The sequence below is a fragment of the Xenopus tropicalis genome, chromosome 10 (assembly GCF_000004195.4).
Source record: "Xenopus tropicalis strain Nigerian chromosome 10, UCB_Xtro_10.0, whole genome shotgun sequence".
Lineage (NCBI taxonomy): Eukaryota > Metazoa > Chordata > Amphibia > Anura > Pipidae > Xenopus > Xenopus tropicalis.
The window spans coordinates 29,066,028-29,126,975 of record NC_030686.2 but is presented as its reverse complement, the minus strand read 5'-3'; the positions used below and the strand labels follow the sequence as shown (position 1 = coordinate 29,126,975).

General features: G+C 39.9%; 5 protein-coding genes across 8 annotated transcripts; 3 read left to right on the top strand and 2 right to left on the bottom strand.

The window, feature by feature from the left end:
- Positions 1-301: 301 nt before the first annotated feature.
- Positions 302-3,576, bottom strand: LOC101732743. Its single transcript, XM_031894732.1, has 4 exons — positions 3,431-3,576; positions 2,138-2,207; positions 1,619-1,692; positions 302-932 (listed from the first exon to the last, which is right to left on the bottom strand). Exons 1-4 carry the CDS (start codon positions 3,470-3,472, stop codon positions 396-398), a joined length of 723 nt encoding a protein of 240 aa, XP_031750592.1. The 5' UTR covers positions 3,473-3,576; the 3' UTR covers positions 302-395.
- An 8,266-nt stretch (positions 3,577-11,842) lies between these two features.
- Positions 11,843-25,717, bottom strand: retreg3 (reticulophagy regulator family member 3). 4 transcript variants are annotated; one of them, XM_012954518.3, is made up of 10 exons: positions 25,625-25,717; positions 25,205-25,497; positions 19,693-19,799; positions 18,342-18,372; positions 17,383-17,509; positions 16,633-16,717; positions 16,063-16,200; positions 15,485-15,555; positions 14,914-15,046; positions 13,798-14,598 (listed from the first exon to the last, which is right to left on the bottom strand). In XM_012954518.3, exons 2-10 carry the CDS (start codon positions 25,438-25,440, stop codon positions 14,153-14,155), a joined length of 1,374 nt encoding a protein of 457 aa, XP_012809972.2. In that variant the 5' UTR covers positions 25,441-25,497; positions 25,625-25,717; the 3' UTR covers positions 13,798-14,152.
- tubg1 (tubulin gamma 1) lies at positions 25,686-39,136 on the top strand. The gene is given in 11 exon segments (NM_001079041.1): positions 25,686-25,978; positions 27,772-27,884; positions 29,098-29,265; positions 29,520-29,588; positions 30,335-30,414; positions 31,368-31,494; positions 32,064-32,150; positions 33,044-33,193; positions 35,119-35,271; positions 35,988-36,149; positions 37,168-39,136. Coding segments are annotated over 11 exon segments (1,356 nt in total). The 5' UTR covers positions 25,686-25,929; the 3' UTR covers positions 37,366-39,136.
- Positions 39,137-40,737: 1,601 nt separating this feature from the next.
- On the top strand, positions 40,738-43,221 carry LOC101730251. Its single transcript, XM_031894730.1, has 3 exons — positions 40,738-40,846; positions 41,311-41,384; positions 42,581-43,221. Exons 1-3 carry the CDS (start codon positions 40,828-40,830, stop codon positions 43,121-43,123), a joined length of 636 nt encoding a protein of 211 aa, XP_031750590.1. The 5' UTR covers positions 40,738-40,827; the 3' UTR covers positions 43,124-43,221.
- A 13,182-nt stretch (positions 43,222-56,403) lies between these two features.
- On the top strand, positions 56,404-58,027 carry LOC108648949 (tubulin gamma-1 chain). Its single transcript, XM_031894731.1, has 2 exons — positions 56,404-56,433; positions 57,193-58,027. Exons 1-2 carry the CDS (start codon positions 56,404-56,406, stop codon positions 57,388-57,390), a joined length of 228 nt encoding a protein of 75 aa, XP_031750591.1. The 3' UTR covers positions 57,391-58,027.
- Positions 58,028-60,948: the final 2,921 nt, after the last annotated feature.

Below are 60,948 nucleotides of genomic sequence, written 5' to 3'. Positions count from 1 at the left end.
TATGGGCCACTCCTGTGTCCTTCCTCGCTCCGTACTGCGTCCTCCAACTACGGCCCCGCCCCACCTCTCCCCCCTGCGTCCTCATACTACGGTCCGCTCCAGCTCCATGCTGCGTCCTCAAACTATGGGCCGCTCCTGCGTCCTCCCTGCTCCGCCTTCAGTCTGAGACCCCCACGCCTACCCTTGCCCCTGCTTTCAGAGTTTTCATCTGCAGTCTTCTTTAATTTCTTTTTTTTGTGCTTTGGGTTTTTTAAATTTTTTTTGCTTTTTTTGTTTTTTGCTTTTTTTGTATTTTGTCTATTCTTAATTTTTTTTGCTTTTTGTTTTTAAATTTTTTTTTACATTTTGCTTTTTGTTGTTTTTTTTTAATTTTCTCGCTGCTTCTTCTGACTTCTTTAATCATTCAGCAGCCGATCTTCCTCATGATCTAGAATTGCACTTTTCCAATGCCGGGTCCCATCATCTATTATGGTGGTAGACCCTTTTTCCATGTCCGTGCGTTCATCGCAGTTTTCTTTGTTCTCTTTAATCCCACTTTTCTTAGATTTCTTTCCGAAGATTCTTCTAAAGAATCTTATCAATTTGCTTCCTTTTTCCTTCTTCCTTTGCGGGATTTCATAAAAAGTGCAGAGGTTTCCTGCGAAGCTCACTTGCTTCACATTGTTTTTGTCCTCTGCACCTTCACTTTTCTCCATTCTTTCTTCTTCACTTATCCCGCTGCTTTCCGATCTTTTCCGTTCCTCTCCCTCACTGTTAGAGCCGTCACTGCTTCTAGGTTGCTCCTCGGCAGTGTTTTCACTGCTTAAGGAACTCCCCATAGCAGTTTCATAACTCTCTTCAGTGAGTTCTTCTTCTTTCCCTTCTTCTCTCTTCATTTCAAATATTAGGGCCTGCATATTGTCTATGACCCCTAATATTTCATCAATTCTGTCCTACAAGTAAAGCAAAGAATAAATAAAATCATCAGGCCAATAATTTTTACATTTCTAATTTCATACAAAAAAGTAGTTGTATTTTAAGATAAATAAGTCCATTTATACCATTTAAGAAAGCTGACCTACTGCAACAATTCAGAATTTGGGAATAACTGGCCTTTGTTCTATACAGTAAATACAGGGTGAGGCTCTGCACAAGTGTTGGGAGGTGGTGCATTATTACATTATTGTAATCTTTTTCATAGTAAAACAGTATAAAACTATCTATACCTTGCTATCATTTCTATGTTCATCGGAGAGGAATACTGATATTGTGAGACTAAGGATATTATTCAATTTCTGCTTATGATCCTGTGAGTACCCACCTAACTGGGGATTGGAACCACTGGGGTGAAAATGATTTCTGTTGTTTAACTACAACTTGCGTGCAGAACATTATTAAGGGGCTTCCCGTATAACTTATTGTTACCGTTAGAGTTTACAGTATTGCACTATTAGTGTTTCATGCGCTTCCCTCTGGATATTCACATACGTAACCAACATGGTGAAGACCCGGTAAATAAAGGAAGCTGCATTTGAACATTGAACCATTTGGGTGCTCAGCTCTCTTGATATATCATATATTTATATACAGTATATAGAATTCTTTAGTGGAACACAGAGTATATTTATTATTTACATACCTCTACATGAGCCAGCGAATCGATCCAGGCTTCCCGGATCTCCTCCAGCTGCTCAATGTAGTTTCCTTCTATTTCTGGAGAAAAAGAAAAATATTTGTGAGATATGTTCTGCTTTACATAAACGATAACTCAAACCTTGTGATTAAATTGAAAAGGTGCCGAAAGGTTGTTGAAGTAAAAGTTTAGTGCTATTACAGGGGAAATATGTCTAATTGTTTAATCCTGCTTAAATATATATGTATATATAACTGGAAGCTGCCATGCTGATTGCTTCTTACTTGTTTTTAATCTTGTTCTTATTCTTTCAACAAACACTGCCTTCCAGTGATTAAATTGCCATAAAAACAAGCAAAATATTTATTTTTCTATATCCATAATTGGCCCCTATACTGTCCTTAGAGGATAATCCATAGTACATTATTAAATGGTTATAGAGTTCCAAACTGTGTGTGTGTAGGTACATAGGAGTTAGCTTATGAAATATCTATTAAGGGAATATCGAAATAATTTAATTATTACCTTTCAATTCTCGATCCATTTCACTCCTGAATTGTCCAATGACAACTTCAAACTCGTCCAGCTTTTTCTGCTGAAATATAGATATTTATATGATTAGTGAATTCAGGTTAAATGTAGACATTTCACTTCAAACTAATTCACTTTAAATTGAAATGCAGTCAGACCAACTACTGGGGGGCATCTGAGTTTCTTTAACTGTTACATTAGCTGATTCATTATTTTGATTAACATCTGCATACACATACTTCTAATAAGCTAATACTACAGATACTTCTAATAAGCTAATACTACACATACTTCTAATAAGCTAATACTACAGATACTTCTAATAAGCTAATACTACACATACTTCTAATAAGCTAATACTACAGATACTTCTAATAAGCTAATACTACACATACTTCTAATAAGCTAATACTACAGATACTTCTAATAAGCTAATACTACAGATACTTCTAATAAGCTAATACTACAGATACTTCTAATAAGCTAATACTACACATACTTCTAATAAGCTAATACTACACATACTTCTAATAAGCTAATACTACAGATACTTCTAATAAGCTAATACTACACATACTTCTAATAAGCTAATACTACAGATACTTCTAATAAGCTAATACTACACATACTTCTAATAAGCTAATACTACAGATACTTCTAATAAGCTAATACTACAGATACTTCTAATAAGCTAATACTACAGATACTTCTAATAAGCTAATACTACAGATACTTCTAATAAGCTAATACTACACATACTTCTAATAAGCTAATACTACAGATACTTCTAATAAGCTAATACTACACATACTTCTAATAAGCTAATACTACAGATACTTCTAATAAGCTAATACTACAGATACTTCTAATAAGCTAATACTACAGATGCTTATAATAAGCTTGATTACAGTTAAGGAGTGGGAAATAAATTCATAAAAACCGCCAATAAACAATGCATTTTGCATATTTTTCAGCAGTTTCATGATTTTTTTGCTGAAGCAAAATGGGACAGATTGGCTCGTCACTATTCCCCAGAGTTTATATTAGAGGATTTATTGGATTGTAGAATCTGCATACAGATCGCTCTGACATTCTCCATTTTGGTTAAAAATGTCATATAAGCTTCATCTCATGGAATCCTACATGTAGAGACAGATTGCTGAGGGATTGTGACAATAACTTTGTAAATGATTTTGTTTAGAAAGTCTCTTTCCATGAGATTTATGTTATATTAAATGTTTATTTTGATGAAAGTTCCCCATAAATTAAATATTTTAATATCCTTACCGTTTTCCTGCATGGCAGGCAACAAAAAAGTCTGGAACACATCTTTTTAAAAAACTGCGGTATCTTAGGTTTTTTTATCCGATGACAAGCTCGTCTTCGCACTCTGATGGGAGGAACCAAATGTGGCTGAGCCTGAGTGTGTGTGTTCTACAGCTAAACAGTGACCATTGTGACATCATCACATTGTGATGATGTCATAATGGCTCTGGCGTTTACACTGTGGAATACACTCAGCCTTAGAATGTCGTTACTATGGAAACCTATTGCACACATACCTACAGAGAGTTTCAATGCTCTAAATTGCAGTTAAATGGTAACTGTCATGAAAACAAAAGTGTAATACAGGCTTCATTTCATGAAGGTTTCCATGTTGAGACAGATTGCTGAGAGGGGGATAGCAAAGAGCCATTTTTAAAATGACTTTGTTTAGAAAGCTTTATTAGATTACATGTAAAACTATACTTAATAGTTCCCCAGAAATTAAATACTTGTTTAATACTTGTTAAAACTTACCTCTCTTCCAGCCTCTGACTTTATTATAATATACAATCGATATCAAATGTCAGTAACAAAAAATATTAAATACTCATGAAGTGTAAACTTTAACACAAAAAATAATAAAGAATCAGTTACTGGGTCAGGAGTGAGTTTTATAGTGATCGCTGATGCACAAATATCCAAATACAACATCCAGTATCAGGGCTGCCATCTGGGGGGGAGGGGCAGTTGTGCTGGGCCTGGTGAGATCTGCATATGAATTTGGGCCCAATTGTATTATTAAAGTTATGAAAATTGCACAAGTTACCTATAAGGTTACATTAAACTTACACACGTTGCCTAGAAACTTAATGTAACTTAATAAATAGGAGCTTACAATGAAGCATCAATGAATGAAACAACTTAGGCTGATGTCAGACAGGGCATATTCTCAGGAAGCTGAAAACGCTTGCCGAGTATACGCCCCGCTACTGGAAATGCGTCCTACCTGTGCCTGCACCCGAATGAATGAGATACGCTCAGGTGCAGGCACATGTAGCCGAAATACGCATAAAAACGTGAGAGAATGCAAAGTCTGGCGGTTTTATGCGTATTTCGGCTACATGTGCCTGCACCTGAGCGTCTCTCATTCATTCGGGTGCAGGCACAGGTTGGACGCATTTACAGAAGCGGGGCGTATTCTCTGTAAGTGTTTTTCGGCTTGCCGAGAATACACCACATCTGACATCAGCTTTAAGGTAAATTCCGCATTCCCCCCAATGAAATGACTGACTAAATATCACATTAACTGTTTTATTAACTGTTTATCTGAACTGCTTGTTACAGAGTATGGCAGTTTATATTTCGATCTATTTACTGAATTATATAAGCTATTAACTTCATGAACTTTCCAGCAGTTGAAGGATTGGTTATTGGGCCCCACAGCAAGATTATTGGGCCCCTAGACTTACTTCTAGACAATTTATGTAATTCATGCAGAAACTTGCAAAGGTTGAAAGAAATGTACTTAAGTTACTTATCAAGCAATGAGAGTACAGAGCAGCATGACAGGGGCCGGTAGGGGGGTAGGGTCTAACTTGGGCAAGCTCCACTGAGCCCCAAATCAACTGACTGACTTATTAGCAAATTAATCATTTTTACTATATATATGAACTACTACTGACAAGTTATTGGCCCCCTAAATGAGGCAGGGAGGTGGGTAGGTTAAACTTAGGGAAAACTCCGCTGACCAAATGAACTGGCTGTTAATTAGCAATGGAACTATTTAATTGAACTGCTTATTATAGAGTAACATCAGCTGTTTATATTGAGATCTATTTACTCAATGATATGAGCATCTTCTACATGAACTTTCCAGCAGTGGAATGATCAGTATTGGCTCTTCACTTCCTGCTGTTCCAAATGTTGGCCCTACTTATTGGAACAATAGAAAGGTGCCCATGCATAAGTATGGCCCATCACATGGTATCCGTTGGGTTGGGCTGTGGGCCAATCAGTTAGAGTCCATTAATTGTTGGACCACGTATGCCTACCTTTAGATGATTTAAAATCTATTGTTGATTGGTTTGATACCTATATTAGTAAGTAAGCCCCCCCGGAGTTATTGTTACCAGCACTTTCAGTATGAAAGGAATTCAGTTGTGGTGATATGAAAAATGTACCAAGCTGCAAAAAAATTGACTCTGCTACTGAAAAATCAACACATTTACTGCATTTTTGGTTGGGTAAAGCCACGAAGAAATACATTTACACCCCAAACCATATTTTTTTGGAAAGAAAGTACGCATTTAAGCAAATCTGAAATGGGTAACCATGTCTTTCTACTCCAGTCTACTAACCCTTTACTAAAATTAGGGTTTTTAATGAAATACCTGAAAATTGCTTCAAAGCTTTCACTTTCTAGCATCTCATCTCCCACATTTATCCAGGGCTACACTTTGTGGCAATAACAGAACAGAGAGGATCAGAAGTTTCTCTGCAAATGACCCAATGCAGTTACAAAAATAACTAGGTTTCTTTTCAGAAAAAGCCAGTGATATAAAGGTGAATTTGTGTCGTATTTAGTTGCTTTGCAGCGCACCAGTCACTAGATGGCACTGTTTAATCCATATTGCCTCTCACTCTCTTGTCCAAATGCTGAGCTTTTTAATTTACCAAGAGCCTATAGTGTCCTAGAGCAGTACCCATCATTTTTTCAAAATTGCTCCTGTACAGTCAATTATCCCCCAATACTGAGTTTAAGAAGTCAATGTCCTGGTTTTTCCTGGGCAATGTTTGTATACGTAAAAATAGGGATTTGCGAGCTAGCATGAAGGGTAAGAATAGGATAAGGATAAGGAGAGAATTAATGAAGGTTACCCAAGCTTTCAATGTACTTTTTGTTTGCCAAGGTCAGTCACATTAACAACAAGGTAGCAGTTTAAATTAAATGTTGCATAGAGAAGAAATGATTTATTTATATATTGTAACTAAATTGTTTAATCATTGATTCACTGATTCCTAGGAGCTGGCAATCTAATTTCCATAGAAGACACATTATTAAGGGATACTAAGACAAATTCAGGGAGCACATCCAAGTCTCAGACAGATAGTATCCTGGTTGCAGTGCTCACACTGTGCCAATAAAGAGGCTTATAATACACACAAATATAAATAATACAATAGATGGTGATGATGATGATCTTCATATTTAAGTGAATTATATGCAGGGTCAGACTGGCTGAAGAGAGTGCCAGAGAAACATTTGGTGGGTGCAGACCCTAATGTGCCCCAGCCTAGGAGATTTCCCACCAGCCTGTCTTTATTTCCATTGTAGGCCTGTATGAAAAAATGTAATTTGAAATGCTTTACACACATACTACTTTAGTGAAGTATGCAGCTAATAATAATAATAAATAATAATAGCAGCGTGGTAATAGAACTGCATGAATTACACTAGTGATCCCCGACCAGTAGCTCACAAGCAAAATGTTACTCACCAACCCCCGGATGTTGCTTCCAGTGGCCTCAAAGTATGTGCTTCTTTTTGCATTCATGGCTTTTGGGCAAGTTTTAGTTGCAAAAGAAACAATTGTCCTTACATAGTTACATAAGGGTTGAAAAAAGACCAGAGTCCATCAAGTTCAACCCTTCCAAGTAAACCCAGCACACAGCCTCCTCTAGGCTTCCAGTCCACATAGGGGATAACAAATAGCCAATTTGGCACCCCTAGGAACTTGTTTTTATGCTTCTTGTTGCTCCCAAACTCTTTTTACATTTGAATGTGGCTAACAAGTTAAAAACGTTGGAGACCTCTGAATTACACTATAATCACTAAGGGTACACAGGGCTCTTTTAGCCAAAAACCAAGGCATTACAGTGCCCAAAAAATCCTCCTCTGCAAGTCTGATGATTGTAATGTAAGTCTACATGGGCGGCTGTTTTGGGTGCTCTAAGAAAAAACTTTTGTACTGTGTGTAATTACCCTATGGGCATGTACAAACAAGCATTTCTTGGTCTATTTGGGCAGCTCTGGGGTTGAACAAATTGTAATAGTGTGGGGACTTGAAGTACATGTGTCAGACATGGCTAGACAGGTCTTTTTGTGCATCTGGTGCATGAACTTGTGATCTCCATGTGGTTGGTGGCACTGCAGGTCCTGCAGCTGCTGTACACTAAATGCATGGTCAAATCCATTATATATATATATATATATAGTTAATGAATGGTAATAAAATTATGATATCATGAAAATGCATCAGTGGACTCTTGGGAATGCTGAGAACCAATATATTGGACGGCCACATCCGACTCTATAATACTCCAGCTAGACAGGCCTCTAGTTGGCTATACATGCCCAGATATTGTATTTTGCCTATAGTACCGCCGCTCCCAATACGCAGAGTACGCAGTCTGCGTAGGGCACCAACTCCCAGGGGGGCACCACACCAGCTGCTCAAAAAAATCATTTTTTTATATTATAACATACCCCCCCAACACTGTCCCGCCGGTTTCTATAGCGCATCCCGCTGTCCCGGATAGTTCAATCAATGTCCCACATTTCCTGGACATTCATTGAACTATCAAGCACATCGGGATGCGCTGGCTGTACCCGCGACGTCGGCTTCTTCTGCTGCTCTGCAACTTGTGCGGCGGTGACAGGCCCTTTTATAAGGTTGCGCCCCATGGTACGCGTGACGTCATACGCATGGGGCGCAACCTTATAAAAAGGCCTGTCGCTGCCTCAAAAGGAGCAGAGCTGCAGAAGAAGGAGCGGCTGTGTACGGGTAACGGCGGGGGTTACTGTGTAAGGGGGGGCTACTTCCGTAATATTTGGGGGTGGGGGCACAAAAGTAAATTTCTGCTTAGGGCACCCATTTGGCCAGCAGTGGCCCTGTTTGCCTAGCTTTGACTATGCTGCCCGACCATCTAGGCATGTATGTCCAGCCAAATGGCCCCTCCAACAAATAATTCTATGATCCTTGTGGTTTAATGATTATTGGCCCTGAAAGAAAATGAAGAAAGTGAAGAGAAGCTGCATCTTTGTGTCACTTAGATGGTTAAGGAATAGGAATCCAGTTTTCTCTGCTCCAACCATTGAAGTAGAAGAAGCTATTGTATTGTATGGGAAGCAAAAGGGGTTTCTATGTATATAGAAACCAAGAGCCAGTGCAGAGTATGTGATACTGTTCTATTCAGTAACAGGTACACAGCATGGGCAAACAGAACTGCTGGGACAATGCGTTGCCAGCAACAAAAACGTTAAAGGGCCCATTTAACAACGCAGGCAGATTTTTAAAATTCATTTTATATCATTTTCAGAAGTGTCAAGTGCAATGTCATTAACCTGTGCAGGGCCTTAGATGATCAACCTGCAGGCCTCTGAGTGTTATGAAACATGTCCCAGCATGTCCTGACAGCCTGTGCCTGCAAGGGGTGCTGGGAAATGTAGTGCTAAACCAATAAAGAAGGAATCCACTCCTTCCCTCCCGAGAGGCTTATTTAAGATGCAAACGTAGAAGAAAGCAGTGTGTGTACTCAGTACAGCTCTGCAGTGCAGCGGCGTCAGCGAGGCTAAAGAGTGCAGTAGTCGTGCTGGTTAAGATCTGTGCCAATCAATAATGAGCCTGACTGTGCAAAAGGCAAAGAAAGGGAACCCAGTAATCCCATGTGAAGAATGCACAGATAGCTGGATGCTGAGCCTGTCAGTGCAAACTATAGATAAAGCAGAAAGTTCTTCAGAAAATGTTATGTGTTGTGTTTCTGCTGCCTGGAGAATGTATATTGCAATCATTTTAATGCATATGGATAATGCAGACAAAAGGATATTCATTGTGAGGCTTCTGCAGAAACATTTATATCCATATCAAGGGCACTATTAGCCTGCACCTCTGGCGGAGGAAACCATATTCTCAAGATAGGTGCCTTTTAGGGCTAAACTCCACCGGAGATTTTGATCAGATTCAGTGGGTCCGATTTTACCTGATCTTGTCATGCAACAGCACCCAACCCAACCAAATCTGATCTCCATAAGCTGTAATGTAAAGTTGGATCAGATCAAGTCTGATGGAATGTTCTGTTTCTGCATCTACATCAGACACCATCAGACTTTATCTTGTCGGATGAAAACGCAACATAGAGCGTTCGTATCCCACAGGCGTGTTGTGTCGATGGCAAATCTTTAGGGAAGGGGTATTTGGTAAGATCCTGCTGTCAGACATGGCTGTATATTGATGATGACCAGATTTATGCAGTGAATTGGATCTATTGTTTATTCACATGGCCAGAAGTCTACAATCTGACCTTAATTGAAAAAAGACATCCAAGAAGTGTTCCCCTGAAGTATTTATAGGGATGTATACCGGTGAGATCCCAGAAGGGATCGTTCAGATCTATAGATCTCCTAGGAGCAGGCCAAGGTCTTAAAGGGGCGCTTTAGAAACAAAGGCAAATTGTGCTTTGAAAGATGGGATTTACAGTACACAAACTATTTTGGGGGCCTATTAAATAATGTTTCAAATGGCTAAATCTGTTGGATTCTGTATACAAAACTATAAAAAGTGTAATGCATTCTACCCTCACTGCATGTCCAATTGCGTGTTTATTTTGTAGATCGGGGCAGTGCAACTTGGGGCCCACGGGCCAGATGTGGTTGTCCAAAGGATTGGTATGGCCCGCAGTCAGGCTCCGTAGACTTATACAATATATGACATCATTATTTTAATTAAATACGGCCCCAAACATGCTGTATGAGATATAACTGGCCCACTACATAGCACAGCAAGTTTGGTTGTGTGCATCAAGTTCAGCCTATATATAACCTGCCTAACTGCTAATACAGTATGTAATATGTTGGACAGTACTGTTGTAGATAATTTGAAAATAATTTAATAAGCAGTAACCTCAGATTATAATAATTCGTATTTTTAAGATCTTGGATCTGTGTGGATTCTGATGCTGCAGTGCCATCACACACGGAGCCAGGCACACTGCTGTGGGGTAACAGGGCCGGCACAAAAACACTGGGTTGAATGAAGCAGTGTGATCTGCCACCTCCCCGTGCCTCACTGTAGGCTCACAGTCATGGGCACAAATATTGCCATCTGCAAGACAAGTTATTTTGTTGTATAAGTTGTTTGACAAAAACATGTTCCCATAATTCTCTATTAAGGGTACATTACTTGATAAAGATCTTAAAGGGAATTTTACTTTCAAAAATAAGTGTAAAATTGCCCTTCTGAGTGCCACTGCAAGTTTTCTAGTTTTCATGATATTAGCTGTTTTACACTGTTAATATTATGAATTTAAAACAACAGTGCCACCTGCTTTTAGTTGTCTGACAGGACACAGCCAGCGGACTGATCAGAGATACGTCAGATGACTCTTCACTGCTCACTAACTTAAGTTTCTGCCGAAATGCTGCATTCTACTCAAATTATTTTTTTTTAACATCAAATAGTTTTCACACTAATAAATTTCTTTAAAAATATTTAACTAAAATGTGCCTTCTATTCAGCAGGCTCCCATAGACCTTTCCAAAATTTGTTGTACTGTGTGGTTACACCACCACATAATTCCATAGGGTGCATTCAGTTCCACTGCTGCTTCAAGCCGAATCCATAGATCTGCAGAAGCACCCCGGCACACCAGCAATTGCCTTTAGCACATTTACATGTAGCCACAGCTTTCTGCAATTGCCGGTATGCCGGTGTGCTTCTTCCCTCTATGGAGGTGCACAAAAAAGGCAACTTTACTCCTTGGCCTCTATAGCACTGTGCCATGTGTCTTCATTAGAAATAGGCACAAAGGAAGTACAGGTATGGGATCTATTATCTGGAAACCCATTGTCCAGCAAGTTCTGAATCACTAGAAATGCCATGATCAACTTCATATTATATATAAGCAAATAATTCTATTTTTTTTTCAATAAATTCCTTTTTCTCTGTAATAATAAAACACTACCTTGTACTTGATCCCAACTAAGATATAATTACCCCTTATTGGGGGCAGAACAGCCCTATTGGGTTTATTTAATGGTTAAATGATTCCCTTTTCTCTGTAATAATAAAACACTACCTTGTACTTGATCCCAACTAAGATACTAAAGATAAAATTAATCCTTATTGGAGGCAAAACACTCGATTCAAGGCTAGTGACTGATGGGAAAAAAAAACCTAACTTTTTTCCCAAATCTGCCTCTGCATGTATTTTTGGTGTTACACATGCCTGACTTTTAAATACAATCAGCACATTGAGTTTTACTGATTGCTGGAAATAAAATACATCTCCTATAGCAACGAGCTATGGTTTCAGACTATAAACCTTTTCTATCACAAGGATCCCCCTCCCATATTTGAAATTGTGTGGGGTATTTTTGTTGTTTGAGAGATGTTGAGGAAATGTCGCACACAGAAAGAAACAGAGTCACAAAACAGAAATGATAATCAAAGTATATTCAGAATTAAAAGTGCATTAACCTTGAGGGACTGGCGGGGCCAGACCCGACCTCCATTTAGAAAGGTTTCACAAAGACCTAAAACAAAGCTCAGTCTTATTACCAAAACAAACCTAAAGCCACAGTCTGCACAACACTATTACACCTTCTTGAATCTGGTAACAATCTTCTGGAAGATCAACATTGCATTTTATCTAGTTCCATGGAAATGTAAGGTTAAAGTGCCAGATACAGGCTAGAACATACACTATGAGCAAAACAAAGTGTGCAAAGGAAAATTAAAATGCCACAAACGCATTTAAACATAATGTTCATGTAACTTGTTCTTGTGAGAATGTGGCTTTTTTTTTTTTTTTTTTTTACAAAGTATGATGTTTACATAAAGTTTCTTTTGAAGGACATTTGGGGGAATGTCTAGAAATACACATGATCTAAAGCTGGCTATACACAGGAAGTAAACCATTGGGCCAATCCAATCATAATGACCCTACACCTACAGTCCAATTAAATGGTAGGGTCAGACCTGTCAGAACAGGACCACACCCACAACCTGGTCCTCAACTGATGGACTTTTCCAGCCTCTCCACACATGGTACTTTACTCCATTTGTGTATTTCAGCCAATGGAGCAGGACCCAAAATAGGCATTGCAGCCTTCTAGTTACAGAATACTGGTATCACAGAATTACCCATGTGGATAATACCATTTATTTTATTTTTACACAAGCTTTGGGCTATAGAATGCATTGAATGACAATACATCCCTTGCACCTTAGAAGTGTTTTTTGTTTCACTGGAGTTTCAAATATCATGCACTTATACAGGGCCGCTGCTGGCCAAATGGGTGCCCTAAGCAGAAATTTACTTTTGTGCCCCCTCCCCCAAATATTACGTAAGTAAAAATAAAATACTAAGAAAAAACACCTACTATAGGGGCCCCACACACAGTGCCCCCAATTACCCCCATAGACAATGCCCCCAATAGCCCCCATAGATTGATTGAACTATCCGGGACAGCGGGATGCGCTATAAAAACCGGTGGGACATTGTTGGGGGGTATGTTATAATATATAAAAATGTTTTGTTTTTTTTTGGAGCAGCTGGGATGGTGCCCCCCTGGGAGTTGGTGCCCTATGCAGACTGAGTATTCTGCTTATAGGGAGCGGCGGCCCTGCACTTACATGAATTATAATTATAAGGTGTCTGTTTCATATCCTCAACTAGCCCTCCTTCTCTCTTTTGCAGGCATTCTAAGCCACAGTGTAGTAAATGTTATTCACCAATTAAGATAAAGGGTATTTGTTCCTATTTAGTCCTATGGGACACAGACTCTGATCCAGAGCGTGTATCTAAAAACCCTGCCATAATGCAAGAGAGGCTTCTGTTGTTTTCCTTGAAGTACACAGAATTAGTGTGATGTGCACCGGGAAATAAGTTCCCCCATTAAAGCACAGAAAAGCCAATAACTCTTCTCCCAAAACACCAGAATATAAAACAATATTTCACAATGTATTTAGTTCAAAGTGAACGCACTACAGTGCCAGGACTAGTGTTAGACCTAACTGGAGCCAATACCAGTGCAGTCAGATGTTTCCCATTTAAATGGATGAAAGGCTGCGTGGGTAGATGCCGTCACTTTACCGCTGGCTGAAATATACCGGTAGAATAAACGCCCCATGTGCCATCAGCCTATTGAATATATCAGACCAGGTGGGACTTTATTTAGTCAACAGAAAAAATCATCATTGCTTCAATGAAAACCTTCAAAAGAATAATGCTCATTTGTTCATATTGCTGGTCTTTTTAAGTGCTAAAGCAAGATTTTATCAGTGCAAATCCATAGGAACTAGATATCACATTCCTCTCCGTTATACCATTAGGATAACAAACACTGAACATTTTGTCTGTAAAAACAGATAAATGGGCAACACAATTAATACAATTTAAAAAAAAAAAACACTAGTTGTTTATGAATCCAAAGAATAATTACACGTCTACTTAACAAATGGATCTCCTTATCCTGTAGAAATCACCTTTAAAATAGTGTGTATTTATTTATTCTAGATTCACTACTGGTACAGACTTCACAGTGATAAAACGGCAGACGATATATCAGTCTGCAATAAGAAATGAAGTCCACACGCCTGAGCCCAATGAGGAGGCAGAAATAAGATTCCTGAAGGGCAAAACAAAAATAAACCTCCAAAACCACCAATAGTAATAACAATAAAACGCAGCTTTCTGTGTAGTTAGGAAGAACTTCCAGCCCTTATCCCATCATGATTGCTTGCGTTACTGGTGGGAATGTGAACTCGATGGGTCCATCTGGCTCAACTCAGACTGGTCAAGTAGTTCAAAGTCATCGGCTTCTGCGTCAGTGTCCAGCTCAGAGCTGGAGTTTCTCTGATACTGTTTGGCTCTAGGACTTTCAGCATAAGCGTGGGTTTGCTGGCTGGCCCCTGCAAGTGCCAGCTGTATCATGCCCCTGGTCACAAATCCAGCAATGTTTTCCGTTATGTTCTGAGTGCTCGGAAATCCGCCCAGTGACAGCTCTGCATCCAGTGACTCTTGCTCCTCATACAGCTGGCGAGAGGAGAATTGCGGGTGAAGAGCTGTGCTTGGTATGCCAATGCTAGTTTCATCATCATCTTCTATTCCCGTTGCATCTGGGTTTATCGAAGGAAAGTCAGGGAGATCACGAGCAAATGACTCCTCTGGATCGCTGTGGCGGTCCAAATCTGTAAAGGATTAAACAGTTTAAAACTATTTGTAAATATGTGTAGGGATCTATTCAGTAGTAAATTAAAAATAATAAAACCAGCAGTTCATTGGTTGCTAAAGACCAGGGTGTTACCCTAACAACTAAAGTGAGTGCAATCTGCTAGAGCCAGCCGCTGTGAGCATTATCAGCATTGTTCGTTACTAGGCAGCATATTCTGTATTTCACACCCAAAGCATCGGGCGCTTTAACACAAATTCTGCTATTTTGCAAGTTCTGCTGTGAATATTCTCATATACAGAGAGGAGACATAAATCTTTGCTTGTTTTTTTACCTTCAGAACCTTCTGTAAGAGGTGTTTGGCCCCTGGATAAGTTGAATGTCCCATTTTCAGTGAAGGAAACTTCTGCATCTGAATGCTCGGAGTCGGAAATGGTCAGTTCTTTAGCTACTGCTGAATCATCCAGCTGGAAATCAAACACGCAATGGAGAATTATTAATAAAAATACACAATGAAAATATCTCCATTATAACACAGGGCTTTCAGAAACTTCAGCTAAAGGCCATAGTTACTCAAGATCTGCAATAAATGTTGTTTTTTTCCCTAGACACTGTCTACTGTATTTACATATGTATTAATCCCAATGGATTCATACACATACAAACAGTCCCTTTGGCCAAACAATAACACACTTATAGTTATGAGAGTAGGACATAGGCTGGAGGTGGGTCAGGCAATGTTCCCTCTAAACTGGGTTCTGTGTGGTTACAGAAGGGGACACCAGCGTATGGTTGGTTCATTGGGCTACAAGATGTATAACAGCAATGTGCTAACCTATCCCTACTAGTAAGGATAATAATGACAACTGTATAATTTTTTTTTATTTAGAAAATTGTACTTTTACCGAAGGACAAAATGCTGCAAGCTCTTCTTCACTGTCACTAGCATCAGTTGGAGGAAGGGCACGATTATGCTCTGAAATTAGAAATATAGAGAGCAGTTTTTCACATGAATAAAATAAGCAGAAATATGTGCAAGTGGTATATATTTAGAAAACAAAATATAAGGTAGCCAATAATATATGAGTTAAACCCATCCATTCACTAGCACACACTTATGAGTACGCCAGAGCAGCATTGTGCTGAGCAACTGTTAATATAGCCACCTATGCAGTGTCTGGTACATCTGGTCTTTCCAAACCTACCTTAATAATGCTGTATCTGTGAGATTTAGTGGGGCTGCTGCTAATGACCCACTAAACTGTGCAGGCAGCTTTAGATAGGCCTCAGTCCCAAATCTTGGTTACTTCAGTTAGCAGCAGTTAAAAGGACAATACACACTCCTATTTAAAGTAAACTTAATCAACTGGTCGTATGTCTTACATTAATAGGTCCATAAATCAAAATCTTTACTGCAAACTGAAATAAACAAGCATACTTCACACAATATCCAAGCTAGAAGGGTTTTATCATAGCCACTTACTTTGCCTTTCCTTATACTTGGACATCATATAGCCACGCACACTGAAGTCTAGCCGCTGCAGGGCTGGCTCCAGCTTCTGGTATATACGCCGCCCCAGCTGGTGATATATAGCAAGAGGCCAAAGCAGAAGAAAAAGTACTGTGGGGTGGCAAAAAAAAAAAACAAAGCAAACAGCATAATGAGAAGAATGTTTTTTCTTGCCCAACAGGGTAAGGCACTGATGGCATACCTATCTACTGTTATATGTCTGATGTTTGAAAAACAGAGATTTCAGTATTCAAAAAGCTTGTGAAATATATTTTTATCACATTCAACATGAACCTCTGTCAGGACTACCTCTAGACTGAACAGTAGGTCAAGCCAGAAGCGAGAGCAGAAAGCAGAAGTACATATTGTTATTTGGTTTTACCTGTTTTAATAGGATTTTCTAAACTACTGAAAGGTTCATGTTCAAGTAAAGGGTTTGTAATTAGTATAATGTAGGGATGAACTCCTTGTTCGCCAGATCTTACTGTAAATATGCTTTTTGGTACAAATGACCATTAATACAAATGAAAATATTCAACTTACAAAGCAAATATGACAGCACAACACCAGGAATGTATCCACCAAGAACAGCTAGGAAAGTCAGAAAGCTGCAGGCCAAAAGGCAAAACTGTATATGAAAAGACACAACAAGCAATAGGTTTACATCAGTCGACAAATACATGCAACATAAGAGGCATTCATCCATCAGTTTTGGCCCAAACCTCTTCTTGGTTGGTCTACCTTATTTATTTATATCAAATAGTAGTCAGTACACACACTAGTAGTGTGTTTGGGTGTAAGTCCTAAAGCAGCCACTATATTAGAATGATATGGACAACATTCCATAAAAGCAGGTCACACATGCCTATAATGGATAACGACTCTTCAAATTGCAAACTAACAATTACTGGTCTGTGTATATGGGCCAAAATGACACCCTTCCTAAACAACATCTGACTGACAATCTGCCAGATATCTATAAAAATTCCACTGGGCAACGACCGACTGCATCGGATTCTGGATGCAGTGATGCAAATACCTCTATGGTGATCCAATTGCTGAGCCCAATTCTTCCTACCACCTCAATGGCCTTCTTGTTTGGTTGGCTTGAAAGCCTACAAAACTCTATAATTCTTTTGGATGCAAGAAACCATATTTTAATTATTTTGATAGATGCCTGTGGGGTGGGGGGAATCACCATTTCAACAGCCTTAGAGAAACAGGTCATTTGTCCATATAAAACCAGGTAAAATAGTTTGAGGCGTTCAGAATAGTACACAAAATTTGAATTACCTTGCCCGGATTTTCAGTTTTGAAGAGCAGAAGATTCCTTAAAAAGTTGTAGACACTGACCCATGTATCAGCTGCATGATAGCACAGCTCTGGGACGCTGAGCAGCCTTGGATGCACATAGCCCCAGCTGAAACACACCAAAACTCATCATGAAAACAAATCTTTTAACATGTAGTAAGTAGAACAAAAAGACCTAAAAGTTAAAGAAATAGTCTAGAGATGCTAGATCTTATGTTTTCAGCTTTATGCCCAAGGATCACATGTTCTGGCTTGCAGTCAGTTACATGATCTTAGGAACAATATACAGTATATGCACAGTACAAGGCTCAGATTTACATGGCAGTATAGAAACCAGTGCATGTGAATTATGTGGATGTCTGGATGCCCCTGAACCTCCTTTTCTGCTAATTTTTTGATAATGTCAAACAACCAGAGCACACGGAGCATGTGCAATGCCACAGGCACAAATCAAACAGCCAAACAAAAAATGGAAAATTTTAAATTTAATATTATAGGGCTACGGTAAATAATTGAATATACACATTTATATGTTAGTTGTCTGGGGATATAAGTAATAATTCTTCCTGGTGTCACCAAAAGCAATAAGAAATCACGTCTTCTCGCTCTAAATGTCTATGCAGTCTAATCTGATGTCCTGTTCTCTCATAATAGGTCTCCACAAATCTATGTGACATATTATATATAGTATGTATATATTACTATTATATATAGCATGTAGTAGTATAAAAGAGATAAAGCAAAACGGAGCTGAACATAAAAAGCATAAATGTTTCAGCTGTCTGGCATCAACCTCAGTCAGACCCCAGAAGCATCTGCTAGGGGTGGCATAGAACTACAACTCTCACTTTCTCATAACTAAGGTAGGTAAGGTGTGGCTAGTTCTAGAAGAACTGGTATGGCCAAGAAAGCAATAAGGCAGTAAGGTATAACTATCTCACCTTTCATTCTCCAGTTCACTGGCTCTTGCTGCTGAAAAAACACAAACAGAAATAGTGAGAACTAATTAACTAATTTGAATATTGTATCTTTTAAAGCACCAGGTATATTATATATTCTGTACTGTCTCTTTACAGGGGCAGAATTGGTAGGTAGGTGGTGCAATGGAACAAAGAAAAGTCTTACCAGTGAAAGTCCTTAATGGGGTTTTGCTAGAAGGGTCTGCATTAAGTATTGCTCATGATCTAACCTATGTTTACATGCCATGGGCTTAACTAAACGTGTCCCCTTAAAAGACAATTCACCTTGTAAGAAGACTAAAGGTGGCCATACACGCACCGATATTATCGTACGAAACCTCGTTTCGTACGATAATCGGTGCGTGTATGGCATGTCGGCGAGTCGACCGATATCGCAGGAAGCTGCCGATATCGGACGACTCGCCGATCGGACAAGTTTGAAAATTTTGATCGGGCGCCATAGAAGGCGCCTGACCAAAATTCTCCCTTCAGAGCTGAATCGGCAAAAGGAGGTAGAAATCCTATTGTTTCTACCTCCTTACCTGCCGATTCAGCCCTGAATGGTGTGTGGCGGATCTTACGATGTTTCGTGCGACCGATGGTCGTACGAAACATCGTCGGATCGCCACGTGTATGGCCACCTTAACACTTTCCAAATTCTTTAGGAATGGTCACCCCTTTGTTAATTGGTATGTATAGACAAGTCTGAAATCTTGTCTATATCAAGGTTTAACCATGATAACCACCCCATGGATGTTGGAGAACTATTGTACTGTGGCAAACTTCAGGAAACCTTGGTTCCAGTGAAAGGACATTATAAAAACTGTATGTATTTAGTTTTTCTTTGTTGCCCAGGGGCTGATTTGCTATAAGCAGACCTGTTTGTTAAGCTAAATGGCATAATCATATGGCTTTCGATTTAGTCCTGACCAATATGTGTGCTCCGATAGCGTTTCATGTTCATAACAGATAACTCTGATAAAGTATGTAATCATGCTGAAAGCATCAGAAAGAAAGTTTCTAAGCAGCACCAACAAGAGACCTGTGTTTATTTGCATGATACTTATGCAGGAAATATGGGGACTTATCCATATCTTAGCCTTTATAGCCCAGGGCTGGCTTTGCTGTGAGAAGATAAGCTCACTGGAAGACTGCAATTAGAACTACGGCTTTGCAGAATACTGCTTTCAGTTTTGCCCTGGCCAGTAAAGAGTATGTGAGAGCTCATATAGGAAAGAAGAGTTGCATATATACACGTGGAATCTTGTATAGATAGAAGTATATCAAGTTTTCAGTGACAGCAAGGGAAGATAATATCAAGAATTCTCCTTACCTCCCAGTTCAGGCCACAGTTTGTTCTTCCACTGATCTGCACAAATGATTATCATTAGTCCAAATGCTACCAAAAATATGATTCTGAGAGAGGTCAGGGCAAAAAACCTGCAAGTAAATAAAAAAAAGATAGTTGAATAACCAAATTATTTTGCACTTTTTACATTTTCACCACAATGAAAAATGCATCAGCTGGGGGCACTGTTCCGGCAGCACCCACATTATTCCTGTTGTCCCAGAGATCTGAACTGTCCCGATAACACACATGCACAGGAAAATAATAATTTCAACTTTAAAGTTGCAGTCCGGATTTTTACTCTGTGGGACATATGCAATGCTCAGGACACCCAAGCGAATCGGAAGGGCCATTGATGGCATTGCAAGGCAGGAATAGTACCCCTTGTAAGATTAGAGATTATTATTTAGTGGGGGTTGCAAAAACTCTAGCACCCCCGGTGAATATCACTTTGCTTTAGGCCCAGCTCTTTAGCAATATTTCTGGCAAGGTTATGGCAGTGCATAACTGGCACATGCATTAAGTTCAAAAAGGAAAGAAAATGAATTGAATCCCCCAAATTACAACAGAAGTTGTTCTTCCAATGCGACCTTAGATCTGTCAGACCCACCATATATGTCTGAAATACAAGGTTGATGACTCCTTATGTATATGATAGTTAACCCTTTGCACAAGATCAAATGCCCTCTGCAAAGTCTTCTACTGGTGCCCCCTTACTTTTGCAAAATACTTCAGCGTCAACTGCCGCTTTATCCCAACTATGAAGTTATATATTTTGCTTTTTACCAATCACGTTTCCTCCATGAAACAGAATGTTTACTGTTTCCTACTGCCACCTCATCTCCTTGAAACAGTATCCACATCACCTCTGTCTCTGCCACCTCATCACTTACAGTGTCAGCACTACATATACATACACTACATATACATACACTACATATACAGCCCCAGTCTCTCTCTGTGGGGCATTTACTTGATTTCTTTCACCTCCCCTCCATTTCAGTTGATCCAAAGCATTTCTGCCAGACTCTAACCTGGCAATCACAGCAGTCACACTAGTAGCCATGTATCTTCTCACTTATTAAAAAAGAACTCATGGGTTTTCTTTAAAATATTTAACATTTCTGGCAAGTACAGCTGCTTATTTTTCACAGATTCTCAGCCCTCGCTTAAAAAAAACCCTTTTCATACCTTAAGATAAAACCTCTTTTATTTTATTCTAAGCAGATGCCCTCTGTGAAAAAGGTACCAGACTGAATAGTTCTCTTATATGTGTATCTCTAACAGGGATTCATCACAAACATCTTTAAAACCGTAAAGGGCACCCATCGCCCTAAAACTGTTTCCCCACCAAAAAATAGCCGCTTACAGTGTTAGGCTGCCCGCACTGGGAGGGAGCTCCAGGTTTGGGGTAGCCATATTGTGGCACTTGCATGCCCATATCAAGGAAGTGCCACAACTCACTCATAATGCACATGCGTGTGATCCAGGTGGGCGAGTCGCATCCACTGCTTTGTGCATAAGGAGTGAGCAGGGTGTCTCACTTATCATGCACATGTGCACTAAATAACATGGCCTCTCGCACCGGGAGCTCCTGGCCTAGCACCAGCAGGGACTGATTTTTAAAAAAAAAAACAAAAAAACTATTGTCCCCCCCAACCCAAGTGCGGGTTCTATTAGCCTGCACCTCTGATGGGAAAAGCAAATCTAGGGTGATAGGTGCCCTTTAATTCCACTTCTCTGCACTCTTTGTATCTCAATAAATGGCCTCTTTGTTTAAGCGAAAACCATAATGCATTAACTACATGGAATTTAGAAACCCTGCTAAAGGTTTAAATATGTAAAACACTTATCCTATGAATCTTGTGTCTTCTGGAAAGATCTAATGGTGAAACAGAGATTTTATGAATTGCTCCCAATATATAGTTTTACATAGACATTAGATCCCTATTAAACACCTCCAATGTAAACGACTTCAATCTGTTCAGTCCTTCTTCACAAACAAGGCCCCGCTTAGGGCTCTGGTACACGTGGAGATTAGTCGCCCGCGGCAAAACTCCCTGCTCCCGGGCGACTAATCTCCCTGAGTTGCCTTCCCCCTGCCATCCCACCGGCGAACATGTAAGTCGCCGGCGGGATGGCAGACGCGGCGGGGCGATTTCGGGAAATCGCCGAAAAAGCCTTGCGAGTCTTTTTCGGCGATTTGCGCGAAATCGCGCCGCCGCGTCTGCCATCCCGCCGGCGACTTACATGTTCGCCGGTGGGATGGCAGGGGGAAGGCAACTCGGGGAGATTAGTCGCCCGCGAGCAGGGAGTTTTGCCGCGGGCGACTAATCTCCCCGTGTACCAGAGCCCTTACTCTTCAGCAGTAGTTTAAGTTGTTTTTCTTTGGACTTTGATCACTGGAAACCAAAACTGTACTGCATATTCTAGAGGTTTCCCAGTACTTTGTAAAAGGGAAGTATTATCCTCAGCAAAAAATTTTTTTTCGATATTTCCCTGTTTATCACTGATGAATAGATTAAAGTGGATTAATTACCAAATTCATGGATTATAGAATGATCTACTGGCATTAAATGTATATCCAGTGCTGCCCTAGGCACATCTCTCCAACCACCTCCTCCTCTACCTGACTAGCACATACACTTTACATCCTATGCATGTATTCCAGCTGCAGAGATACAGGGATAACCCCTCCCATTCTTTGCTGGATTTAGCTGCAAGTGTCCAGTGGCAGACAAGGGGGTCACATTTTTATTTTTCTATATAGGCACCAAGGAGGTACTTCTCCTTCAAATTTTCATTTTTGTAGGATGTAGGCATGACAATTTGCATTTGGTCTTCATTGTTTAGTTGTATTTTTTATGTTTTTGTAGTTTTTTTGTTTAACAGCTTTCCAGTATGGAATTTCACCAGTGATCTGGTTGCATTAAATCTACAGTGCCCGTATATAAAGACCAAAGTGTCTACTACATAGACTTTTCCCGTCTGATCCATGCATGCCTTGCCATGTTAAAAAAAAAGACTGCTGGCAGAGAAGGGTTAAAATGTAGAGCTCTGTGTATATAAGTACAGCTATATAAATATATTGATGGAGAGCAGCAGGAGTCAAAACACCCTTGTCTACCCGTCACTGTTTCTAATACTATGGAATAACACACATGGAGCAGTAAAGCCATATAATAATCCTGCCTGGCAAAGACCACTGATGTCTGTTGGGTCTCCATATTCTTGTTGTAAGATCTGATCACTATCCCTTGATTTGTCCCAGTGCGTGGGAAGAGATCCACTTGTTTTGCAAGACAGATCTTATCAACTATGGCTAGCTTAATGGGCAGATCTTGGTGCCAAAATGCTTAAATGAGTGTTTTTGTGCTGTTATCTGCATGTCACCCCTCCATTTGTATCCAAAAGGGAGACAGACCACTCTTTTTTGACCCAAAAAATCATGTTTCTTTCAGAAGAGAATATGCTTTCCACCACTCAAAAGTAGCTCAATATTCTCTGGAAATATTATAATACATTTGTTTTTTTATCTTTTCTTTCCAGGTCAGTGAGAGTTAGGGTGAAGACACATGGAGCTACTAGTAGCAACTACTTGTTGTGGCTACTAAAATAGACAATGCTGATCATATACTGATAATTGTCTCTATGTGTGTTTTAGCAGAGGCAACTCTCAGTATTGTCAGGGTATTTTCTGGCGTTTAGTAGCCGTGAAAAAGTAGCTGCTACTATTAGCTCTGTGTGTCTTCACCCTTAAGGGCTCTGGTACACGGGGAGATTACTAATCTCCCCGAGTTGCCTTCCTCCTGCCATCCCACCGGCGAACATGTAAGTCGCCGGCGGGATGGCAGACGCGGCGGGGGGGCGATTTCGGGAAATCGCCGAAAAAGACTCGCAAAATCGCGCCGCCGCGTCTGAACCCTTTTTAAGCACAACTTTATTCACCTAGTACACCAGAAATTATGATTTGTAACAATGACCATTTTTCTTATTTAAGATTTTGGCTAACATTTAATTTTGCACCCACTCGTTTCCCAGGACAGAAGCACCTCAGTAAGTGAAAATTGCCAGCTACCACTAATAGAAAGAAAAGAGCTACACTGAGAATGGACAAGAGAGTCAAGCAGCTGTCAAAATATTCTGCCCACCCAACCCCCAATGTGGCTTGATTCTTTCTAAAACTAGCAGGGAATGTACCACATGATTTTTTTTTCCCCAACATCAGTGCCCAACCTCACTAATGCTCTTGTGGCTGAATGGAAGGAAATCCAACCAACAATGTACTAACACCTTAGCGAAAAGTCTTCCTTGAGGAGCAGAGGGTAAAGGCTGTTGTCCCAGTGAAGGGAGGAACAACCACTTGGAATAAGATGCAGGTGCGAGATGCTTTTGGCTTTAGCGTATGAACAAGTAATACAAATGGTAACAATTTATGAAGTAGGCAACCTGGCTTACTGCTACTGGGAAACAACAGAAGAAAATAAACTTTAAATGGAAGGAAAGGAAAACTGCATATAAATAAATGAAAAACAAAGCAATTGTAAAGTCCTAATTTCTGGAAACAACTTAGAAGTTGAACCTTCCATTCTACTACAAATCTCATTTGCACATGGGGTACCCAGACTGCCAGTAGTTCTTTTTCATAGATCAATCAAGCATAGATGCAAAATACCCTTGCACTTGTGGCACGCTAAGCATTTTGCTCCCTGCTGCCTTTGGGTGCCAAACAGCGTTGCTCAAATACCCATCTGCCTTTTCATTATGAACATTACAAGAGGTGAATGGCAGTAAGAGATATTTTGACTGAAAGTCTTCTCAGCTGGAGGGCAGCAATGGTGGTCAGCACGTTCACGTGTCACAGGCCATTTGTCCAGGGTTTGATCGAGTGAGAGCACCGAGAGCAATGTTGCCGACTGTTACCCCTCCCCAAGGGAAGCCATATTGACAAATACAGTTACACATACTCACAACTGAGAACTCATGGGCCCTTGCAGATTTACACAGTTCTCAGATATCAAACACCTTGGGAAACGTGTAATAATATGGTTTTCAGTCCAGTGCCCAACAGCTCACCCTGCACTAACACATTTCTATCACTGCCACATGGACAGGATCCCTTATAAGAAATAAAAACCTTGCAGCAGTTGACAGGAAATCCGAGAGAATTATAAACACATGTGAAGGTCAGAGCCCCCTGCCCAAGATCCCTGCTAATGTTCAACTACAACTCCCAGCAAGTAATGGCTGACAAAGCAACATTCTGTGGCTGAGAGGTGACAGGGAGCCCGGGCTTGGCTAAACACGAACTGTAGATTCCTAGAATGCAAGTAAACACACACAGATTTGCGGCCGGATGAAGGGTATGGCGGATACAGGACACCTGCATTCTATGCTATAGTCACATGACAGAGCCAAGAACGTTGCGGCTGTTCCTTATAGAGGGGTTCCCACACTAGCCCCGCCCCCAGGCGCTACATTAGGGGCCACATCTCACCAGAAAGCGGCATTGAGTGCCAGATGGAGCAGCGCGCTGTGCCGGGGTCTCTCCCACACCAGTACGGCCTGCACGTAGCTCAGCACCGGCTCGTAGCTGCTCAGGCCCCGCTGTAACATCTCCTGCACCTCCCGGACCTGCTCGTCTCTCTCCCTGGCCTCCACACACCGCGCTCCGCTTCTCCTTCTCCTCAGCCCGGAGGCTCCCTGTTCCTCCTCCCCCACTCTTTGCGCCATCTTCTGCCTCTCCCGGCTCTCACCAAGATGCCGCCATTGACATCAACCAGTTGCTGCCTAACAAATAAAAATAAGAGTTGTATGAGGGGGAACAGGTGCCACCTAGCGCCCAGCACCGCGCCGAGAACAGGGGCTGACCGCGGCCAAATGCCAAGTACTCAGAGGCTGCCCCTGTCTGTCTCACCTCTCCGCCTACTGCGCCTGCGCACAGCCGTCACCTGTCATTTACCATATCCGCCTTTGTTGTTTATGTTCTGGGCCATTACGTCATTCGCTTTGGCCCAATTACCAGTCGCAAAGGCCACGCCCTTTATTACTTTACTTTACTCGGTGTTAGGTGACGTCAAGAAGACTTTTTTCCCCCCCACTACTTTACTGTTTGTCTCCGCCTCAGACATGGCTGCTGGCTGCGCCTAATTGCGTCTGCGCCGCTCGCTAGTGTGAGAGCGGGAGGGGAGGCGGGAAGCAGTGTTCCTCTCAGGCTGCATCATGCCGCGGGAGATCATCACTCTGCAGCTCGGCCAGTGTGGGAACCAGAGTAAGCTGATTAGATTTATAGTTTAGTATGGTACCTTCCATCTGTCATGTTAATGCATCCTTGCGCTTCTATGTGCATAGGAGGTGGGTTGCAGTATTGGCTATACAGGCCTGGCGTTATTGTGTGTGTGAGAGGGTTTTATATATTTATTTATATTTGTTTTATAATATCAGTTAAAGGAACATGTGGTATTATGATCTGTACAGAAAGAGTGTCTGTGCATCACCTGATGCGCTATATGTGGCGTTATAGTCTGTCAGAGACAGCGGCTGTGCCTCACCTGATGCGCTATATGTGGCATTATAGCCTGTCAGACAGCGGCTGTGCCTCACCTGATGCGCTATATGTGGCATTATAGCCTGTCAGACAGCGGCTGTGCCTCACCTGATGCGCTATATGTGGCATTATAGCCTGTCAGACAGCGGCTGTGCGTCACCTGATGCGCTATATGTGGCATTATAGCCTGTCAGACAGCGGCTGTGCGTCACCTGATGCGCTATATGTGGCATTATAGCCTGTCAGACAGCGGCTGTGCGTCACCTGATGCGCTATATGTGGCATTATAGCCTGTCAGACAGCGGCTGTGCGTCACCTGATGCGCTATATGTGGCATTATAGCCTGTCAGACAGCGGCTGTGCGTCACCTGATGCGCTATATGTGGCATTATAGCCTGTCAGACAGCGGCTGTGCGTCACCTGATGCGCTATATGTGGCATTATAGCCTGTCAGACAGCGGCTAGTGCGTCACCTGATGCGCTATATGTGGCATTATAGCCTGTCAGACAGCGGCTGTGCGTCACCTGATGCGCTATATGTGGCATTATAGCTTGTCATCAGAGACAGCGGCTGTGCGTCACCTGATGCGCTATATGTGGCATTATAGCCTGTCAGAGACAGCGGCTGTGCATCACCTGATGCGCTATATGTGGCATTATAGCCTGTCAGAGACAGCGGCTGTGCGTCACCTGATGCGCTATATGTGGCATTATAGCCTGTCAGAGACAGCGGCTGTGCGTCACCTGATGCGCTATATGTGGCATTATAGTCTGTCAGAGACAGTGGCTGTGCTTCAGCTAGGCAGAATTTAATGGAATTTATTAGCTGATGCTTTTTAGGGCAGGGGTACACGGGGAGATTAGTCGCGGGCGTAAATGTAAATCGCCAGTGGGATGAAGTTTCCTCTGAAGACAACTTCGGGCGACTGCGGGACATCGCAGCGACACGTATGCCATCCCACTGGCGATTTCCATTCTAGCCGGTGGGATGGCATTACGGGGAGATTAGTCGCCCGCAACAACAGAGATTTGTCGCGGTGCGACTAATCTCCCCGTGTACCCCTGCCCTTAAGGTGAAGAGACACAGCTACTAGTAGCCGGTACTTGTCATGGCTACTAAAATAGACAATGCTGATCATATATTGATAATTGTCTCTACATGTGTTTTAGCAAAGGCAATTCTCAGTACTGTCTATGGCAGGGTATTTTCTGGAGTCTATTAGCCGTGAAAAGTAGCTGCTACTAGTAGCTCAGTTTGTCTTCACCCTTAGGTGTGCTCAAACCTGCATCTCAAATGCTTGTTAAACTCGCAGAAGTACCAACAATAGGATCCATCCAGCATGTGTCATGTATAAGACATTATATAAAGAGATTATGTAAACAAGCTGGTTCTTGTAACGCTGTTTTTTTTTATATATATAACATGTTCACATGTAAAAACTGCCTTATGTTTGTCTAATTAACAATTCACATATTTTTGGTTCTTAACAATTTCTTGTTTTGTTTGTTCTTGTCAGTTGGATTTGAGTTCTGGAAGCAGCTGTGCGCAGAACATGGCATCAGCCCTGAAGGTATTGTGGAAGAGTTTGCAACTGAAGGTACCGACAGGAAAGATGTATTCTTTTATCAGGTGAGCATCATACAACGTTGCTAAAATCAATTGTTTGAATGAAATGCTGCCTGCAAGCCAGTCCTTAAAGAGTAAGTAAACCTTTTTTTTTCTATGAGTAAAATTATTCTAAACAGCCCCCAGAATTACCTTTGTCCCAGCATTCAAAAAACGGCTAATGCACAGACTGGCTCCTGCTGCCTCCAGGCATGCGCAGAAGGATCTCCACTCCAACAACCTTGTCGAATTGAAGAGAGAACTGAACAGGAAGTGGGGGCGGGGCATCACTCTGCACAAGGAAGCAACCAAAAAGTATACCTTCTGACTGAGGAAACAGGTCAGAGAGAATGCTGGGACAAAGGTAAGTAATTCTGGAGGCTGTTTAGAGTAATTTTACTCATAGAAAAAAAAGGTTTACTTATTCTTTAAATATAATTCCTATCCTTACTAATGCTCCCGTGGGTGGAAGCAAATCCCACGAGCAAGTAAAAAAAAATAAAAAAATTCTGTAGCAGCAAAGAAAGAACCAGGCACTTTTGGCACATCTGCTTCATCTTCTAAAGGGATGTTCACCTTAAAGGTAACTTTTATCTAGTTAACAACTATGAATAAAATGTTATAACATATTCCAGTCACACATTCTTAGAGCATACATCTTGCAGAACATATGGGGGTTGTAGTTCAGAAGTTGGAATATCAATGTTAAAGGTCTGTGTGGGTAAACTGGGAGTTGTAGTTTTGCAACAACCTAATAAATTCTCCTTAGTGCAAAGTTTCTGTATTATGTGTTCTGATAATCTCTTGAACCCAATCGTGGTTATACATGAAATATAAACTAGACAACTTTGTTTCGGTACTGGAATTAGCCTGATCACTTTGGTCATATTGTATTTGTTAGCCATTATGTAGTGCTGACACCGCACTATACATTGTTCATCATTCGCTACGCATCCAGTCTATTTTGCCAAGTGTTCACTTCCCATTTTAATGATTGATTCTATGTGCTTAGGAACCCAAAAAGAAGCAATTGCTTTTTGCCACTGACTGTGTATATAAGAAATTTTTTTTTGCTGTGTGTGTGTGATATACGTCTTCTGTATTTGTAAAAATGCATAGCAACAGTGCCTTGCTGTTCTGTGCTTATTCCCTACCCAGCAGCTCCGTAGATACTAAACTGTGAACTAAAAATGGCAGAAGCACTGGCTTTCATTTGACTTTATTTTTTGTTTTGTAGGCTGATGATGAGCATTACATTCCTAGAGCTGTTCTTCTGGACTTAGAACCGAGGGTCATCCACTCAATACTTAATTCTCCATATGCCAACCTGTACAACCCTGAGAACATTTATCTGTCTGAACATGGAGGTGGTGCCGGAAACAACTGGGCTAGTGGTTTCTCGCAGGTAAAGAAATTTTGTGGGGAAGTTTAGGAAAGCTTTAGAAGCAATGGTGCTTGGGTGCTTCTGAAGTAGCAATCAAGCAAAGCAGAGTCTGGCCAAGTACACCCAAAGCAATACTACTCTGGCCTATACTCACTTTCCTGACGGAATGTCCTCATTTCTGACCATAATGCAAGGAAATATCAAATGGTATCTGGGTGGATCTTCTTTATCAAACCATGGTGTTTATACCTCTTCTGTTCTCATGGGCTCTGTAGGGTGAAAAAATCCATGAAGATATCTTTGACATTATTGATCGAGAAGCTGATGGCAGTGACAGTCTGGAGGTAAAGAACATACTCAATTTGTTGTCTAGCAGCAAGTGGTTTTGAAGAAAACTCTACATGAATCATCTTAGCACAATATATAGAGTAGATATTTATATAATATGCGATCACAGGTATGGGACCTGCTATCCAAAATGCTTGGGACTTTTGGTTTTTCGGAAAAGGGATCTCGGCACACCAAATCACATCAATATCTTGTTTTTATCCAAGTCCGATTTAACGTTTCGGTCCCTACTTGGACCCTTATTAAGGAAAGAATAAAGGTCCAGGAGGGATTGAAACATTGGATCGCACGGTGAATAAAAACAAGATATTGATGTGATTTCGTGTGCTGGTCCTTTTTATAGGAGTGTGTGTGTATATAATCACAAAATCATAATTTTTTTAAGCAGAGTTAATGTCTGGTAATCTAAATTATGTAAAGATCCATTATCTGGGAAACCCCAGGTCCCAAGCATTCTGTATAATAGATCCTATACCTGTACATATTTTATATATTCTGTAAATTAGTTACTGGGTTTTGTTTCTGGTTGTAAATGTACTTCTTTGTCTTTCCTGCAAGAGGGACTGAGCATCAATACAGTGAATTCTGTTGTACATATTACTAATTTACATTTTGTGTCAGTAATGAGGTATGTTGAGACAACCCTAATGTGTGTGTCAATTAAGTCGGCAAAGCAGTGCTCCTACTAAAATGTTATCCACAATTCATTCTAATCATTTGCCCAATTTTTGCCTTTTAACAGGGATTTGTGCTTTGCCATTCAATAGCAGGTGGGACAGGATCTGGATTAGGGTCTTACCTTTTGGAGAGATTAAATGACAGGTGAGGAGTAATTTGAGATTCATAACTATAACTTTGTAGGCCTATTTTTTGGGTAAGCATTACATCTCCCTGTGGCAAGATCTACATTAATATGCTGGGCATTAGAAATGATGGGGCCTGCACTAAATACTTAGCAGTGCTGTCCCCCCAGGGACCTCTGGTTATTAACCCATCAGTTACCTTGGCCCCACCTACTATGTAGTATGGGGCCAAATGAAAAACACCTGTTGGCCTGGCCACACCCCTTTACACCCAAAAGTGAGTCCACCATATCCCTCACAGTTTTCAGAAGTATATATAAGGCGTTAATAACCTTAGTTACCAACACACAACTGCTCCAAGTAACCTTGATGAATTATGTGTATTGGGATAGGGTGCACATTATGTGTTGGACCCCCTGCTTGAAAATAAACATTGACATGAACCTTTTTAATTATAATGTAACAAACCATCCTCAGTACGTGATTATACAGTATGATTGGCAGTGCATTAGTGAAGTATAGGAGGCTCAGTGGGGCACTGAATAATATCCAGTCTTATTAATATTCCTTATTTCCATAGTTAATCTGGGCCTTAAATAATTTTGCAGTGGGACTGTCTAAACTCTTTATTACACCACTGCCAGTGTGTAGTCACAATTGTAACTACACAAAATATTTAATACTTGATCTAATGGGCGGGGGAAGTAATACAACTCCATACTGAAAACTGGGCTGAAAATCCCATTCTTTGAAAACTATAAGAGCCTTTTGTCAGAATGATTTTGGCATTAATTTTAGTCACAGATGGAAAGAGTGATGCAAAATATAACTTTGATAAATACTTTTTTAAAACAAAAAAAAAAGCACTGTGTAAGCAGCATATTTTCTGAATTTTGTTAAATCTAAATAATCCTGCTCAGTTTAGGTAAGTTCAGAATGTCATTAAAAGTCTATTTTGCCTGCTTTATCCAGGTACCCCAAGAAGCTGGTTCAGACGTATTCTGTTTTTCCAAATCAAGATGAAATGAGCGATGTGGTGGTACAGCCTTACAACTCCCTTCTAACCCTTAAGAGACTGACACAGAATGCAGACTGTGTGGTATGAAACCTATTTCTGAAGTCCCATCTTGTTTTCCGAGAGCTAATAATTAAAAAAATGATCAGCCTAGAAATGATCGACAGTATATCATGTTTAGGGTTATAGCAAGAAATCCCTACGTTTGTATATCTATGGAGCTGCCTTATTGCCGTTATTGGAAACCTACACAATACCCATGCGTTACTGGCAATTAATTATGTGAGTTCCACTGTATACAATAATTTTTTGATTGTATACTTGCAGCTCCCCAAACAGGTGAAATCCCATCCGACCCAAAATTGTTTTAGCACCACGTATTTGCATTGTTTGAACCACTATGTTTAATTGTAGGAAAACAATTTGCATTATTTAGGGGATCATGGCAACCCAACTCAAAACAGCCTTGGGGTCCATTATGTTAACTATATTTGAGCTAAGTAAACACAGAATAGAGCCTCTGAAGTAAACACCTTTTTTTTACTTGAAATTCGTGCAGAGTAATAGTTCATAATTGCATATAAAAGCCTTACTTTTTTCTCGTTTTAATGGCCCTTTTAACATTTATGTATAAATGCCGTTCTCTTTCACAGGTGGTTTTAGACAATACAGCTCTAAATCGAATTGCTACTGACAGGCTGCACATACAAAACCCCTCATTCTCTCAGATCAACCAGTTGGTAAGTTATTAGCTGGGTTAGATTGGTTTACAAGCTCTGTTTGTAGACCCAAAAAATCTGTTCATTCTTTGTTCTCTCTAATACTTGTAGTTTATTAATTAAGAATAATAAAAAACAAAACTTTATCTGCTAATTACTTTGATTAACTTATAATTAGTTAACCTTCCCATCTACACCCATAGGCATTTTACAAAGAACATTCTGCCCGTACTGTCTGTATTTCTAAATTATATTAAAAAAAGTTTTCTCTTTTGGATGGACTGTTACCATTATCAAATTGGTGATACCTTCCAAATTTCTGTATTTTCTGAGAATAATTCTTTCAACACTTCCTACTCATTTCCAAGTCCTTTTGCAAGACATTGTCTTATTTGGTCTAGTAAGAAACAGGGAGTTCCCTTAGGCAGGTTGGGTGGGTATAACCCGGCATCTGCCCAAATTACAAAGCATGCATCATTGATGAAGTCAGTGTTGCAGCTTCTTTGTTGCCATAACCACTATGTGGAGATAGAGGAACAGCTTATGCCTCATATTAGTCTTCAGTTCTGTGGGTAAGCAATCTGAAGCAGGCTGTAGCTATGGAAAACCTTTTATATAATACTAAAGGAAGCTTAATGTACTGGTGCATCCAGAAGTCAGGTGTCAAGTTGCTTTCTTTTCAAATTTTAAATTGAACAGTTAAAAAGGAAATATTAAGAGACTGTTGTAATATTTCACGTATATCTGATAACAGCACTATTTTAATAGGAAACGTCAAACTTTATGCCAAGAGTGTACTTGTGCTTACTAAGATTAAAATAGAAAACCACAAATTTTTCTGTTTGGCTAGGAAGGCATGACATATGTGAACTAAAGATAAAAGAAGTATAACGGAATACTATCTCCTTTTTCAGGTTTCTACAATCATGTCTGCCAGTACCACCACACTCAGGTACCCAGGATACATGAACAATGACTTGATTGGTCTCATTGCCTCTCTTATCCCTACCCCTCGCCTGCACTTCCTGATGACAGGATACACACCTCTGACCACTGACCAGTCGGTAAGAAAATAAAATCAGTTCAGCTGGTGCTTCTCTCGCCAAAATAAGAGAAATGTTTAATACAATTAAGCCAGTGGTGGAAATAGGACTTCATATAAGGACCGTGACTGCACAAACATTTTGCGCTATTTCAAGTTTGTTAAAGTTGAAAAATACCTTTGTATTAATGAAAAGCACTAATGGGTCATTGTTTTGTTTTTTTAAACCCTTATTAGTCCTCCCACTCCCCTGTAGCTCTTTATTCTCCCAGCTGCAGTCTGCGTGTGGCTTCTAGAGGAGGAGGAATTCATTGTACAGAGGGTTTATCTCTGGGATAGTCATATTAACTGCTCTCTTCTGCTCCGAGAGTTGATCAGAAGAACCAGGAAGTTGGAAAGGGAAATAACTTTGAGTTTCACTGTTTGCCCCATTTAGGGCAGTAAATACCAAAAACATATATATTTTTTAATTGCCTAAATGCAAAAAAATCAAAATACCATATTTACTGAATGCCTTTTAAACAAAGGATGTATTGATTTTCTGTAACTTCTTATATAAAAATCTGGGTCATTGTTTGCACTAGGGCTACTTAATGCCACCGGTATATTCAAGTCTGTGGGTTACTAGACAGTGCAAATGTTTTGTTTTTCTTTAACCCCATAGTGTACCATGTGTGCTACAAGGGGAGGCATGAGTAAGCACTGAATGCAGCATTAAAATTCACATTTATATTTGTGAATGTGCCAGCTTAATTAGGCTAACGCTGCCTTTTGATGTTTTAATATAAATTTAATAATGTAATCTTTGAAGCTTGAAGTAAGTAACTTTGCATGCAATGTATTTTATTGTTATGTGTATTTTAAAGAAAAATTCTGTACACCTACAACATATGATTCCTAGTGTGTGCATTCTCCTTTGGGCCTCAGTTGGGCGCAGAAGGACAGCATTGTAAATAAATAAATTGTTTTATTTGTTTTTATTTGAACTTATCTTTGCCTGCAAAAAGGATCTTCCTAGGAGAAACCGATCTAAAAACCTTGTGGATTATAAACGGGTACCTCTGAGTGACTATTGCTGTCTGATATGCTGGATCTCTCTGCTGTGTTTCGCTTTCTAATATTACATTCCAAATATCTTTTTCACTGTGTGGTTATTTCCTATACAAATTAACACTTAAATTTCTATCTAGAACTCTGTCTCGTTGTTAACTTAAATTGTACAGCAGCTGCTGTATTTAAAGGGGTAGTTCACCTTCAAGTTAACATTTTGTATGTTATAGAATGGACATTTCTCAGCAACTTTTCTTATATAGGTTTTGAATTATTTGCCATATTCTTATTACTTTTTCAAGCTACCCAATGTGGGTCACTGACCCCAGTAGCCTATAAACTATTGCCCTGTGAGGCTACAATTTTAATGTTATTATCATTTACTTATCATTCTATTCAGGTGCTCTTTGATTCATATTCTAGTCTCTCTTTAAACCACTGCCTTGTTGCTTAGGTAATTTAATTTGGACTTAAGCAACCAGAAAGCAAAATTCTAAACTGCAAAGCTGTTAAACAAAATATGAAATCATTCAAAACTAAATAAAAAAAAAAATGAAGACCAATTGCAAATTGTCTCAGAATATTACCCTCTACATCAAACAACATTTTTAATGTGGCTTTGATATATCTGATTTGTGTTTACTGGGATCTGTTTAGTGATTACATAATGTGTTTGGGAGTGAACTAGATAAAAAGTCAATTCTAGGGTTTAACATAATGTTATGTGACAATAAAAGGAGTGATCATTTTGTTATTAACCCGCAATTGTCTGTTTTATAAAATAGTTAATATTTTCGTTTATATTTTAAGTAGAGAGAGAACACAAATACTATCAACATTTCCTACTTCTGCGTGAAAACCAAATCCTGGATTTACTTTTATTCTTCTTGTTCATAGGTGGCCAGTGTGCGTAAGACCACTGTGCTGGATGTCATGAGAAGGCTACTGCAGCCTAAAAATGTTATGGTATCCACTGGCCGTGACCGGCAAACCAACCACTGCTATATTGCAATACTGAACATCATTCAAGGGGAAGTGGATCCCACACAGGTATACAGGGCTTTTAGGGCTTTCTAGCTGTTTTATTTATTCTACAATGATTAATGGATCAATATGCAAGGAGACAAACTATGTGGTTAATAGGAAGTGATGGAGAAGTGTAGAATCTTGAGGTGTATTTACAATAGGGAAATCAAGAAAATTCCCACCAAAATGTCCATAATACATTGACTAATATGTTATATTCCCATTTTTTTAAGAGCCTGTTTTTCCAAAATGTGACTGTGTAGTGGAGAACCAAAAATAATTAAGAAGGAATAAAGAATTGAAAAATAAAAGGTGTATATGAAAACCAGTATAAGACAGGGCACAAATAAGAGGGATTGGGTGTAAAGGCAATATCATGTATATGAAAGTGTGGAACATGGGAAAGGCAAAGAGAAAAGCAAAATAAAAAAGAAGAATGATAAATATTTTATGATATTTTATTACAAAATTCTTTTTTACAACTTATTCTTTTCTAAGCGAATGCTTAGTAGTAGTCTATGTACACCTGTAGATACATATTTACTCTTATTTTTTAAATGTGATTGTTTTATGTAATTTATGAATGAACAGGTTAAAGTCCTTAAAGATCCAGCTCTTTGAGATTTATTATATTTATTATTGGTTTTATGTCCATGTAATATCTTTCAATTGTTAGTTATGTTACAGAAATTAAAGTGATAGCGCAAGGTATCGGGTTTTTTTTTTTTTTTCCTAATTAGGTGCACAAAAGCCTTCAGAGGATTCGAGAGAGGAAGCTGGCCAACTTTATCCCATGGGGACCTGCCAGCATCCAAGTTGCTTTGTCCAGAAAGTCTCCTTATTTGCCATCTGCACACAGGGTCAGCGGGCTAATGATGGCTAATCACACCAATATCTCCTCGGTGAGTAGGCTATTATACTGTTATAGAAAGTAATTTTTGTTTCGGTTAACTTCTCTTTGGGCTCTGGCACATGGGGAGATTAGTCGCCCGCGACAAATCTCCTGTGTCTCGGGCGACTAATCTCCCCGGATTGCCATCCCACGGGCGAAAATGTAAATCGCCGGAGGGATGGCATACGCTCGCGCAAGTTGCCTCGAGCCGCGTAAGCCATCCCACCGGCAATTTACATTTTTGCCCGTGGGATGGCAATCCGGGGAGATTAGTCGCCCGCGAACAGGGAGTTCTGTCGCAGGCGACTAATCTCCCGTGTGCCAGAGCCCTTACATAGACAGAAAAGGATAAGGGTGTTGCTTATCATATATACTGGGCATTTCCTGTTTAATTCTGCTATACATAACATATAAGGAAAGCTCTTGTGACATAGGTACATAGTTAAGTTCAAGAATCATCCAAGCCCCTCTTATCTGCCATCACAGCAGCAACTGGCATGGAATTCCACAACCTCATTGCTCGCACTGCAAATAACCACCATCACTGCTTCTAATGAAACTTCTGTTAGTCTAATCTAAAGGGGTGGGGCCTCTGGTGCGTTGATTGTTATATGGGAAAAAGATTCCCTGCTATCTGTCCATAATGCCCTCTAGTGAACTCGCACAGGGTAATAATGTCCTCTGCAAACAGATCCAACCTTGACAGTCTACCCTCATAGTTTAAAGGAGAACTAATGCTTAGAAATAGGCTAGAAATGTTGTACATTATGTTTTGGGCTTCTGTACCAGCCCAAGGCAACTGCATCATTATCTAAGTTTTAGAAACCTTTAAAGACATATTACTTTGAGGGCCCTGTGTTCTGATCGTAAGAAATCCTTTTCCATGAACTTACATAGAGCTCAGAACAGTATTTTTGGCACTGACCCAGTGGTATCATCTCATGCAGTCCCAGCCCTCAAAATGATACAATTAGTTTCTATACTACGCTCTGCTCCAGCTTCATCTACTTTTATATTCTCTTCTCCAGCTGTTTGAGAGAACTTGTCGGCAGTACGATAAACTGCGAAAACGTGAGGCTTTCCTGGAGCAGTTCCGTAAGGAAGACATTTTTAAGGACAACTTTGATGAGCTGGATAATTCAAGGGAAATTGTGCAGCAGTTAATAGATGAGTACCATGCAGCTACTCGTCCAGACTACATCTCTTGGGGAACCCAGGATAAATAAAAGGGTTAAGAGCTTGAGTACAAGGAGTGACAGTCCTGAGAGAGAACACAATCCTTAACTCTAAATACCACTGTCCTCCAAGTCAAAAGACATTAAAACCTGGAAAGTAACAAGCATTACCATAAAGAGCAAGAGAAATATACAAAACATGTAACAGTTCTGTTGTCGAGACCGTTGTTGCCTCCCATTTTATCTGTGCAGTTTCTGGATGATTTGTTATTTGGGCCTTTTCACTTGTGTGTTTATGTGCTACATTTTAGCATGTAACAGTAGGAATATATAGTTAAATTATATTCATCTTTCATATTGTTTATTGGAGTAAATTTCTTTCCTTTAGAAGGAAATAAAAGCACTCACTGCTTACTATTATTTGCCTGCACTCTGGTTGGGGGACCCCATACTGTTTTAGCCAGAAAGTGCTTCGATGCTGGTAGCATAGTGCTCGCTAGGAGCGTTTTCTGGCCAAAATGATATTCCCCAACCAGAGTACAGGCTCTGTTAGCTGGCACCTCTGGTCGGGAAAACTGTTTTCCTACAAAACATTAATAACATTGCTTAGTTCCACGGAATTTCCTTGCTATAAATGTTATGTTTTCTTTCGCACTTATTTTGATATTCCATATTAAAAAATATAAAAAGCATTTTACTTATCTTTATTTAAACAATAGCAGGCCAGTCATTTACAGCTCTCACTGAGCAGTGCTCTGGGTGCTGCCATTTACTGTTTTGCTCTATTTAGTTTCAAAAACATAGGGGCTGATTTATCAAAATTCAAGTTTGTTTTTTTTCATATTTAGTGAAAAAACGCAAATGCGACTATACTCGAGAATATTCTTGAGAGCCACGCAGCATCGGATTTGTCATCCCCCAATTATCTCCATTACATTTAGGAGGCCAATAACTAGACAGTAGTAGTTCATATATATAATAGTAAAAATGATTAATTTGCTAATAAGTCAGTCAGTTGATTTGGGGCTCAGTGGAGCTTGCCCAAGTTAGACCCTACCCCCCTACCTGCCCCTGTCACGCTGCTCTGTACTCTCATTGCTTGATAAGTAACTTAAGTACATTTCTTTCAACCTTTGCAAGTTTCTGCATAATTTACCTAAATTGTCTAGAAGTAAGTCTAGGGGCCCAATAACCAATCCTTCAACTGCTGGAAAGTTCATGAAGTTAATAGCTTATATAATTCAGTAAATAGATCGAAATATAAACTGCCATACTCTGTAACAAGCAGTTCAGATAAACAGTTAATAAAACAGTTAATGTGATATTTAGTCAGTCATTTCATTGGGGGGAATGTGGAATTTACCTTAAGGCTGATGTCAGATGTGGCGTATTCTCGGCAAGCCGAAAAACGCTTAGCGAGAATACGCCCCGCTTCTGTAAATGCGTCCAACCTGTGCCTGCACCCGAATGAATGAGATACGCTCAGGTGCAGGCACATGTAGCCTAAATACGCATAAAAACGTGAGAGAATGCAAAGTCTTGCGGTTTTATGCATATTTTGGCTACATGTGCCTGCACCTGAGCGTATCTCATTCATTCGGGTGCAGGCACATGTAGGATGCATTTCCAGTAGCGGGGCGTATACTCGGCAAGCGTTTTCGGTTTGACAAGAATACGCCATGTCTGACATCACCCTAAGTTCTTTAATTCATTGATGATCAGTGGAGTTTGCCCCTGCCCCTGTTAAGCTTCTCAGCATTGCCACTGCTTGCTACGCTAGTTATGTAAGCTCCTATTTATTAAATTACTTTAAGTTTCTAGGCAACGTGTGTAAGTTTTAGTGTAACTTTATAGGTAACTTGAGCAATTTTGATAACTTTAATGATACAATTGGGCCCAAATTCATATGCAGATCTCACCAGGCCCAGCACAACTGCCCCTCCCCCCCAGATGGCAGTCCTGATACTGAATGTTGTATTTGGATATTTGTGCATCAGCGATCACTATAAAACTCACTCCTGATCCAGTAACTGATTCTTTATTATTTTTTGTGTTCAAGTTTACACTTCATGAGTATTTAATATTTTAAGGTTAGTTACTGACATTTGATATCGATTGTATATTATAATAAAGTCAGAGGCTGGAAGAGAGGTATTTACTTGCAAGAAAAGTTTAAACAAGTATTTCATTTCTGGGGAACTATTAAGTATAGTTTTACATGTAATTTAATAGAGCTTTCTAAACAAAGTCATTTTAAAAATGTCTCTTCGCTATCCCCCTCTCAGCAATCTGTCTCAACATGGAGACCTTCATGAAATGAAGCCTGTATTACACTTTTGTTTTCTCGACAGTTACCATTTAACTGAAATTTAGAGCATTGAAACTCTCTGTAGGTATGTGTGCAATAGGTTTCCATAGTAACGACATTCAAAGGCTGAGTGTATTCCACAGTGTAAACACCAGAGCCATTATGACATCATCACAATGTGATGATGTCACAATGGTCACTGTTTAGCTGTAGAACACACAAACTCAGGCACAGCCACATTTGGTTCCTCACATCAGAGTGCGAAGACGAGCTTGCCATCCGAGATATCGCAGTTTTTTAAAGAATGTGTTCCAGACTTTTTTGTTGCCTGCCATGCAGGAAAACGGTAAGGATATTAAAATATTTAATTTATGGGGAACTTTCATCAAAATAAACATTTAATATAACATAAATCTCATGGAAAGAGACTTTCTAAACCAAATCATTTAAAAAGTTATTGTCACAATCCCTCAGCAATCTGTCTCTACATGTAGGATTCCATGAGATGAAGCTTATATGACATTTTTAACCAAAATGGAGAATGTCAGAGCGATCTGTATGCAGATTCTACAATCCAATAAATCCTCTAATATAAACTCTGGGGAATAGTGACGAGCCAATCTGTCCCATTTTGCTTCAGCAAAAAAATCATGAAACTGCTGAAAAATATGCAAAATGCATTGTTAATTGGCAGTTTTTGTTAAATTTTTTTCCCACTCCTTAACTGTAATCAAGCTTATTAGAAGTATGTGTAGTATTAGCTTATTAGAAGTATGTGTAGTATTAGCTTATTAGAAGTATGTGTAGTATTAGCTTATTAGAAGTATCTGTAGTATTAGCTTATTAGAAGTATGTGTAGTATTAGCTTATTAGAAGTATGTGTAGTATTAGCTTATTAGAAGTATGTGTAGTATTAGCTTATTAGAAGTATGTGTAGTATTAGCTTATTAGAAGTATGTGTAGTATTAGCTTATTAGAAGTATGTGTATGCAGATGTTAATCAAAATAATGAATCAGCTAATGTAACAGTTAAAGAAACTCAGATGCACCCCAGTAGTTGATCTGACTACATTTCAATTTAAAGTGAATTAGTTTGAAGTGAAATGTCTACATTTAACCTGAATTCACTAATCATATAAATATCTATATTTCAGCAGAAAAAGCTGGATGAGTTTGAAGTTGTCATTGGACAATTCAGAAGCGAAATGGATCGCGAACTGAAAGGTAATAATCAAATTCTTTTGATATTCCCTTAATAGATATTTCATAAGCTAACTCCTATGTACCTACATACACACAGTTTGGAACTCTATAACCATTTAATAATGTACTATGGATTATCCTCTAAGGACAGTATAGGGGCCAATTATGGATATAGAAAAATGAATATTTTGCTTGTTTTTATGGCAATTTAGCCACTGGAAGACACTGTTTGTTTAAAGACTAAGAACAAGATTAAAAACAAGTAAGAAGCAATCAGCATGGTAGCTTCTAGTTATATATATATATATAAAAATAAATAAGAATATCTGTATAAAAGAACCTAACAATTAGACATATTTCCCCTGTAATAGCACTAAACCTTTACTTCAACAACCTTTCGGCACCTTTTCAATTTAATCACAAGGTTTGAGTTATCGTTTATGTAAAGCAGAACATATCTCACAAATATTTTTCCTTTTCTCCAGAAATAGAAGGAATCTACAAGGAGCAGCTAGAGGAGATCCGGGAAGCCTGGATGGATTCGCTGGCTCATTTAGAGGTATGTAAATAATAAATATACTCCACTAAAGAATTCTATATACTATAGTTCCACTAAAGAATTCTATATACTGTATATAAATATATGATATATCAAGAGAGCTGAGCACCCAAATGGTTCAATGTTCAAATGCAGCTTCCTTTATTTACCGGGGCTTCACCATGTTGGTTACGTATGTGAATATCCAGAGGGAAGCGCATGAAACACTAATAGTGCAATACTGTAAACTCTTACGGTAACAAGTTATACGGGAAGCCACTTAATAATGTTCTGCACGCAAGTTGTAGTTAAACAACAGAAATCATTTTCACCCCAGTGGTTCCAATCCCCAGTTAGGTGGGTACTCACAGGATCATAAGCAGAAATTGAATAATATCCTTAGTGTCACAATATCAGTATTCCTCTCCGATGAACATAGAAATGATAGCAAGGTATAGATAGTTTTATACTGTTTTACTATGAAAAACATTACAATAACATGTTTACTCACTTTACTTTGTATGAATCTTGCGCTCACTATATTAAAAGTGTTTGTCCAGCAAACGAATAATTGTTGAATAAAAAAGCTCTGTTTTTTGCCGCTCTATACCTCTACTCGTTTCGAGGGCTTCCAACTCAGGAGGAGTGGCTATTAAATTAATTGAACATCTATTATCTCAATGTAACGACTATTTCCCTGATTAGTGCCCCTTAGTCCCCATTAAGACAGTCCTTTAGTTGGTTCCCAATGAGCCCAGATGACCTCACTGCGCGCTCAGTTCCTATGTAACTGTGGCTTCCCGTATAACTTAAAGCACTACCCATAGGGAATATGGTTTCCTTGTTGCTACCTTTAGTACTTTCAGTATTGCAGTTTTTCATCTTCAGGGTTACATCTAACGTAATAACTAGAATCTGGCTGCAGAGCAATCATTGGTACCTGCATCTAAATGACATTTTAATTACCACAATGCCCAGCCATCTGCCACTCACCCCAATGTACCACCTCCCAACACTTGTGCAGAGCCTCACCCTGTATTTACTGTATAGAACAAAGGCCAGTTATTCCCAGATTCTGAATTGTTGCAGTAGGTCAGCTTTCTTAAATGGTATAAATGGACTTATTTATCTTAAAATACAACTACTTTTTTGTATGAAATTAGAAATGTAAAAATGATTGGCCTGATGATTTTATTTATTCTTTGCTTTACTTGCAGGACAGAATTGATGATATATTAGGGGTCATAGACGATATGCAGGCCCTAATATTTGAAATGAAGACAAAAGAAAGGAAAGAAGAAGAACTCACTGAAGAGTCTTATGAAACTGCTATGGGGAGTTCCTTAAGCAGTGAAAACACTGCCGAGGAGCAACCTACAAGCAGTGAGGGCTCTAACAGTGAGGGAGAGGAACAGGAAGGATCGGAAAGCGGGACAAGTAAGGAAGAAAGATTGGAGAAAAGTGAAGGTGCAGAGGATAAAAACAATGTGAAGCAAGTGAGCTTCGCAGGAAACCTCTGCACTTTTCATGAGATCCCGCAAAGGAAGAAGGAAAAAGGAAGCAAATTCATAAGATTCTTTAGAAGAATCTTTGGAAAGAAAACTAAGAAAAGTTGGATTAAAGAGAACACGGAAAACTGCGATGAAAGTGGACAACGCACGGACATGGAAAGAGGGTCTACCACCATAATAGATGATGGGACCCGGCATTGGAAGAGCGCAATGCTTGATCATGAGGAAGATCGGCTGCTGAATGATTAAAGCAGTCAGAGGAAGCAGTGAGAAAATTTTAAAAAAAAAACAACAAAAAGCAAAATTTTAAAAAAATTTTAAAAAAAACAAAAAGCAAAAAAAATTAAAAAAAGACAAAATACAAAAAAAGCAAAAAACGCACAAAAAAAAAAGAAATAAAAGAAGACTGCAGAAGTGCCAGTACGGAGCGAGGAAGGACGCAGGAGCGGCCCGTAGTTTGAGGATGCAGCTGGGAGTGGGGAGCATGGAGCTGGAGCGTGCCGTAGTATGAGAACGCAGCGGGGAGAGGGGGGGCGGGGCCGTAGTTGGAGGACGCAGTGGGGAGTGGCAGTACAGAGCGCGGAAGGACGCAGGAGCGGCCCGTAGTTTGAGGGCGCAGTGAGGAGCAGCAGTACAGAGCGCGGAAGGACGCAGGAGCGGCCCGTAGTTGGAGGACGCAGTGGGGAGCGGCAGTACAGAGCGCGGAAGGACGCAGGAGCGGCCCTAGTTGAGGGCAGTGGGAGGAGCGGCTGGATTAACTGGAAGCTTGGCGGGTTTCTAGAAGCAAAACGTTGATTTGATAGATTTGTGTTTAGTGAGGGAGAAACTACAAGATTATTGAACTGACTTCTTGTTCAAAGTTGATCCAGGGACTGTCCGACTGCCTATTTGGAGTCAGGAAGGAATTTTTCCCCATCTGAGACAAATTGGCCACAACTTCAGATGGGTTTTTTTGCCTTCCTCTGGATCAACTGGAAGTTCCGTGGGTTTCACTTAGAAATTGGTTTAAGCATGGTTTTGTCAGAGGAAGAAAATGAGGATGAAGAGATGATGGGGAGAAGTATAACTACGACAGAAGGAGAAGCAAGTTACATTTACAGAAGATCTCTGCACCTACAATGAGATCCCTTAATGGAAAAAAGCTGTGATGAATAACTATGTGATTCTTCAAGAAATATGTTATTTATTACACATGTATTTCTATATTTTAAATAAAACAGGATTCAAAATCTAAAAATGTGTTTAACTTAATAACATAATACTTAAAGGGCTCTCTATTTTTGTCCTTTCTCCAATGAAAGTTGGCCACACATTGAACAAATTGTATGTGAATGCACCATAGTACAGACCATATTGTAAGATACAAATTTAGGGTGGTTGGTTGTGTGTATATATATATATATATATATATATATATATATATATATATATATATATATATATATATATATATATATATATATATATATATATATATATATATATATATTATATGATTTCTACATGGTATGCAGGTTGGGGGTTGTGGTGTCAGGGTGCTGATACGAAACAGGTGGGTGGGGTTATGTTTCCTTTATATAGCTTCATTGTGTGTATAGGTTCTGGGGTTTGACATTGTGAACAAGGTCCCAGACCAGGACCGAAACGTTGATGTTTTTTAACCATGAAGTAAATTATCAATAAAGCACCCCTAGTAATTATAATCACTTACCTGATGCCCCAAGCCAGTGCTCCTGTTAGCAAAAAAACTGCCCTGGCCAGGGGTACTTCTGCGCAAGCACCACGGAGTGACCTTCTTTCTTCCCTGCTCTGGATGTGCATGCACAGGAGAGTGAAAAGCGTAACTATATTTTCACCCCAGTGAGCGTGTGTAGGCCTAGGGCAATCAGAGAAAGAAGTAGGGGAAGAAGACAATCGCACCATGGTGCTCGCTCAGAAGTACCCCAGCCCGGTGTACTTTGCTTCTAACAGGAGCACTGGCCCGGGGGAACATCATATAAACAATTATAATCATGGGGCCGTGCCTAATATTTAGTAATGTAACCTTCTCCTTTAACAGTGCGTGGTTTGGGTTTGGGATAGCCCTATAGGCTGTGCAAATGTAACAGATACTCATGGTTGGGATCTGCTCATGATTGTAACAGTACGTTTCTGTGGAAGTGCTAGTTATATGCTCTGTCATCGCTCCAGCACACTTCATACGTGTGTTCCTATATATACTCCCCCTGTAGCAGTGCGGGGCTTTATCAGTAAGATGTACTTGGGTTTTTGGGCTTAATTTTAATACACTTTGACTAAGATATTTGGTATAGGTGACCGGCAACTGTGTTTTCTTTTAAACTGGTTATACAGTGAATGTGACATCAGGGGGAGTGTTCTGGTGTTTGTACCATTGGGTTTAAAGGTTGTTGGGGGTTTTGTTTGTTTTAATGTCTTGAGCAAGGTCTCCTGAGAGTGACCAAAATCAATTGAAAGGCCCATTTAACAAAAATTGCATTTTTAAATAAAAGCTTAGTTAAATAAGCAAAACTCAAAAACTCACCAAACTCGAATATGAGTTTATTTATTAACAACTTAGAAGCTCAAAAAATGTAGTTATTAAAAAAAAAAATGTTGAAAACTTAAAAACTTGACGGGGTGGTTCACCTTTGAGCTAACTTTTAGTATGTTATAGAATTCCTTATTCCTAACAACTTTGCAATTGGTTTTTATTATATAGTTTTTGAATTATTTGCCTTTCTCTTCTGCCCCTCTCCAGCTTTCAAATGGGGGTCACTGACACCAGCAGCCAAAAAGCTATTGCTCTGTGAGGCTACAGTTTTATTGTTAGTGGGGCATATATAATACCAAATCTGTGTAAAACGTTGTTACACTATTATATGTTCTTTATTTTTCACATATGCGCTCCTGCTGTCTACGTCTGTTACAGTTTTATTGTTATTGTTACTTTTTGTAACCTAATAAGAATCTATTCAGGCCTTCTCTTGTTCATATAGTCTCTCATCCAAACCACTCCCTGGTTGTTAAAGGAACGTGGACCCTAGCAACCAAATAACTGCTGAAACTTCAAACTGGGGACCTGCTGAACTTAAAATGAAATAACTACAAATGATAAAAAATGAAGACCAATTGCAAATTGTCTCAGAATATTACTCTCTACATCATACTAAAAGTTGGGTTGAAAAGCGTGAAGTCACTGAATGAAATCTGATCTGTTGTAGGCTCCGCCCACTTTTTTCTAATTTTTGGACCACATTTATATAGTAAAAACCACTGTGCAAAGTTTGGGGACCCTGGTTTTAATAGTGTCTGAATGGCAGCAATTTAAATTTCCCCACTGAAAGTCAAGGAGTGACATCTGATTGGCGGTTGGTGGCTCTGCCCCCTTTTTCTAACCTGGAACTGCAGTTACCCTGCGACTGCAAAGTTTAGGGACCCTGAGATTAATAGTTAAAGAACGGCAGCAGTTTAAATTTAAACCAATAAAAGTCAATAGGTAAATTGTGATTGGTGGTTGGTGGGTGTGCCCACTTTTTCTAACCTTGAGTCGAAGTCACCCAGTGACAAACAGTGGGCACCCTGGCATAAATAGTGTGAGAATGGCAGCATTTTAAATTTAAACCAATAAAATTCAATGGATGAAATCTGATTGGTTGTTAGTGGCCCAACCCACTTTTCCTATTTTTGAACTGCAGTCCCCCAGTGACCAACTTTAGGAACTCAGGCATAAAAATTGTGGGACTGACAGTATTTTACACTTCACCATTGAAAGTAAATAGGTGAAATGTGATTGGCTGTTGTTGGCCCCACCCACCTTTTTCTAACTTTGAACTGCAAATACCCAGTGACTAACTCTTGAAAGTTTAACAACCCTGGAATTAATACTTAAATAATCGCATCAGTTTAAATATAAACCAATGAAATGTAATGGGTGGAAATGGACTGGCTGTTGGTGGCTCCTCCCACTTGTTCTAACCCTGAATATGTAGTCAGCCAGTGACCGATTGTGCAAAGTTTGGGAACCCTGAAATAAATAGTGTGAGAAAGGCAGCATTTTAAATTTAAACCAAAAAAAAAAACCCAATAGGTGAAGTCTGATTGGCTGTTGGTGGCTCCACCCACTTTTTAAAACCTAAAAATGCAGCCCCCTAGTGACCCTGTTGTTAATACAGTGAGAATGGCAGCAGGTTGGTGGCTCCACCCACTTTTTCTAACTCTGAACTGCAGTTACCTGGTGACTAGCTCTGCAAAGTTTGGGGACCTTAGTATTAATATATAAAGAATGGCAGCAGTTTAAATGTAAACATATGAAGTCTATAGGTGAAATCTGATTGGCTGTTGTTGGCACTGCCCTCTTTTCTAAACTTGGAACATAGTCACCCAGTGACAAACTGTGCAAAGTTTGGGGACCCTGGCATGAAATCAATAAAATTCAATAGGTTAAATCTGATTGGCTGCTGGTGGCCCCTCCCACTTTGGAGTCATCCAACAAATGTCGCTGTTTCATTCGGGTGATCCCATGATTATGTTATTCAAGTTTGGGGGGTGTAGCTTCAAAGCTGTAAGTGTGGCAGCAGTTTGAAAGTCTTCCGTCAAAGTCAATGGGAAAATTGGGGGGTTTGGAGCAGCGCCACAAAAGATGGGGGGCAGGATTGCTTAGAAAAGCACAAGCAGCCTGCTCCGCTATAGGGCAAAGATGTGTGGGGAGTTTGGGTGTTGTACCCCTAAAGCTGTAGGAGGAGTAGCGTTTAGAAAATGGGGGGCGCTAAGAAGAAGAAGAAAAAGTGGAAGAATAAGCTGAAGTCGAACAACAGTAGGTTGGGGTTTTAAACTGTTTTTTAAATCTATAAAAAATATTGTCCTTGTATGAACTTTAGAATTTTGCCATAGAATATTTGAAATTTCCTTTAAACAACTCAAGCCATTGCATGGTTCCAGAAAGTACTGAAAATAACAAGCCAACTGTGCATTCACCAAGAACAAAAAAGTTCAACAAGAGTAGGTCTGATATACCCAGGCCCCAAAGCCCACTCCCAATTTCCTTGATAAAAGCTAACATTTCCCATCATTCTGTGTAGAGTTGGATGCACACTGAAACCAGGCTGGGTTCAACTATGGGTAAGAACTTGTAAAATGGCTAAACTAGGATTCTTTCTTTCAATTATTGTCCCATTATCCTACCCAGATTTGCATCATTATGTCTCCTACAGTTTTTTTCTTCCAATTTGTTAAACTAAAGGCATGGCCTTCACATGTATGACCTATACCTTATACATTGTGGCCCCTATCTTGGCTTTACTTATCGCCACTTCCTGCAGCTAAAATTCAGTAGTGCGAATGCTCATCCTCAGCCTGTGGTCCCGGCACTCAGTAAGCATAGTGTAGTGGCACAGCTCACACTCGGGGGGGGGGGGAATCTCAGTATAATAAAACAATGAAAACGCAGCACTTTTCTATGATGGGGTGTGCTTTTGTGGGTTATGAAGCATTATATAAATATGGAAAATATGGGGCTCCGTTCAAGTTATTTATATGGGCCCCCATTAACACAAGTGCTCAGTACTACAATTCTGCCCATGCCCCTTGTGTCCATGTGTGCAATATAAACAGCGGATGTTACTCTACAATAAGCGGTTCATATAAAGAGTTCCATTGATTAATGTGTTAATAAGTCAGTTCATTGGGGTCAGTGGAGTTTGTTCAAAGTTTAACCCCTTCCCACCTACCTGCCCCTGCTCTGTGCTGTCATTGCTTTATACTGTATGTAAGTTATGTGAGTTTTTGCACAAGGTTTTGTAAAGTACGTAAATTTAGGGGCCCAATACCTAGTCAGTATTAGTTCACAAAAATAGTAACAAAAATGTGCTAATAGGTCTTTGAATTGGGGAGGGGACAGTGGAGTTTATCAGTAAGTTAAATTTATTTGAAAGTAGCGTAAATTTTGGAATACGTTTTGTAAATTGTGTAATTGTAAGGACCCAAAAATGTTGCTGTGGGGCCCAAAAATGAGCCATTACCCTGCTGAAAAGATAATGTATAAAACGCTGATATAATTCAGTGAACAGATCCCAATATAAATTGCTGATGTTATTCTATAATAACCAGTCCATATAAATATATACATCTGACAGGTTATACAGAGAGTAATTAGGCAACACTACATTAATTGGCATTTCACTATAATTGTTGGAATGTTTTGAACTCCGTTTTTTATTGGCGGAACTTTGAAGTTTTACAGTAAATTTGTTGGTTTCGTTTCAAGTACAGTGATGTCGATCGAAACAAAAATATATAGCTTAACATATAAAACTATTGCACCATTCAATTTGCGGATTTGACATTACAAATTGCTTTTTTTTTTCCAGAAATGGACAGGGTACCTAATGGGTTAATAAAATTACCAAGTGTAAAATTTTGCATAAAGAACTGTAGAATCCTACAGAGTAATCTCTGTCTATACAGAAATATTGCTGTATTATCTCTAGATGTAGCATGGTACAGAATATTACAGTTGTTTTGTGGGAGCATTTTGGTCTGCAGGGTTAGAAGAAGGGGATCTGCTCCCTGTCCGCATTCCTGTGTATTCTGCACTAAAAGTACAGCTTCTGCTGTGATTGGCAGGTACATGGAGAGGAGTGCCGCCCAAAAATGCCCTGCTTTTGTGTTTTAAGGCGAATGCTTCATGTGCCCATGGCCTTAGAGGAGAACACCACTTAAACAAAGGCCATGATGGAAGCAGGCACCGTCAGTCCTGGGACTTCCATAAAACTGGGTCTCCCCCTTCATTTTGTGACATGGAGATCATAGTACGTGCACCATATGCACAAAAAGACCTGTCTAGCCATATCTGACACATGTACTTCAAGTCACCACACTATTACAAATTTGTTCAACCCCAGAGATGCCAAATAGACCAAGAAATGCTTGTTTGACATGCCCATAGGGTAATTACACACAGCTAAAAAGTTTTTCCTTAGAGCACCCAAACAGCCACCCATGTAGACTTACATTACAATCATCAGACTTGCAGAGGAGGATTTTTGGGCACTGTAATGCCCTAAAAGGAGCCTGTGTACCCTTAGTGATTATAGTGTAATTCAGAAGTCCCCAACCTTTTACTTGTTAGCCACATTCAAATGTAAAAAGAGTAACAAGAAGCATAAAACAAGTTCTAGGGTGCCGAATTGCTATTTGTTATTCCCTACGTGGACTGGAGCCTACAGGAGGCTGTGATTGTAAGTACAACTGTTTCTTATGCAACTAAAACTTGCCCAAAAGCCATGAATGCAAAAAGAAGCACATACTTTGAGGCCACTGGAAAGCAACAATCCGGGGGTTGGTGAGTAACATTTTGCTTGTGAGCTACTGGTCAGGGATCAGTGGTGTAATTCATGCAGTTCTATTACCACGCTGCTATTATTATTTATTATTATTATTAGCTGCATACTTCACTAAAGTAGTATGTGTGTAAAGCATTTCAAATAACATTTTTTCATACAGGCCTAACAATGGAAATAAAGACAGGCTGGTGGGAAATCTCCTAGGCTGGGGAACATTAGGGTCTGCACCCCACCAAATGTTTCTCTGGCACTCTCTTCAGCCAGTCTGACCCTGCATATAATTCACTAAAATATGAAGATCATCATAATCTATTGTATTATTTATATTTGTGTGTATTAAGCCTCTTTATTGGCACAGTGTGAGCACTGCAACCAGGATACTATCTGTCTGAGACTTGGATGTGCTCCCTGAATTTGTCTTAGTATCCCATAATAATGGGTCCTTCTATGGAAATTAGATTGCCAGCTCCTAGGAATCAGTGAATCAATGATTAAAACAATTTAGTTACAATATAAAATAAATTATTTCTTCTCTATGCAGCATTTAATTTAAACTGCTACGTTTGTTGTCAATAAGACTGACCTTGGCAACAAAAAGTACATTAAAAGCTTGGGTAACCTTCATTAATTCTCTCCTTATCTTTATCCTATTCTTACCCTTCATGCTAGCTCGCAAATCCCTATTTTTACGTATACAAACATTGCCCAGGAAAAACCAGGACATTGACTTCTTAAACTCAGTATTGGGGGATAACTGACTGTACAGGAGCAATTTTGGAAAAAAATGATGGGTACTGCTCTAGGACACTATAGGCTCTTGGTAATTAAAAGCTCAGTATTTGGACAAGAGAGTGAGAGGCAATATGGATTGAACAGTGCCATCTAGTGACTGGTGTGCTGCAAAGCAACTAAATACGACACAAATTCACCTTTATATCACAGGCTTTTTCTGAAAAGAAACCTAGTTATATTTGTAACTGCGTTGGGTCATTTGCAGAGAAACTTCTGATCCTCTCTGTTCTGTTATTGCCACAAAGTGTAGCCCTGGATAAATGTGGGAGATGAGATGCTAGAAAGTAAAAGCTTTAAAGCAATTTTCAGGTATTTCATTAAAACCCTAATTTTAGTAAAGGGTTAGTAGACTGGAGTAGAAAGACATGGTTACCCATTTCAGATTTGCTTAAATGCGTACTTTCTTTCCAAACAAATATGGTTTGGGGTGTAAATGTATTTCTTTGTGGCTTTACCCAACCAAAAATGCAGTAAATGTGTTTTTTCAGCAGCAGAGTCAATTTTGTTTTGCAGCTTGGTACTTAAGCTGTGTACCCATTTGGATTTCTGGGGTGTCTACTTTTTTGTCACATTATCCCACATAAAATGCTGCAAAAGTGTTGATTTTGCCGTCGCTGAAATTACATAAATGATAGATCATTTGGGGGTATCTTTACCTCGGGACCGTCTACATGCCAAATACTCAGGTAAACCTATGTTTCCCTTTCATTTCATGGCACTCATATTTAGGGAGTTTCATGGCATCTATTGATACATGGGAGATAAGATGCTGCAAAGTGGAAATGTTTAGCAAATTCGCCAAATTTAGAAAGCTCCGTGGCTTGGTACTTGACTTGGTAACCCCATTTTGAATTTGGGTGAGTGAGTACTTTCCAAAAAATATGGCTTTTTGGGGTGCACTTTTTTGTGACCGTTACCCCACATGCAATGCTGCAAATGTGTTGATTTTGCCTTTGAAATGACAGAAATGACAGATAATATGGAGTTTCTCTATCTTGGGGTCCCTGCATGCAAAATACGTAAACCTATGTACATTGGGCATCAAACTGTTCAGTGGCATTTATATTTAAGATGTTTTATTCTGGTATCTAATGATGTAATTAAATAAAATGACTAATCAGCAGCTTTATATGTCATTTGTGTAGTTACTATATGTTTTTAATATGTATCTTTAATGTAATTAATTTGTAGCCATAATTACATTTTAAATACAAGAATCACACACTTTGGGCCTCGTGTATTTGCAGTGCTAGACACACGTAAGAAGAACTTCACCTTTGTATGTTAAAGATGGACCTATTTCTAAGCACTTCTGAAATAAGGCTTCATTTTTATTTCTTGAGTTTTTTTCATTGGCCTACCTTACCAGCAACTGAAAATACTGGTTGTCAGGATCACTAACCCCAGCAACTAAAATCAGAAAATCAGCAAGGTTTCACTTTTATTATTGATTATTGTTATTGTAATCCTTTTCAGTTCTCTTCCCATTCTGTCTTCCCAGCTGCTGCTTGGTTGCTAGGGTAATTAAGCTTAAGCAACCAGGTAGCTGTTCCAATGAAAAAACTGATAGTTACAGAATTAAAAAATTTGTGTGCGTGCCCACGAGCACACAGTTAGGGAAGGTTGTTTGGGGGTCCTGTAAGAAATAGCAGGGAGGTCACTCTAACAGTACACACAAATTGCTTGCAGATTTCATCTCATCTTAAATGGATTCTGTCATTGGAAAACATGTGTTTTACAAAACGCATCATTTAATAGTGCTTCTCCAACAAATGGAAATCTGTTTTTCAAAAGAGCAAACAGACTTTTTTATATTTAATTTTCAAATTTGAAAATGGGGCAAGGCATATTCTTAGTTTCCTAGGTGCCCTCAGTGATATGACATGCGCTCTTATAAACGTCACTCACACTTTACTGTTGCACTACAAGTTGAAGTGATCTAACCCCCTTCCCCCCTCAGCAGCCAATCAGCAGAACAATGGGAAGGTAACAAGATAGCAGCTCCCTGATAAAAATGTTCCCATGCCTCCTAGTGGTGATACGAGAATAACAGTCAATTAGTAAAAATTCAAGTCCGGCTTGGGACTCCTCCAGTTACATGGGAGTAGGAGAAACAATAGGTTACCTGAAAGCAGTTCTAATGTGTAGCGCTGGCTCCTTCTGAAAGCTCAGACTCAGGCACAATGCACCGAGATGGCACCTACAGCAAAAACAATAAATTTTTTGGTTGGAGAATAACATTTCAAATGGTACAATGAATTATTTGCAATATGAACAGTATTATATAGTAATAAAAACTCCACAACAAAAACCATCACAGAATCCCTTTAATGTTTCTTACAAGTCAAGATCTTGTGTCATCACTATACAGTTATAATTGGGGTTACTTGGGCCTTTGTATCCTATATCTGCACCCCCTACAATCAGTGATCCCCAACCAGTGGCTCGTGAGTAACATGTTGATCCCCAACCCCTTGGATGTTGCTCCCAGGGGCCTCAAAGCAGGTGCTTATTTTTGAATTTCCTTCTTGGAGGCAAGTTTTGGTTGCATAAAACCCAGTGTAAAGCCAAACAGAGCCTTCTATAGGCTGCCAGTTCACATAGGGGCTACTAAATAGCCAATTATAGCTCTTATTTGCACCCCCAGGAACTGTTTCCATGCTTGTGTTGCTCCCCAATACTTTTCCCATTTGAATGTGGCTCACAAGTATAAAAGGTTGGGGATCCCTGACCTACATCCATCTCTTCCCCCGTTCTCACCCCTTACATTACTGAATTTTTTTATTTTGACATACAAAGATAATTGATTTCATATAATAAATGACTTACTTGTGTTTAAATAAGGGACTGCATATAAACGTGTTAATGGTGGAATGCATCTGCTCATGTTTTTCCAAGTAAACCTTGAAAAACCTTGGTACGTATTAGTTTTAAACATACACCAGTTATAAGGAGTTAGCATTAGTATATATGTTGCAGAACATAGAACGTTATTCGCTCTTCATGTATGAAATGAATATTTTGTTTACCTTACTTTACAAAATGCTCACAATTTGGTTCATTTGTTTTATCTTACCTTGCCTGCTCCCATAGGGAATTATGGAGAAAAAAGAACTTGTATCAGCCTACATAACCTATTGTATGTAACTCTAGCACTTTAGCACCACTTGAGATCATTTGTGACCCCAGGGGAGCAATTGCAAGAACACTAAGGGGTCCATTTACTTACTCACATACGGGCCGAATGTGTCCGATTGCGTTTTTTTTCGGAAAATTGTCGCGACTTTTTCGTTACCAATACGATTTGCGCGAAAAAACGCAGGTTTTTCGTAGCCGTTATAATGCGCTCGTATTTTGTCACGACTTTTTCATAGCCTTCGTGCCGAGTGCGAAACATTTGGATTCATTCAAGCTTCAGTATGGTGACTTTACTTGGGCCAGGTTGGAGCTGCAGGGTGCCATTGAGCCCTATGGGAGACTTTCCTTGGGCCGGGTTGGAGCTGCAGAGTGCCATTGAGCCCTATGGGAGACTTTCCTTGGGCCGGGTTGGAGCTGCAGAGTGCCATTGAGCCCTATGGGAGACTTTCCTTGGGCCGGGTTGGAGCTGCAGGGTGCCATTGAGCCCTATGGGAGACTTTCCTTGGGCCGGGTTGGAGCTGCAGAGTGCCATTGAGCCCTATGGGAGACTTTCCTTGGGCCGGGTTGGAGCTGCAGAGTGCAATTGAGCCCTATGGGAGACTTTCCTTGGGCCGGGTTGGAGCTGCAGAGTGCAATTGAGCCCTATGGGAGACTTTCCTTGGGCCAGGTTGGAGCTGCAGGGTGCCATTGAGCCCTATGGGAGACTTTCCTTGGGCCGGGTTGGAGCTGCAGAGTGCCATTGAGCCCTATGGGAGACTTTCCTTGGGCCGGGTTGGAGCTGCAGAGTGCCATTGAGCCCTATGGGAGACTTTCCTTGGGCCGGGTTGGAGCTGCAGAGTGCCATTGAGCCCTATGGAGGCTTTCCTTGGGCCGGGTTGGAGCTGCAGAGTGCCATTGAGCCCTATGGGAGACTTTCCTTGGGCCAGGTTGGAGCTGCAGAGTGCCATTGAGCCCTATGGGAGACTTTCCTTGGGCCGGGTTGGAGCTGCAGAGTGCCATTGAGCCCTATGGGAGACTTTCCTTGGGCCGGGTTGGAGCTGCAGAGTGCCATTGAGCCCTATGGGAGACTTTTCTTGGGCCAGGTTGGAGCTGCAGAGTGCCATTGAGCCCTATGGGAGACTTTCCTTGGGCCGGGTTGGAGCTGCAGAGTGCCATTGAGCCCTATGGGAGACTTTCCTTGGGCCGGGTTGGAGCTGCAGAGTGCCATTGAGTCCTATGGGAGACTTTCCTTGGGCCAGGTTGGAGCTGCAGAGTGCCATTGAGCCCTATGGGAGACTTTCCTTGGGCCGGGTTGGAGCTGCAGAGTGCCATTGAGTCCTATGGGAGGCTTTCCTTGGGCCAGGTTGGAGCTGCAGAGTGCCATTGAGCCCTATGGGAGACTTTCCTTGGCCAGGTTGGAGCTGCAGAGTGGCATTGAGCCCTATGGGAGGCTTTCCTTGGGCCAGGTTGGAGCTGCAGAGTGCCATTGAGCCCTATGGGAGGCTTTCCTTGGGCCGGGTTGGAGCTGCAGAGTGCCATTGAGCCCTATGGGAGACTTTCCTTGGGCCGGGTTGGAGCTGCAGAGTGCCATTGAGCCCTATGGGAGACTTTCCTTGGGCCAGGTTGGAGCTGCAGGGTGCCATTGAGTCCTATGGGAGCCTTCCAAAATCATGCTAAGTCTGAAAGTTTCGCCCGCCACTTACGAGCACTCAATACGAAAAAGTTGAGACAAGATACGAGCGCATCGTAATGGCTACGAAAAACTCGTGTTTTTTCGCGCAAATCGTATTGGTAACGAAAAAGTTGCAAAAAATACGAAAAAGTCGCAAAATGTTTGTTTTCCAATCGGATTTTTCCAATTCATATTCGAATTCGTGTCTTAGTAAATGTGCCCCTAAGAGGTTAAAAAGTGCGATCTTTAATGCTCACTTACCAAGCACTTGCACCCCTCTGCCTGCTGTGCTGTGAGCACCAGATAAAAATATCTATCAACTATCAACATTTCCTACTTCTGCGTGAAAACCAAATCCTGTATTCCATGCAAGTAATTATTCTTCTTGCTCATAGGTGGCCAGTGTGCGTAAGACCACAGTGCTGGATGTCATGAGAAGGCTACTGCAGCCTAAAAATGTTATGGTATCCACTGGCCGTGACCGGCAAACCAACCACTGCTATATTGCAATACTGAACATCATTCAAGGGGAAGTGGATCCCACACAGGTATACAGGGCTTTTAGGGCTTTTTAGCCGTTTTATTTATTCTACAATGATTAATGGCTAATGATGGCTAATCACACCAATATCTCCTCGGTGAGTAGGCTATTATACTGTTGTAGAAAGTAATTTCTGTTTCGGTTAACTTCTCTTACATAGACAGAAAAGGATAAGGGTGTTGCTTATCACATATACTGGGCATTTCCTCTGTTTATTTCTGCTATACATAACATATAAGGAAATCATCCAAGCCCCTCTTATCTGCCATCACAGCAGCACCTGGCATGGAATTCCACAACCTCATTGCTCGCACTGCAATTAACCACCATCACTGCTTCTAATGAAACTTCTGTTAGTCTAATCTAAAGGGCCTCTGGTGAGTTGATTGTTTTATGGCAAAAAGATTCCCTGCTATCTGTCCATAATGCCCTCTAGTGAACTCGCACAGGGTAATAATGTCCCTGCAAGCACCTTTTTTTCCAGACCCAACCTTGACAGTCTACCCTCATAGTTTAAAGGAGAACTAATGCTTAGAAATAGGCTAGAAATGTTGTACATTATGTTTTGGGCTTCTGTACCAGCCCAAGGCAACTGCATCATTATCTCAGTTTTAGCAACCTTTAAAGACATATTACTTTGAGGGCCCTGTGTTCTGATCATAAGAAATCCTTTTCCATGAACTTTTTTTTTGGCACTGACCCAGTGGTATCATCTCATGCAGTCCCAGCCCTCAAAATGATACAATTAGTTTCCAGGAAGTATAGTTATTCCATGGATTCTGAATGATTTTAAGGTTATTCATATCTATACTACGCTCTGCTCCAGCTTCATCTACTTTTATATTCTCTTCTCCAGCTGTTTGAGAGAACTTGTCGGCAGTACGATAAACTGCGAAAACGTGAGGCTTTCCTGGAGCAGTTCCGTAAGGAAGACATTTTTAAGGACAACTTTGATGAGCTGGATAATTCAAGGGAAATTGTGCAGCAGTTAATAGATGAGTACCATGCAGCTACTCGTCCAGACTACATCTCTTGGGGAACCCAGGATAAATAAAAGGCCCTATAAGGGTGAAGAGCTTGAGTACAAGGAGTGACAGTCCTGAGAGAGAACACAATCCTTAACTCTAAATACCACTGTCCTCCAAGTCAAAAGACATTAAAACCTGGAAAGTAACAAGCATTACCTTAAAGAGCAAGAGAAATATACAAAACATGTAACAGTTCTGTTGTCGAGACCGTTGTTGCCTCCCATTTTATCTGTGCAGTTTCTGGATGATTTGTTATTTGGGCCTTTTCACTTGTGTGTTTATGTGCTACATTTTAGCATGTAACAGTAGGAATATATAGTTAAATTATATTCATCTTTCATATTGTTTATTGGAGTAAATTTCTTTCACTCACCGCTTACTATTATTTGCCTGCACTCTGGTTGGGGGACCCCATACTGTTTTAGCCAGAAAGTGCTTCGATGCTGGTAGCATAGTGCTCGCTAGGAGCGTTTTCTGGCCAAAATGATATTCCCCAATCAGACTACAGGCTCTGTTAGCTGGCACCTCTGGTCGGGAAAACTGTTTTGCTACAATAGGTGCCTTTTAATAACATTGCTTAGTTCCACAGAATTTCCTTGCTATAAATGTTATGTTTTCTTTCGCACTTATTTTGATATTCCATATTAAAAAATCTAAAAAGCATTTTACTTATCTTTATTTAAACAATAGCAGGCCAGTCATTTACAGCTCTCACTGAGCAGTGCTCTGGGTGCTGCCATTTACTGTTTTGCTCTATTTAGTTTCAAAAACATAGGGGCTGATTTATCAAAATTCAAATCAAAGTTTTTTTTTTTTCATATTTAGTGAAAAAACGCAAATGCGATTATACTCGAGAATATTCTCGAGAGCCACGCAGCATCGGATTTGTCATCAGGGCGCCACCCCCCAATTATCTCCATTACATTTAGGGGGCCAATAACTAGACAGTAGTAGTTCATATATACAGTAAAAATGATTAATTTGCTAATAAGTCAGTCAGTTGATTTGGGGCTCAGTGGAGCTTGCCCAAGTTAGACCCTACCCCCCTACCTGCCCCTGTCACGCTGCTCTGTACTCTCATTGCTTCATAAGTAACTTAAGTACATTTCTTTCAACCTTTGCAAGTTTCTGCATAATTTACGTAAATTGTCTAGAAGTAAGTCTAGGGGCCCAATAATCTTGCTGTGGGGCCCAATAACCAATCCTTCAACTGCTGGAAAGTTCATGAAGTTAATAGCTTATATAATTCAGTAAATAGATCGAAATATAAACTGCCATACTCTGTAACAAGCAGTTCAGATAAACAGTTAATAAAACAGTTAATGTGATATTTAGTCAGTCATTTCATTGGGGGGAATGCGGAATTACCTTAAGGCTGATGTCAGATGTGGTGTATTCTCGGCAAGCCGAAAAACGCTTAGCGAGAATACGCCCCGCTTCTGTAAATGCGTCCAACCTGTGCCTGCACCCGAATGAATGAGATACGCTCAGGTGCGGGCACATGTAGCCAAAATATGCATAAAACCGCCAGACTTTGCATTCTCTCACGTTTTTATGCGTATTTCGGCTACATGTGCCTGCACCTGAGCGTATCTCATTCATTCGGGTGCAGGCACAGGTAGGGGGCATTTCCAGTAGCGGGGCGTATACTCGGCAAGCGTTTTCAGCTTGACAAGAATACGCCACGTCTGACATCACCCTAAGTTCTTTAATTCATTGATGATCAGTGGAGTTTGCCCCTGCCCCTGTTAAGCTTCTCAGCATTGCCACTGCTTGCTACGCTAGTTATATAAGCTCCTATTTATTAAGTTACTTTAAGTTTCTAGGCAACGTGTGTAAGTTTTAGTGTAACTTTATAGGTAACTTGTGCAATTTTCATGACTTTAATGATACAATTGGGCCCAAATTCATATGCAGATCTCACCAGGCCCAGCACAACTGCCCCTCCCCCCCAGATGGCAGTCCTGATACTGGATGTTGTATTTGGATATTTGTGCATCAGCGATCACTATAAAACTCACTCCTGACCCAGTAACTGATTCTTTATTATTTTTTGTGTTCCAAGTTTACACTTCATGAGTATTTAATATTTTAAGGTTAGTTACTGACATTTGATATCGATTGTATATTATAATAAAGTCAGAGGCTGGAAGAGAGGTATTTACTTGCAAGAAAAGTTTAAACAAGTATTTAATTTCTGGGGAACTATTAAGTATAGTTTTACATGTAATCTAATAGAGCTTTCTAAACAAAGTCATTTTAAAAATGGCTCTTCGCTATCCCCCTCTCAGCAATCTGTCTCAACATGGAAACCTTCATGAAATGAAGCCTGTATTACACTTTTGTTTTCATGACATTTCCCATTTAACTGCAATTTAGAGCATTGAAACCCTCTGTAGGTATGTGTGCAATTGGTTTCCATAGTAACGACATTCTAAGGCTGAGTGTATTCCACAATGTAAACACCAGAGCCATTATGACATCATCACAACGTGATGATGTCACAATGGTCACTGTTTAGCTGTAGAACACACACACCCAGGCACAGCCACATTTGATTCCTCACATCAGAGCGTGAAGACGAGCCAGCCATCTGATAAAAAAAAAACAGAGATACCGCAGTTTTTTAAAGAATGTGTTCCAGACTTTTTTGTTGCCTGCCATGCAGGAAAACGGTAAGGATATTAAAATATTTAATTTATGGGGAACTTTCATCAAAATAAACATTTAATATAACATAAATCTCATGGAAAGAGACTTTCTAAACCAAATCATTTAAAAAGTTATTGTCACAATCCCTCAGCAATCTGTCTCTACATGTAGGATTCCATGAGATGAAGCTTATATGACATTTTTAACCAAAATGGAGAATGTCAGAGCGATCTGTATGCAGATTCTACAATCCAATAAATCCTCTAATATAAACTCTGGGGAATAGTGACGAGCCAATCTGTCCCATTTTGCTTCAACAAAAAAATCATGAAACTGCTGAAAAATATGCAAAATGCATTGTTAATTGGCGGTTTTTGTTAATTTTTTTTCCCCACTCCTTAACTGTAATCAAGCTTATTATAAGCATCTGTAGTTTTGACTTATTAGAAGTATCTGTAGTATTAGCTTATTAGAAGTATGTGTAGTATTAGCTTATTAGAAGTATGTGTAGTATTGGCTTATTAGAAGTATGTGTAGTATTAGCTTATTAGAAGTATGTGTAGTATTAGCTTATTAGAAGTATGTGTAGTATTAGCTTATTAGAAGTATGTGTAGTATTAGCTTATTAGAAGTATGTGTAGTATTAGCTTATTAGAAGTATGTGTAGTATTGGCTTATTAGAAGTATGTGTAGTATTAGCTTATTAGAAGTATGTGTAGTATTAGCTTATTAGAAGTATGTGTAGTATTAGCTTATTAGAAGTATGTGTAGTATTAGCTTATTAGAAGTATGTGTAGTATTAGCTTATTAGAAGTATGTGTAGTATTAGCTTATTAGAAGTATGTGTAGTATTAGCTTATTAGAAGTATGTGTAGTATTAGCTTATTAGAAGTATGTGTAGTATTAGCTTATTAGAAGTATGTGTAGTATTA

What these genes read in the sequence shown, in the direction of transcription:
- LOC101732743 (XM_031894732.1), bottom strand. Translation starts at nt 3,472, where the DNA reads ATGTGTTCCAGACTTTTTTGTTGCCTGCCATGCAGGAAAACG. An exon ending in GCCTGCCATGCAGGAAAACG is followed by an intron (nt 2,208 to 3,430) that starts GTAAGGATATTA and finishes TCTATATTTCAG; the next exon opens with CAGAAAAAGCTGGACGAGTT. An exon ending in AATGGATCGAGAATTGAAAG is followed by an intron (nt 1,693 to 2,137) that starts GTAATAATTAAA and finishes CTTTTTCTCCAG; the next exon opens with AAATAGAAGGAAACTACATT.
- retreg3 (XM_012954518.3), bottom strand. Translation starts at nt 25,440, where the DNA reads ATGGCGCAAAGAGTGGGGGAGGAGGAACAGGGAGCCTCCGGGCTGAGG. An exon ending in CAAGTATAAGGAAAGGCAAA is followed by an intron (nt 15,556 to 16,062) that starts GTAAGTGGCTAT and finishes TTCTAATTTCAG; the next exon opens with AGCATAATCGTGCCCTTCCT. An exon ending in TCTTACAGAAGGTTCTGAAG is followed by an intron (nt 14,599 to 14,913) that starts GTAAAAAAACAA and finishes AATCCTTTACAG; the next exon opens with ATTTGGACCGCCACAGCGAT.
- LOC101730251 (XM_031894730.1), top strand. An exon ending in ATTCGCTGGCTCATTTAGAG is followed by an intron (nt 41,385 to 42,580) that starts GTATGTAAATAA and finishes CTTTACTTGCAG; the next exon opens with GACAGAATTGATGATATATT.
- LOC108648949 (XM_031894731.1), top strand. Translation starts at nt 56,404, where the DNA reads ATGATGGCTAATCACACCAATATCTCCTCG. An exon ending in ATCACACCAATATCTCCTCG is followed by an intron (nt 56,434 to 57,192) that starts GTGAGTAGGCTA and finishes TCTCTTCTCCAG; the next exon opens with CTGTTTGAGAGAACTTGTCG.